At 39.0% G+C, this 60948-nt stretch overlaps 1 protein-coding gene across 1 annotated transcript; it reads left to right on the top strand.

The window, feature by feature from the left end:
- Positions 1-7146: 7146 nt before the first annotated feature.
- On the top strand, positions 7147-34777 carry LOC141925529 (poly(A) polymerase gamma-like). The gene is given in 5 exon segments (XM_074829974.1): positions 7147-7311; positions 24110-24185; positions 33826-34054; positions 34056-34235; positions 34315-34777. Coding segments are annotated over 5 exon segments (1113 nt in total).
- The last annotated feature ends 26171 nt before the right edge of the window (positions 34778-60948 follow it).

The following is a 60948-nucleotide window of genomic DNA, read 5'->3' as shown; positions in this document are numbered from 1 at the left end:
AAGTGGCACAACGTGAATCTAGTCTTGTGTCAATTACTTTAGTGAAAATGGAAAATAGTGGTACTGCAGCCCGTGAGTACCCTTGAAACAGTCAAGTGCTGCAAACGTACGAGACACTCGGCTCAGCACAGCTGGTTTAAGTACACACACCATCTCCCAAAAACTGCTCTGCCAAGCTCAGTAATTTTCTTCCCACTGTGAGGGGATGTTATAGAGGGTTGTTTATAATAAACTTTAATAGAATTGAAAACCAAAGTGTAGAGACACCTTGTATCGGAGATGGCCTTATGATGAAAGTGCACAGGACACCTTGTTCTTGGGATATCTGAATATAGACCTCTGTATTCAGTGAAGAGTGTAACAAGGCTGAACCACAAGAAATACCACAGCTCTCCACCCAGAAAAAAGCCATACAAAATGCATAAAAAGCAGGCAATTTAGCTCACTCTTCTGACTTCGGGCCTACTGCTATTCCTTTACAATAGCAGTTTTTCACAGCTCATGTTTAAAAATGACACCAGTATCAACAGGCAGATGTGAAGCACAGGTACTGCTGCAAGCCTGCAAGTTGTAATCTTATGATTGTGTTGCATGACCATGTAATTATGGTTGGAGTTCCTATTTCCTGCCCTCTTGCTTAACAGAGACTGCAAGCACAACACAAAAAGCTTACGAAGCTTGTTAGCAATCTTGTCTTTATGCACAATCTGATCTTTCTATTTGTAGCCTTCTGAAACCGGGTACGTTGGGTATGAAACTTGGCCTTTCAGAAGTAAACCCTGTCTGAGTGACAAAGCAATTGTGGTTTTACTGGTTAGATGCTGAAATCAAGTCACATAGTGAGCAATAATCAGCAGAATTAACACTTGGGCTACAAGTGCCTAGAACTTACAATTTTATTGAAGGAATAGTTTCCTACGGATCACTAAAAAAGCAATTGTGACAATGTTTCCGGCTTAATAAAAAGTAGGAGGGCAGAGAGATTCTGTTCTCAAAAAAATTTCCAGCACACATTCAAGCCCCACCCTGAAGTTCAAACTAAGTCCACAGGTGCGTCCAGGGTCTCAGGGGCTTAAATTCTGAAATCGTAGATCTATTAAAGACAATGTTGGAATTACCCTCCCTGGAACCAAAATCTTCTCATCTTTCAAAGCTCAACCACCTTTGGCCTCAGCTTGATGCTTTGGTTCAAAGTTTTTTCTGCCTTCTGCACAAGTTGAAAAGCTGTAAAAAGAAAATGCATAAGGAGAGTGTACACTAGATAAAGCATAGTTACACAGTGTTTGAGTTGGAAAGACATGCTCGGTCTTTTAATCTGTCTGCTTTCAGCATTGTGAAAGACCATCCTCCACAATAATCTCTTAAATGCTTTATCTAACGCTGACACTTGGTGTTCGTTGGTACAAACAATGCTAATACCTTGGCTAAACTGATAGCTGGCAAGTTCTCTTATGCATGCGAGTTCTCTGCTGTAAATAGAGTGGGGGGTGTGGGAGAGTGTACCTGTCTCAAAAGTGCTTTTTCACACAGAAATATTGAACTGGTCCAAAAAGTTCCTATTCTCAAATTAAAAAAGTTTTGAACCAAGCCCAAGTGGCATGTAGGAGTTTTGCTGAATGTAACTCCTGCATACATGTGTCATGTCCTGAAGCAGTGCATAAACGTAATTAGAGAATTGTATACAGCCTTCTGGCTATGAAGGATGGATTTTAAGCATATGATTTCTGATCAGAAAGTTCTTAGGAGGACTTAATTTATGACAAAGAGGAATTTTGTAAATGAGAGCTTTTTTCCTTCTCTACTGGGGCATATTTGGTTGTGTTATTTTAAATAAAGGCCATTGTGAAAGGAAAACAATCATTTGGAGTGGTTATAAGAAGTTAGACCTTTTTTCAGAACAAAACAACCCTGGAATTACAATATATAAAATGTGTCTATAAACTGCCAGCAACTTTTACAATACTGAATAGTTCATGGTAAATTCCTCTTTGTGATAATATTAGGCCAAATTCTTTCTTGAATCAGGGGATGAAGGTTTCCTGAGAGCTTTGGCCCATCATGGATTGTAGAAAATCTTACTGAAGTGTCTACATTTATATATACGTTAAACCAGGGATTTTATTAGACCAGTAAGGGTTTTGAAAATAGTAAAAATAAATCATGTTCCTGAGTCTAGCCCATTTCTTCTTCTTGAGGATATTATCTCAGCAGTGCTTGCTGCTGTTTGAAAATAAAATATGGTTTTCATAACTAATCAGAAATTCTGTTTCAAATAGAGAAATGGGGGACACCTCTTTGAATAAGAAAATACATCTTTTCATATAGTCAGTTTTCAGTGTAGCTAGTTTCACTGCATAATTCTGTAGTAGAGGGAAATGGAGGTAAATTAGACTTTCAGAAATTAGGTCCAGATCCAGACATTTCCCTGTTTAGCTGATCTCAGATTTGAGGTCTATACAGCCAGTAATGACCTGTACTTCGGCTGAGACCTACACTGTATCTATTTGGAGAACTGGGATTTTTGTTCCATCTTTAGCTGGTTGTATCTTACAGCTATGCATCTTGAAAGTACCTACATGGCTTTAAAATTGTCCTAACTCAACTAATTGTAATAATGGTGAAATGGAACTATATGAAGCAGAACAAGGAGATCAGATAGCTAAGACATTTTTGGAACACTTCATCCTTTTTATAACATTGCATGCTTTCCTTTCTTTATAGCTGACACTTAGGTGTCTGTTCTGCTTTAGTCTGTAATACATCTTCTGAGGCATGGTGTTCCAAAGAACTCCTGCTGCTGTAGATATTTGAGATCAAAGCCAGTACTATCAAACATGCTAAAGAAAACACCTTAAAACCAGTTTAGTACATCAGTACATTTCAGCAAGAGGAAAATGTTACTCAGCTAACAGCAATAGTTTTCATGTGGAATGCCATGCAAGACAGTTGATATATCTACAGTGCAAATTAATTCACTTTATGAAGTGGACCGAGTTAAGGGACGTAAAAAGAATTGTGTTATGCTGTTGCAGTGAGTATCAAACAGCCCTTTCAGGTAGTTTGCATCTGTAATTCTCCTTAGAATAACAGCTGTAGGAAACGTTTCTGTTGCTCAATTACATTTTAAATGGCAAATTAGTTCAGGCAAAATATAGCTGCCCCATTCAATTCCAAAGTTAACTTTTCATAGAGTATCAAGGTGCTGCTAGTAAATCCAGACTACTCAATCTAATGCATAATTAAGAGCTGTAATGCTATGAATAAATTTGTTGCTCAAATGTATACCATAACAAAGGTATAGTTTATTAGTGTTTACATAACTTTGTATTGTTAAGATTAACAGCAATCTACACAACATTGCAAACACTACAAAATCCTAAATATTTCTGAATGAGGATTGAGAAAATATTGCATGTAAAGTACATCCTGGATAATATGTGTGGATAAAATGTTATCTGCAAGTGGAAAATGTAGCTTCTTTTAACTTTTCAATCTCCTCCCTAATGTCTCTGTTTTCTGTCCCCTGCATCTCAGCGTGCTGAGCTGGGCTGCATGGTTCGGGGCAGGTGGAAAGTGATACAGAGAAATGATTATTTGCTTTAAGACTTATTTACTTATTTACTTATAGAAAACTGCTTAGCAACTTATTTACTTACTTATAGCAAGTTATAGTATTACTTATAGTATTTTTTTAATATTGCTAAGAATCCTGCTTGCCCAGACTGTTCTGTGGAATTTTAGCAGGGACTACTGTGTCCATCAAAACAAAGTAGTTTACTGTGAAAATCTACCAAGAACTGCAGTGTTCAGCAAAATATCATGCTTTTGTCCTTGAGGAACAGGTGTGCTCTAACAAGTTGGGCCTCGGTAATGAGTAAAGATAGCCATATAAGGATTGTAGAAGTTTCATTGGTTCCCTTAAATAAGATGGGATGAGTAAACCAGCTGAAAAACTTTTTTGTTGTTCAAGAAATTGGCTAAGAGAATCTGTGCATGCTCTGGGGAAAAAAACAATGTGAGAAAGACTACAAGCCTTCCTCCCAAAGACCCCCGAAGACGCCCCCCAGGAGGCAATGTGCAGGTGCAAAGATAACATAAACTGCTGACACCAGCCTTTCGAACGAACCCAGCTTACTCATGCATATGTATGTTTGTGTTATGGAATCCAATGACTATGTATATCCACACTCTATAAGTTTTTGGTAAAAAGTGCTGTTGGTGTGCAAGCTTTGTGGAGAAATCCCCTTGCACCCTGGCTGGAGTAAAACATACCTGCTTTATAACTCTATTTTGAGTTGTAGAGTCTTTTTTCCATGAATCAAAAGCAAGGGACAGTTTATGGGAGGAGAGAATAGCATGTAGTATCCCTGTTATGTGGCTGTACACTTAGTGTATGTCTATCAAATGCAGAGAAAGAAAAGAACTCCAAACAGCTCTTCCTGAATGATCATACAGCACTGGTTGGAATTTAGTCTAGAGAAAATGCTTCTCATGATGCATGAGGAAGTGTGATCATCCCATCGAAACATGAAAGAATATTATTAATCTGTATTAAAAACACTAATGAAATAGAGTACAATATCCTGCAGCTGTGGTTTAGAATTCTCCCTTCTTTCATTTGAATTACGAAGCAGGAAAGCCCATAATCAGGGCAGGGCATGGAAGTGATGGAGAAGGAAGTAATTTAAAAGTGATTTTCATTTCTCAAATCTGAAGGACCTGAGGGACCAGTTCAATTCTTGATTTAAACAAGAGCAGTCATCTGATGTCCTATAGCTCTCCAGAAAATACAAGTCAAAAAGTCTGGGCTGTGGGAATAGAAAGCACATGATTTTTTTCTTTCATTTTGATCTTTAACAAGTAAGAATTTACTAATGCAGGGAGATTTCTTCCATGCTTTGTAGTAAACAAGTTACATGGGCACATCAAAGGTCTTTTCCTGCATCTGTGAGTCTGTACGTTCAGAAGCAACAGCTTATACACATTTTGGTCATGATATTTCATGGCTCTTACCATCTTCCATGGCATTTAAACAGTTGAGAGATTTTAGAGATTCTGGACCTCAACTGTGCTCTGTGCAATCAAATAAAAATGGCTTTCAGGAATGGCAGCCAGTATGAAATGTTGATATAGAAATTGTTTCCTACACAAAAAGTTGTAACACCCCTCCTGAGCGTATCTATGTTATGCATTTTAAAGTGCACTGACCAAATATTCCAAAGTGAAAGGAACTTTATTATCGCAGTCCTGGGGCAATACCAGAGGTATAAGATTGGTTTTATTTGGTATTTATTCAGCTATTCTAGATTAAGTTTATCATTACTCTGCAACACTGCATAATGCAAAGCCATGGTATCCCATATAGTCTCTATCAAAATATACCTCAGTATATAATTATATGTTCAAAATAAAGTCAAGGTGTAATACCACAGATCAACTCAACCTATGAATATGTGCATCAAAAAATGCTTTAGGATTGCTGAACACAATGTTGTGAGACAGTTTGTTAGGTTTCATGTTTTGTTACTCTTGAAGTTCAAGAATGGCATATATCTACTCCAGGCCCATCACTTTTCTTCTAACAGGTTGATACCTGCCAAGATGCATATAAATGCATAACCATATAAATGGTGAATGCAAGTCAATGGAGCTCACCAGGTTTGGTCTGGGCCACTTATGTGAAGGAGCATTTTACAAACAGGGTCACTGAGGTCAACAGCTCTACAGGGTTCATCAATGTGAAGTAGTTATAGAGCCAGGGACCTACCACTTCAGAAATTATCAGTCCTTCTCTTGAAGTTAAATATCCACAGTTAATTAAAAGGGCAATATATTTTGTGGAAAAATCCCAGGGCAGGTAGGATGGGGGCGGGGAGAAAGGGGGAGAAAACCTGGAGGTGATCTTGCAAATGTACTTAATGGTATTTGCACATATCAGATAGTTGATAAAGTACATAAAAAGTCACTCACATTCTAATATCTGTTTACAGGTCATCACAGTAACAGTGTCTATATGAAGATGTACATCTGTGAGTTTTTCAAGCTCGATTAGAAATACTTCTGTACAAAGATCCCAGAATTACTGTTGGTAAGGGAAACAAGTACCTTTGTGTCTCATTAAAACATAAATAAATCATAGATGAGTGTTCCCCTTTCCTAATAAATTGAGCATCATGTTAATGCTTAGAACTATCAAAATTTATTTCACTTTACTGTTGCAACAGAACACCAAATTAAGATTTTGGATAAATTCTTTATTTTTCCTGTGTAATTCATGACATTTATTATAGTTCAAATTACTAAAATGTATGGGAGAAGACATTTATTTTATGAGCTTTTAAAAAGAGAATGTTTCACTGAAATGTTGAAACGGAATGTAGGAGCTGACTAGACATACTTGCTGCGTTGCCTAAACATGAACTTGAAGAACTCAAAGAATCTGGGGAGATGTAATGCTACTGACATTATACATGGTAGTGTGGTAACTCAGAAATTAAAACTATACACACAACTTGTATTCAAATTTGGTATCACACCTTTATCTAGAATATAATTAGTAAAACCAACAGCAACCCCTTCACCCCAGAAAAAAACCCTAATCAACCACCCCTACATCTATGTAAACTTAGAGATGTCTATCCTGAGCAAAATGTTTTCCTCTGATGAATAACTAGTGTAATCAGCTGTCTTTCATTTTAGTATTTTTTAATTCCACTCAAATCTGAGCTTCTAACATACATTATTTAGATCAAGAAGTAAACTTGGGTTTCTAGAAGTAAACTTGTGTTCACCAACAGTCACTCGCCGAGGAGACCAGCTCACACCCCTCCCTCGGTAACGAGCTGGGTGGGTTACCGAGTTAGCGTGGGTGGAACCAGCACCACCCACCCTTGATCAGGTGATAAGAACCTTGTGGGCTGCCCACAGAGCTCAGGTGATCAGATACTACTTGACTGTGAGTGTCCTGAGATAGCTTGTAGAGCAGGGCTGAGTCTCTGCTACTGGACAAGGTATGTTCAATCTCTGCAAGTTATTGTCCAGTGCTGGAGAGAGGGGAGGGAACGAACAACACTGCAGGGACATGAGAGCACAGTGTGTGGGAAACAGCACTCAGGGGTTGGCTCCCTCCCGGCCAGAGAGAAGACCATGGTCACAACATGTCCAAGAGGCAGAATGATGAGGAATGTGGGAACCCAGACAGAGGTCCCGCACAAACAGGCGGCTGTGCAGATCTCTGCCTGCGGAGAGTGCCTGAGCCTGGCACTTGAACCGGAGGGAGTCAGAGACACTGTTTGTGTGCGGGGTGATCAAGTAAATGATCTGCTCAGGCAGGTGGTTGAACTGAGGGAGGAGGTAGAAAGGTTGAGAACGATCGAAGAGTATGAAAATGAGATTGACTGGTGGAGCCATACTCTGAGACAAAGGCAGCAGCTAGAGGGTCTACAAGAAATACATGACTCCCTCCCCTCCTCTCACCAGGCAGAAGGAGGGGATGTGGGGGACAGGGGGGAATGGAGTCAGGTCCTTCCTCGGAAAGGCAAGTGAAAACCTTCTTGGCCCCCCTCGCCTTCCCAGTTGCCATTGTACAACAGGTATGAGGCTTTGGAACTAGACAGCTAGCCAAATGAAGATGGAAATGAGGACCCATCTGGTGAGTCACCCACAGCTTGTCCCTCAGCCTCAAGACTTGCGACTTCTTCAATTAAGAAGAAAAGGAGGGTAATTGTAGTAGGTGACTCTGTTCTGAGGGGTATGGAGGGGCCCGTATGTCGACCAGACCCATACCATAGAGAGGTCTGGGGCTCGGGTTAGAGATATTAAAAGGAAGGTCACTGCTCTCGTGCAGCCCTCTGATTACTACCCCTTATTCGTTATCCAGGCAGGTAACGATGAGGTGGTAGAGAGAAGTTTTAAGTCACTCAAAAAGGACTTCAAGGCACTGGGGTGGCTAATTGAAGGCTCGGGAGCTCAGGTCATGTTTTCATCAATCCCTCAAGTGGAAGGGAAAACTTCTGAGAGAGGGTGGAAAACATATCTGATTAACACGTGGCTCAGAGACTGGTGGCACTGTTGGAATTTTGGGTTCTTTGATCATGGCGAGGTTTATAAGGCACCTGATCTGCTGGCAACAAATGAGACAGGTGGGATGCAGCTGTCCCAGAGGGGGAAAAGGGTTCTGGGGCAGGAGTCAGCAGGGCTTATTGACAGGGCTTTAAACTAGATATGAGGGGGGATAGGGAGATGACTGGGCCTGTTAGGAACAAGCTCAAGGGAAGCATGCCAAAGCTTGAAGGATGGTGGACTGGTGAGGGCTCTCCCTCTGCCACTTCATTTGAGAGAAGGGAAAGATGTTTAGGAACCGTGGAAGCACCTGAGAAGGGTCTGGTAGGGAATGGGGCCCACACTCACAAAAAGGTGTTGGATTCATTAGCTCAAGTGCATCTATACCAATGCACGCAGTATGAGCAACAAACAGAGGGAGCTTGAAGCCATGATACAGCACAAGAACTATGACATAGTAGCTATAACAGAAACGTGGTGGGATGCCTCACACAACTGGAGTGCAGCAATCGATGGCTACAAGCTCTTCAGGAGGGATAGACAAGGAAGGAGAGGTGGTGGAGTGGCCCTGTATGTAAAAGAATGTTATGACAGCTCAGAAATCAAGTGTAGTGATAACGGGGTTGAGAGTGTTTGGATTAGGTTGAGGACCAATAAAGCAGATCTTGCTGTGGGAGTCTGCTATAGACCTCCCAACCAAAGCAGTGAGGGGGATGAAGCTTTCTATAAACAGTTGGGAGAAATCTCGTGGTCACTTGTCGTTGTTCTTGTGGGGGACTTTAACCTCCTGGGTATCTGCTGGAATCACAGCACAGCAGAGAGGGAACAATCCAGGAGGTTCCTGGAATGTGTGGAGGATAACTTCCTCACACAGCTGGTGGGTGAGCTGACCAGGGAAGGTGCCCTCCTGGACCTGCTTCTTGTGAACAGGGAAGAGCTTGTGGGGGAAGTAAAGGTTGGAGGTTGTCTAGGGTGCAGTGATCATGAGATGATTGAGCTTTCGATCCTTGGAGAAACAAAGAGCGGGGTTAGTAAAACTGCCACCTCAGACTTCTGGAGGCAAACTTTGACCTGTTCAAAAGACTGATTAACAAAATCCCTTGGGAGGCTGCCTTGAAGGATATGGGAATCCAGGAAGGCTGGACATACTTCAAGATAGAAGTCTTAAATGCACAGGAGCAGGCTGTTCCTGTGTACCGAAAAACAAGCAGGTGGAGAAGGAGACCGGCCTGGCTAAACAGGGACCTTTGGCTGGATCTCAAGAACAAAAGGAGAATCTATTGCCTTTGGAAGAGGGGCCAGGTCTCTCATGAAGACTATAAAGCTGGGAGATGGGGAGGGGAAGCAGATTGAGGTCAGCACAGTTGAAGAGGAGGTGGTCAGAGACCTGCTACACCACTTGGATGCACACAAGTCTGTGGGACCGGATGGGTTACACCCAAGGGTGCTGAAAGAGTTGGCAGATGTGCTCGCCAAGTCGTTTTCCACGATTTACCTGAAGTCATGGCTAACTGGGGAGCTCCATTTGGACTGGAGAGTGGCAAATGTGACACCCATCTACAAGAAAGGCAGAAAGGACAATCCAGGAAACTATAGACCTGTCAGTCTGACCTTGGTGCCAGGGAAGGTCATGGAGCAGGTCATCTTGAGCGCCATTAAAAGTCATATATGGGCAACCAGATGATCAGGCCCAGTCAGCATGGGCTTGTGAAAGGCAGGTCCTGCCTGACAAACCTGATCTCCTTCTACGACAGGGCAACATGCTTATGGGTTGAGGGAAAGGCTGTGGATGTTGTTTACCTTGACTTTAGTAAGGCCTTTGACACCGTTTCCCACAGCATTCTACTGGCAAAACTGGCTGCTCGCGGCTTGGATGGGCACACGCTTCGCTGGGTAAAAAACTGGCTGGATGGCCGGGCCCAGAGAGTTGTGGTGAACGGAGTTAAATCCAGTTGGTGGCTGGTCACGAGTGGTGTCCCCCAGGGCTTGGTTTTGGGGCCACTCCTGTTTAACATCTTTATTGATGATCTAGACGAGGGGATCGAGTGCACCCTCAGTAAGTTTGCAGACGACACCGAGTTGGGTGGGAGTGTTGATCTGCTTGAGGGTAGGGAGGCTCTGCAGAGAGACCTGGACAGGCTGGAGCGATGGGCTGAGGCCAACTGCATGAGCTTCAATAAGGCCAAATGCCGGGTGCTGCACTTGGGCCACAACAACCCCCAGCAGCGCTACAGGCTTGGGGAGGAGTGGCTGGAGAGCTGCCAGTCAGAGAGGGACCTGGGGGTGTTGACTGACAGCCGGCTGAACATGAGCCAGCAGTGTGCCCAGGTGGCCAAGAAGGCCAATGGTATCGTGGCTTGTATCAGCAATAGCGTAGCCAGCAGGGACAGGGAAGTGATCTTGCCACTGTACTTGGCACTGGTGAGGCCGCACCTCGATGACTGTGTTCAGTTTTGGGCCCCTCACTCCAAAAAGGACATTGAATTCCTCGAGCATGTCCAGAGAAGGGCAATGAAGCTGGTGCAGGGTCTGGAGCACAGGTCTGATGAGGAGCGGCTGAGGGAACTGGGGGGGGTTTAGTCTGGAGAAGAGGAGGCTGAGGGGAGACCTCATCGCCCTCTACAACTACCTGAAAGGAGGGTGCAGAGAGCTGGGGATGAGTCTCTTTAACCAAGTAATAAGTGATAGGACAAGGGGGAATGGCCTCAAGTTGCGCCAGGGAAGGTTTAGGCTGGATATTAGGAAGTATTTCTTTACAGAACGGGTTGTCAGGCATTGGAATGGGCTGCCCAGGGAGGTGTTGGAGTCCCCATCCCTGGAGGTGTTTAAGAGTTGGGCTGACATAGCGCTGAGGGATATGGTGTAGTTGGGAACTGTCAGTGTTAGGTTAATGGTTGGACTAGATGATCTTCAAGGTCTTTTCCAACCTAGACGATTCTGTGATTCTAATGGATTACTTGTGGAACAGAGCATGCAGTAAAATGAATAATGGAGGGGAATTTTTAAAAATTGCAAACTGACCTTTGAAATGTCAGAATTTGGATGTTTCCTGTAATCAACATTCTGTGATAAATGAGAGCAGTAAATGTAAAGATCCTTGGTTCAAAGTGTGTGTAATCGAAATCCAATGAGAGATCGATGGTCTTTTGGTGACCTTTTCTGAAAAGGTCAAATGACAACATTTATGGGAAATTTTTCTTGTGCTTGGAGGATGATTATAAATGGATTTATTTCATTTCAGTGTTCTAGCTGTAGAGGAAAACTATGCCTATATGTGTGTGTTCTATGTATTTATATGTGTATGTATGCAATTTTCAGTAATTTGCTCTTGCAGGTGTATAAATTTTGCACATAAAAATATGTATACACATACCTTTATGTGTATATAATTTGAAATTTTAAGTTACTGTTATTAATGCTCATAAACAGTGAAATAGTACTTCAAACATATAAAATCCTATCCAGGTTTTTTAAAACTCTTAGGAAGACAATAGGAGGATCTATCATGAATTCACTGGGAAATTGTTTTCATTCTGCCGACAATGACAATGTATTGGATATAAATTTGTCAACAAAAGGTCTTACCACATCATCAGAATCCACACAATACTTTGTGGGAAGCAGGAGTCTCACTTTCAGAGGTACGTTTTAAGAATAAGTCCACTGAGCAACTGTTGGAGAATATTTTTGTGTTTATATTATGTAAACTAGCACCAAAAAGTCCAAAGTGATTCAAAGTTGTAAATGAATGAGACGTGTAGTCATCACCAGGACATCATCATCTTTTTTGTCTGTCCTGCAGTTTTGTAGTTGAATTGATGAAAATATGCTATCCTATTGATCATTTTTCTGAATGATTGATATCAGATCATTTTTTTGGTGGCAAAAAAGCATATGTGTTCAGCTTTCAGCTATAACTGATTTTTTTATCTCCTTAAAAATATTCTTGAAGAACAGATGTTTTCCATGTTTCTGTGGAAAAGAATTGATTATGAGCTCTTCCACTTAATTACAAAAGCTTTGTATGCCTGTAGCTTAAACATAATTGCTTTAAAAAAAATCAGTTATTACATCAGTCTTATCATGAATTACTGGGAAGTCATGTAGACAACATCAGCTTTGGCTGGACTGTGTTTTATAGTGTGTTAGAATTAAAATCAGGTACACTAGTTTCAGGAAACTAACATTTATTGAAATATATAAAGAAATGATCAAACTAATTGAATATTTGACTGTCCAAGGTGTATGTTGAATTTGTAATTACATACTGTTACACTTTTATAAGTTCAAAATGCCTTCTCCAAATTTCCAACTGCCAGTGAAAGCATTTGACTTGTATATAGAGGATGTTATTTTAAAAAGAAATTGAAAGACCAGGGTAGTGTATGGATACTTCATTAGTAAAGCTTGTTCTTTTATATAGTATCAGCTATGAAAAGGCCATTTGTAAGGCATGTTATAGTTCTGTAACTTTTATGTTGCCTCCAAAATGCTGCATGCTCAATGAAAATTATTGGCAGTTCAGTTCTTATCAGACACCAGAACATCCACACAGAAATACTCTCTTACATTTTTTTCTCACTGAGGAAGCTTAATGAGAACTTGCCCTTTTGGACAAGTGGTAGTTGAACAACAGGGCATAAATCCACAGGGACACGCTTTCAGTAGTTTCCCTGTTCACAGAACTGTTTGCTTCCTTCATGGAAATCCAAATGGAGATCTGAGAGCCTAGCTCAGTTTTCTCTCCTTTTGCATCATTCACCATTAATGAACTAACATGGATAATAATATAATTATTCTGATAACAGTAAATGGGTTTGATGGCTCTGGCAACAAGTAACCTGGTCACACACTCTTTGCTCTAGTGGTTCTGTGCTTGTTGTAAGAAATGGGGTGAGGGGGGGGCAAAAGAAGAGATTTAACAGTGTAAAATATCAGCTATAACTGGACATAGAAATAAATCTGTAGAAAGGTAAGCAGTTTTTACCATGGCCCCCTTAAGAGTTGAACTGCAGTTTAAATTAAATGAAAAAGACTGCTTCCATATGAGAAAATAGCAATATGTCTTATGAGATGTATTTCATTGATATGCAGGTATATGATGCCAAATCATAGTGACAAAAAGCACAGGTGCTCTGATCTTTAAGTGGCCTGTTCTATGAATATTTCTTTAGAGTATGCAGCATTAACTATTTTTGGAACTATCCTAAAGTTAAATGTGCCAGTTATTATTTCATACCGTTATTCTGCAATCCGAAGCTTCAGCTACATGTTGTGATGTGTTGTGTTTTTATTTGCATTACCAGGTGATTTGATATTGCAGACAAATGGCAGTCGGAGTCTAATTTTTCCGACATGGCTGACTGATGCATTTTATATTAAATGCAGTCACTAGAAACTGGCCAGGAATATCCTATCTCATGATTATTATAACTTGTGATTAAAAGATGTGTTATGTTAAGACAGCTTTGTCACAATCTTCCTATGAAAGACAAACGAAATATCTTTCAATTCAAGCAGTATACACAGCGTGTCAAGCTGTTGTCTTTCAAAGTAGTGCAAGGAATTGCTTCCTTTCTTAATAGTTTTGGTATTCACTATGAAATGAGCTTTCAATAAACGACTCCTCTAGCAATAGCATGGATGAGAATAGCAAATTAAAGTGTGAAAGTCAGTGAATAGGTTAAGAATGCAACCATTTATCACTTATTTTTATACTTCGGGTAAATTTTCAGCACTGTGTACATATGCCTTTATTATACTAAGGAGATTTGCATTTTAATTCACTGCACATAGTAAACCTTTACAAACCTGTCAAAAATAACAAATGTCATAGCCTTGCATGCTCCAATCTATTGTTTAACCAAAAAGGTATGAATGTGTATTAAGACCTTAAATCTATCACAACTTTACACACTTTGGTATTAACACAGGAGTTAATGTTGGCAATTATACATAAGATGGCACGTTGTTTGGGCATTAAGTCCTTGGACTTGCTTGTCAGTTAAGGAGTAAATATTCAGAAGAATAATGACTTTATGTGAGCTAATGTTTTGCCCACAGTTTTGCACTCGTCTTTACAAATCTTTGTCTCTAAATATCAAAGAGTGAATCGGGCACTTGGAGATGCTTTTACTGAATTTTGCTTTCATAATTTAGTTTGCAAATGTATATTACATTTGCAGATAGTGAGATCAAGCCTTGAATTAGCTTTAAAAATATTTGTCCTTCCAAAATGAAAGAAATTGTTCAGCTGTCAGTGGAACAGATTAGTTCAGAGACTTTTTTTGGCTGGTACTTCTTACTGATAAAATCGGTGTGATGTTTACCTGAGAAGATGCTCCATCAGGGATATATCTTGAAGTGAAGTGGAGACAAAGAATTCTAAGACTATTTATGAAGCGCTAATGCTATGAAACAGATTTGAAAGTCTTCAGGAAGTTGCCTCCTTTGATACATGAGAACACCTGCTCTAATTTATGTAAGTCTTAATGTTTATCTCTTGTTCTCTTGTCTTCTCTTCAACCTCAATGAACTCATGAAGTTAAACTTTTCATGATGCCCCACATAAAAGCTTCTGTTTGTACTAGAATAAGCATCAGCCTCTTCATTAGCTGTGTGAGACTGTCCTGGATTTTATGACCAAATCAATTCTGGTTCAATAAGATTACTACTGGGCTATCAGAAGCTGCCAGTGAAGAGTGTAGCAATAATATGCAAAATTATTTTCAAGTTTTTTTTTTTAAAGAAAGCATACATGCCTTGAGTTAAAATTTCTCGTACAGATTTATAGGCTCCAGAGTTAGTATTAGAAAGTGTGTGTTTTGTGAAAGTTCATCTAAAGAAGAAAACCCCACCCAGTTGGCTGTTATAGCAAGCATACCTCAAATATCCTCAAATGCCACTGTTTTGTCCTCCTGGCATGTATGCATTCTTTCACTGTCTTTGGCCCAAGATAATTATGATGGTCATGTAGGAGTTATGTTTTTGGGAAGATGGTAAAGATCTATGAATCAGTATAATCCTAACATTTATGCAGCTTTACCTGACGAAGAAGTTCCAGTAGGAAAAAATGGTGTGGTAACTCATAAAGGAAACTTTCTACTATCATTATATTTTCAATTGCTGTAAAGGTATATGGCATTTCGAAATGCCAGTTTCAAAAGAGAAAGGTAGCTTCAGTTTTTTCCTTTTCAGTGGTTCTTTAGATACTTTCATAAAAAGAATTTGTCATTATCATTTTATCTTCATGAGCAGAATTCAAAATGCTGATGCTACCAACTTTCAGCTTTGTAGAAATAAACAATTTATGTTCATACAACACAGTCCTTGATGTAGAAAGTGTAGACATCTATAGATATGTGGTGGCTTGCTGTTTGACAGGATATTTGAAAAAAAATATATTCAGGAGATGCACTGAATTCTCTCAGGACCATTTCGAAGTCTGACCCACAGAAAACTTTCACAAAAGAAAATAAATACTTCCAAATTATTTTATGCTTTTACCTCTGTAAGCACTAGATTCAGCTCAGTTTAGATGTGAAACATCAGCCTGTTGTAATATAAATTTTTCATTAGCACGGAACAGTTGAAACTCTCAAACAACTTCTTACAGATAGGTTAGCACACAGAGGAAGCATGACTGATGCAAAGTGAAAATGTCTAAACACACCTATAACACAAAAAGCTTTTGCTACTTCATAGCCATCTATTTTCAGCTCAAGTTAGTGTATATATTTATATGTCTTTGCAGAGGTTTTTGCACGAGTGTCAGTCCTGGAGGGTGAAAGAAAGCCTGGCTTTTATTCAGGTGAAAGGCAAAATGAACTCTGAAAACTGTTAAAACCACAAGGTTTGTGCTTGGCTAAGAGAAGACGGCAACTCAGCATGAACAAAGCCAGTACAAAAGAGCACCCCCCTCTATAATCAGAATTTAGTACAGGCAATATACTTTAGCGTGCAAGGAACTGCGGCTGTCTTTCCAAGTTTTGATCTCTGTTGCTGAGCTACTGTTGTCTGAAAAGGCAATAAAAGTGACCTTCCCTAGCTTTTGCTTCTCATTATTGAGGGTGAAAAATGGCAAAGCAAACAAAACAAGTGGTTAGAAATCATACTGTCAAGTCCGATACAACTATTTCATTTGACGCTTTTATTGGAATCTGATTCAGAAAATACAACTACAGAGAACTAGGGAACATGAAGAAAGTTAGAGGATACCATATAGTTTTAGGAAGGAAAAAGTAGGTATCCTAAAATTTTTATGTTTTCTTGGATGGGGCATAAGCCATGCTTATGTAGCTACATACTGCTGAGGTAGGTGATGATGTGGGTTAGGCTGCTGATGGGGTACCAGTAGAAATCGCAAGGATTAAGGTTTGAAGGCCTGTGGACTGCTGCAATATGATCAGTGACTAGTGGATGGTGATAAAATGCTGCAAATTACTGTGTGTGAGATTTATAGTGGTTGTCTTCAAGTACTCAAAGTTCAGACCTGGCAGATGAGTGCGTGAAGCAGATGTTTGACTGCTCCTGTGATTTGAGACCAGTAGGTGATAAACAGTCTGACATAAAATGAGCAGCAGTGGATTCGAACAGTGTTCATGGCAGATATATATATATATACAGTAACATATTATATGTGGGATGAGCAATTTACTGAAGATTCAGAGCTCGAGTTCTGACACTGAGAGATCAATCACATGGGATTTGTATTAAGAGGTGTTTGCTTTCTGCCTACAGATAAAAATCTCCTGTGAATGACTTGAGAGATTTGCATGTAAACCTGCCTAACAGTCTAACTGTGAGTCGTGGGCTTTTCTTTTCTGCTTCGTCATGAAATGTATATTTAAAATATTTTTGCATATAGTTTGTAAAAAATATTTTAGTATATACTTTATATATGCTTACATACATAAAAGTATATTTAAATCTCAGCTTGGGTACATAGGTAGTTACACTGTTCTTGTACAAAGCATAATGAGAATTTTTTTGAATTAAATCTGCTGCTTCTCTAAATATTCCATCTCTAAGACGTACCATTTCAAAGCTCCAGTTATTCTTCCAAGTATATAATATATTCAGATGATATAAGGCATCATGCTTGCTGGACACTGAATCTATATGCGAAGGACAATAGTCTATATCCATGTGAAAATCTGATATCAATACACTGAAAATTCGGTAGGATGAAATTGAATGGTTTTCCTTTTGTTCAGGACTATTTCTGCTCAGAACTGATAAAGTGTGATTTATTTTTTTTTTTCCCCATTCTACAGTATTGCAATTCTTAGACTTTCTCTTTGAATCATTGATTTTTTTTTTTTAAATGCAGATGACATAATGCATTATCGGAATACATCTGACTGAAATAGTCATTTGTACTAGCAATTTCCTAGGTTACACAAAATTCTTGTAAAGGTTCAACCCAGAGCTTGAAACACAATTGCACCCTGTCTACCCACTGAGTAATTCTAAATAATGAAATAGTAATGATCAAACTTCCATTCACGCCCATCAAAACACTGTGTAGGGGAACAAGAATCCACCTGCACAGATCTGATCATTGCATCAATGCTTGGCCTCATAAACATCATCTGGTGGCATAGCTTTTCTTAAAATTAATTAAGATTAGTATTATTTAAACCAGTGATGTAATGGCCAAATAAAAAAGAGTTACTATTTAGGTGAAAGATCATAGAATCATAGAATGGTTTGGGATGGAAAGGACCTAAAGATCATCTAATTCCAACCCGCAATAGATGAATGGTTCAGACTTAAATAAGTTTTAAGTGCTTTGGTTACTATTTGAAATTATAAATAGCTTTTTTTTAAAAAAAGATAAGCTTTTGGTAGACAATGAGTTCATAGCTGAGCTCAGCTCACAATGAAAATATGGTGGGTTTTCCTCTCAAGGTTTCCTTCACACAGAAGGAGGTAATGAGAGAAAAGAATGCCAGATATGGGACTAAATAGGGTAAAAAGTATTTTAGACTCTGAAGACATAACTTCATATGTTAACATTAACCAGCTGATGAAAATGGGATTAACAATGTCATCTGTATCATCATTTATTTGCGGTTTATAACGTTTGTGAAAATTCCAATGAATAGCAATATTTTAAAATTTAGTTTCTGAACTATTGAAAAATATTTTAAAAATGAATTGCAACAATAACAAAAAATCTTAAAGTTTGCAGAACTGGGACTAGGGGCTCTTTTTACATTTTATCTCTTACCTGGCTGACATTATTAGGACATACTAAAACTAAGGAATAGTATAATAAATAAAATAATAAAAATAAATGTATTTTGTGTTTATATTTATAAAACCTTTGGGAGAGGTTTGTGTAGTCTTTTCCTTTAAAAGACTGCGGAAAAATTGCAAGAAACATCACAAATGGCTGGTGGACGCTGAATCCGAACAAAAAATAAAGTTCAGATGTTCAGCCTCTCTATCCCTGTATTAAACCTGGTATCAATAGGCTGAAAATTTTGGTAGGATTAAATTTGATTTTTTTTTTCTTCAGGGCTATTTCTTCTTAGAACTAATAAAGTATTATTTTTCCATTCTACATTATTACAGTTTTTAAATTTTCTCTTTGAATCATTGATTTTGTTTTATATTTTTATTTTATATTTTATCTTATATATATCAAATACATTAGAGTATTTGAAGCACAAGTCATCTCAATGTATTCAGCTGTGGAAAACAGGAGCTATTACATTACTAGGTTTGCTGTAAAGAACAGTGACATCCATATTGGAGCAAAGATAATAAAAATAAGTTACTCTAAATTGTAAAAGATACAGTAGATTTAATTGACATAAAACCTAGTAATTGACATTGTTATACAATGGCAATTAAAAAGCACTATAAAGAGTAAGGTTTGATTCAAAGACTACCAAGGCTAACTGTACAAGAAAAACAAATGTCCTATGAAGAAAAGATACAGCATAACTGGAAAGAAGAGACTATTCCATTATTTGGTATACAAACCTGGAGAATGCAGAGCATAAGCAGAGCTTTCTGAAAGCTATGACAACTTGCTCATCCGGATTTCTCCATGGTAAGAAAATCTATATACAGATCTGAAATACTAGATTGAAAAGTGTATTTGCTTTCTGCTCTTCCACCTAGTTCAACATGATGGATTATGAAAGTGAAAAGCATAGAAGACTACGTGGTTTATTTGATATGAAGATTTCTGTACCTTCTCTTGATCTTAGCACATATTTTTCTAACTGTCCCTATTCCCCTACATTCTCTTGCAGATGATTAATGAATATGTAACTTTCTTTGAGCTCTCCAACTTTTCTGTCATCTTCAGAGGTCTTTGAACTGAACCCTTCTAGGCATTCCCAAAGGATTTAGGCACTCCGAAGTCCTTTTCATATCTTTATGTGAAGATACTTTATCTCCCTTTTGTTGTTCTAATCTGGTCTATTATTCACACAGAAACTTTATGTGCTCTTGTGCCCAAGAGGTGGCGGATGAATGTAATTTTTCTGCAGCTCCCACTTCCACCCACTCTTATTATCTCTTTAAGACCCTAAAGATTTTTTACTTAATTCTCTTTTCATGTATCGTGATCATTATCTTCACTTCATCCTGTTAATTGCTGCCATACATCTTTATTGAATGTTATTGTCTGAAAAAGAAATGTAGGAAAACATCGTGGGCTTGATCACAAACATATTCAGTAAAATGTAACCTTTCTGTTTGATTTTCAGTGGATTTACAATTAGGTTATTGTTTCCCTTTGAAATAACTTTTCAACTATAAAAGGTAGCCAGGCCTCCAGAAAAAGTTATAATGTTATTTTCTGGATCAGTCCTGAAGTTCTTTGTTCCAGCAAATCCATGGAGGCTGGATAACTAAAGGAGCTTTGGATTAGCTGTCTGAAGCTAATGGCATTAAATCAATTGCTACAGGAATATATTTAGGCTGAGCATTAATAATATGGAGGCTGGATGGCATAATGATGGAGCACTAGCCTGGGATTCGGGAGGTCTGGACTGCATTCTTGGCTCAGCCGATAACTTGCTGGGCGACCTCAGGAAAGTCACTTTACTTACTTTTGCCTTATTAAAAAGTTCTATGTGGAAAGTGCTTTGAACTCTTCTGATGTCAAGCGTTATATCACCACCATATATATATTGTAACCACGTAGGTGAAATCTATTAAATGTCAAGCAGAATGAAAGTGGTGAGTGCCTGTGGTTAAAGAACCCTTTATGGAAACTGATTGTGAGACTCCTGTCAAATCTATATTTCTGTAACAATCTCATACAAGAACTGGACAGAATATGAAGATGTCCAAAGGTTTTTTTGTCTTACAAATAGCCCTTTAGGCTGATAAGAGTGGTTTAATAATGATATATTGTACGATGTAAGATAAAAGTAGAAGGATGTATCAAGTGGGATTCTGCAGGAGTTTATCCTGATTATTGCAGTAGTCAGCCTTTTCATTAGGGTACAAAATAAGACGCACCAGGAAAGAATACAGAGAATTTCAATGATGATGAAGAGTGCTGGTCTACTGTTTTAGATAGCAATTTTATTGATAGGTACCACTGAGAAAGCTATTGTACTTCATACCACACTTTTTTTTACGGATCAGAGTCCAACTGTCAGTAGGAAGATCAGCTGCATATTACTGGTGGCAAAAAGGTAGGATTTGGGGCTACAGTAGGAGAAGAAATCATCAGAAAGAACTAAACAAGGTTTGATTTTTGAAATTGGCTGGACTCGGTCTCTCTTCACTGGGGAAGCTAAGAATGAGGTGAATCAAATGGAGTCGTTAAAGGTTATCTTTGAGAAAGTGCGGAGGATTTATTAAGTCCTAGACCCTGGAAAAGGGCAAAAGCAATCCTTATCTTTATAAAGGAAAAAAAAGAAGAGGACCAGGGCAATTACAGACCAGTCAGCCTTCCCAGAAAAAAAATACTGAAGAAACAATCAAATAATTTCTAAGGAAAAAAACCCCAACCCAAACCAAAACAGAAAGAACCCAAGAAAGTGTGAAACAACAAAAGTCTGTCAAAACCAATACCTTCAGGCTTGTAAAAATAAGAAAAAATTCAAAATAACTTGATAATATAGAGAAATGGTCTGATAAAGGTTGAATAAGGACAAATATGAGGTGCTGAACTTGTACAACAATAACTAGCTGAGCCAGTTCAGAATAAACTGAGTATCAGATCTGCAAGAGAAGATCTGGGATCTTATTGAGCATCACTAGTGGAGGTACTTAAACACTGTCAAGCTATTGTGCAAAATACAAGCACCCATTGGGTGCATAAGAAGAAACATGCCTTGCAGGGTAAGCGAAGGCACCCTGGTGAAATCCTATGTCTGTTTTCAACACTACGCTTCATGAAGGATCAGACTGGAGAAAGGTAAGTGTAAGGCAACAAGAAAGACTGTGCTAGTGAAGATTTAATAAACTAGTGTTATTTCATCTGAAGAGAAAAGAAGGCAAAGGTGCTACATTGTAATTGCCTTCAAATTCAGAAGATGCTGCTGCAAAGGTAGGGAATAATTTTTCTCTATGTCCAAGTGAATGAGACATGAAGTAATGAGCTAAACTCGAAGCAACTGATTTAGATTAGACCTTAAGAAAATGTTTCTAACAGTACGGGTAGTTCAGTGTGAGAACAGATTCTGTGCTCTCCCCAGACAATCTCCATAATTGGAAAGTTTTAAGAACAGGTTAGACTAATGTCTGCATGATCGCTGTATAGTTGGCTCAGTCCACAATCCTACTTCTCTTTGGGGAGAGCAGACTAGAAGTTGGAACAGCTACCTAGGATGTACCATTTTGGACTTTCATTCCAGTAATTTTTTCTGTGCATGTTCTGTCTTCTGTTGCTACCTCACTGTAATTTATATACAGCTAGTCTATGATAGTTTCATTAGAAGGGCAATGTAAATAAAAGTGGTGAGAAAAATATATTAATGTTTGTAAAGTACTTTATGAGCCTCAGCTGAAAGCCAGTATATAAGCACAAACGTTATTATGGGAAATCAATGAATAAAGTAATAAAGTAAATTGAATAAAAAAATTTTAAAAACCCAAAGAAGTGCTATAATATGCACATGAAACCCATAAAATATATATTAACCTTAAATAGTAACAGCCCATTTTCAGGTTTTTTTAACTAAGTCTTTTTTTATTTACCAAATTTCAAACAATTAATCAGACCTATGTAATCAAAAAAAGTTTATTTCTTATTACCTATTCATATTGCAATCCTAGCATTTGAGATGATTACATACTATATATAAACACATACCTACTATGTAATCATTTAAAGTGCTGCGAACAGCATATAGGTAGTTCAAAATGAACACCATATGCACAGCACAAAACATTAATAGCTTTCTAGAGTGTGTCACGTTATGAGAAACTCCCTGAAATGAATTTGACTTATTCATTAGTGAGATGAAGAAAACTGATTACACCCAGTGAACTATTTTCGACGTCGACGACGACTATTTTCAAATAAGGGATAATCTTACCCTCAAGATTTTGGGTTTTTTTCCTTGAAGAAAAAAACATGTTTTGAAGAAGAACATGTTTTTAAAGCAGCTGCAACCGATCAATCATGCTTGAATCCTATGGTACTATTTTTGTTGGTTTTACTTAATCAGTTAATTTTAAGATGACCTATTTCTACTTCATAGTAAATAAATATGAATTTCCTATTTCTGAAATGGGAGTTGCTTCTCTGGTAAATACCCAGCACTCTTTAGATACTTAAAGAAACAATAAAGATGCAGAAGAGTTAATTGAAGAATTTTTTTAGTTGGAAAATTAATGAATATTTCAGGCAACAGAGTTTGAAGGAAAAAGAATCATAGCTTTAAATGAGCAAATTCATTAATCAGAAAGAAGCTAGACAGACAGTCAACATTTCTTTGCTTATTAATGTTTACAGGATATACAAAAATACATAATAACACAAATAAAAATCCTGTGAACAGCCTGTTCTTTTCCTTTCATAGCCAGGTTATTCAAATTTGCACTTTGTCTAACACTAATCCTAACTGTAAGTGGAAACAGATCCAGATGCAGCAGCAATTTAAGAAGGATATCAGGAGGGGATCATTGAGGTAGTTTATGAAATGAATTAATGAGAGTTAATTATGTATTCTACATTTACAAGTCCTTTCATCTAAGTCTCTTGGAGCAATTTATAAACATCACTGCACTGCTGCAACAGAAGAAACAGTTATTGCATAAAATTCTCAGGTGTTTGTAAGTCCTACTGATGCGGTGTAGTAACTAGGCATCTAATGACCAAGTCACCTTAGAAAAGAAGACTTCGAGACCTGAATTTTGATGTATTTATAAGCATTTAGATGCTTTCAATGCCTCCCAATTTTCTTTACTTTATTAAAGAAGATACAAGTACAAAGAGCTTGGTTCTGTTCTCTCACCCAGCTGGGAGCTGTTGGCACCAACAGAGCTTAAATCCATGATGTGCTGATTGTCTTCATAAAATAATGAGAAGGAAATGTAGACATCTCATACCTGCAGCATCTTACAGGATTTACATGGTCAGAATCAGGCCCAGAAATATGACGTAAGGGAAGTCACATAATTGTGACAGAGTATCAAGTCTATAACCATGCCTATACTTTTACCACAAAACTTTCCTCCTGCAGTCACAGATTAATAAAACCTAAGGTAGGACTTGGAGAAAAACAACAAACCAATTAGCTTTTAAGGATAAGTGAAGAAATCAGATACAAAATTTGGGCTATGTAGGCTTTTTCATGCAGAGAAACATGACTTGGAATACTTGATCATGTAAAAAGCCAAAAAGATTGAAGCAAAAGTAACATGTGTTGTCAAGAAATAATACTGTTTGCAGTGGTATTGTAAAAGGAAGTGAAAAAAGGAGAAAAAGCCAGAATTATTTACTTTGGTTTCTAACCTTAATTCTGGTATAAATAAATTACAAAACATAAGAGAAATTGCATTATTTTGGTGGAGAGCGGGTCAAACAAACCATTTTACTTCCTTTTGTTTTCTTGTTTCTTAGATACTTCCTGGAGGACTTGAGAACAGTCAGAACTGTCATGAGATGGTCTTTCGCCCTCTTGCATGGGAAGAAACAGGTCAGTTGTATGTGTTCATCAAAGTTGAACAATTTTCTTTTAAATGAAAATTCTTCTATAAGCCCTGTGGCTGTGGCCTAAAACAAAGGCAGTGCCCCCAGTGAATGCCAGGGGAGGGCAGCCTGGAAGAGAGGTCTGTCAATATTCAGTGAAGGGAAAAAGGAGTAATCCCGGGGCAGATATGGAGCAAGGTTGTTTTGCATGTGTGTGGAAGCACTGACCAAACACAAACTGGTTACAGAGCTGTTAGGACTAGGTTCAAGAGCCATTGGCAAACGAAGAGGGGCTGGTGGAACAACGGGGAGCAAGGCATAGGCAGTGGATGCACTTCACAACACAAGCTCTGTAGCAGTTTATTTTACTGGTGAACTCTCCAAACGTAAGCCTGGATCTTGTTGACATTTGGATCTCAGCAGTTAGGAGTCCATATATGTTTTAGGACAATGACCCAGATACATGCTTCGCTTGTAAAACAAACAATGGGAATTTTGATGATCTTAGATCTGAGTGGTCGTTTTATCACAAGTCCTGAACCAACAGCTGTTACAACTGTCATCTGAAGGGTGAGTTTCTTCAACAGACATCATATCACCTGAGGGAAGAAAAGGAGAATTCTCCCCTGAATGAAGCACAAGGAGGGTTCAAGGGGCTGTTTCTTGAGACTGTACAGAACCATGGACTGGATCACCACTTTTTGGTTAAAATTTCTTCAAAGTATCATAATCTCTGAAGTAGTGAAAGCAATGAATTGTGGGAGCACAGCTGGGCTCTCAGCTGATGGAAATACTAAGAGGGGGTCCATGCTGTCTGAGGAAGCTTCCTGAATGTCTGGGTTACTTAAAGTGAAATACAGTAAGACTTCTTGGCAGTATTTGGTGTTGGGCACTGATGTAGAGTACAGCTTCTCAGAACTGATGGTTTTATGGTTTCAAATAGTTCACTGGGATGCAATTTGGCTGGTTCAACAGATCTTGGCTCAGGACTTTACTGTGTTACATCATGTTTGTACCAGTTCTTGCTTTTTGGCATTTAGCTGTAGTTTCTGCCCTCTATCCGGTAAAGGATGGCAGGAAATTGTGAAGATTTAAGTGGTAATGAATCAGCATTATTGTTTGGAAGCTTGAAAGTTGCTGACCACTGCCTCAAACAAGATAGTGTCTTCAGGAGAGTCACTGGTTTTCAGACATCTTCATGTTTAGGCAGAAGACCAGATTCAGGCTGTCATTTGTCCTGTACGTTAGAGTGGATATGACCCTTGCACTGTTTAGGAAGAAATGTGGGGCAAGGGCCTTGGGACTTCTGCATTTCCTGATTTGCCTCATTGTGAGTCTGAATATTTCATCCTGATTCTGACATAGGTGTTGGTGGATTTCTTTATGATCCCCTGTGATAATCTATAAATGAGCATAAAATCATCTCGATCTGGCTCTGTTTTTATTGTCAGGTGAAAGGATCAGAATTAAATGTCTTAGCTAAGACCTCTTCTGGACTTGATTTATGCAGAGAACACAACCAAAATTGATTGAATATGACAGTGTTAATCTATTCTTCTGATGTTAGAACCTAATCCAAGACCCAGAATTATCTTTCAATCAGTATCAATGAAAAATGGGGGAATACACTGTGATTTCTTAAATGAAGATGCTATTTATCTGCATGTTCCTTTTGACTCAAATAATGTCCAAGCTCAAAAAACCCAGGAGGCTGTGCTTAATATATCTAAGTCAACTACACCACCATCCCTCTGAGGGAAGACAGTTTTACAGTTAAATCAGAAATTTTTTTATGAAGTATCAAACATCCCTGTCAATACACTTTGCCGAGCGCTTGCTTTAATTCCCAACAGAGTAAAATAAGGTGTTCCTATTTGATAATATTTGGATCAGACTTACAGTGAATCATAGTACTACAGCACAGCCTTTTTTAAAAAAAAAAACTTCTTTTATAATTCCCAGTTCCTTTGTAATGTTGACACAGCTACATCTATCCTGAATGCCTCTCAGATAGCCAAGTCCTCTGTCAGGACTCGGTATTTCTAGCACTCAGATGTGATGCTCTTGCTATTCTCCTGTTGCACCACATCCTAATGCAGATTTCCCAGTAAGAGGAAAAGAGGTGAGGAGAGCAGAACAGCCATGCTTTCTCTTACTGCGAGGCAGAACTGAAAAGTAAAGTATCATCCGTGGGCTGGAGGAAACAAATAGGCTTTACAAACATCAGGTTCATTCTGCAGGCTCCTTCCCTACCAATGCGACTGGAGAGTTGTCATTAGTGTGGCACGGACTAGTGCACATCTGAAAGGTGATCATATACTTTTTTTTTTTTTTTTTCTCCTTTGAGATCCACTCTATGGAAATAAAAACCCCTCTGGTTTTTCACTTCAGCGCGTTTACCGGTAGATGGTGCTAGCAATTGCTCTATTCACTGTGGTGCCATATGGTACTGACATTTGAAAAAAGCAACGTTTTATGACAGCAGCATGGATTACTTCTCCCTGTGAATCTATATTCTGTCAAAGAATTTACGTTAGGCCTTGCTGAAGCGCTGTCATTTTCATTTAAGCTACAGGTCCTCTGCAGCAGTCAGCGCCACAAAGGGTCTCACCTCGTCAACAACAATTTCACACAAGCGTGAGATTAGCAGAGAAACTGCTGAAACAAAAGGTACTTGTTAAATACAGCAAGGGTCAACTACAGAAGGTTGATGCTAGATGCTTCAAAAACGAGGCTTCAAGGTGCACGGAAGAAGTGCAAACTCTTATTAGGAGTGACTGCTGCCCGTGCTAACTCGTGTGCTCCGCAAACCAGGAGTTTGGCAGCGGTGCTCGGCAGCTCCTGCGCTGTTCTTCAGTACAGGTGGAGCATGGACGAGGGACATATACTTAAATCAAAGTATAGGGCAGGAGCCTGCTGATCGTCAAGCTTCCTATTAATAGACCATATGTCTGGGAGGTGAGTTAAGAAGCCCAAAATCTCTCCCATAAATCAATAAGCTCAAAGCTCGCTGAGACAGGACCTTTCTGTGATGCACTAGGAAGGTGCTCAGCCAGGTCCTTATGTTAAATTCTCCTCAGTTTTAAGCTCCTAAAACAAACAAAGGAACCAAAGCTCATAGCCACCCTTCCACCAAAACCATGGAGCCTCATTATTTCACTTACTGTGTAGGTGGAAGAAGGCAGTATAATGTACTGCCTGGGGGAAACCTACACGTCAGGCTCCGAGGGCTGAGAAGCCAACAGACTGCAGAGCAGGGGAGAGGGAGGGCTAAGGAGATGATGAACTAAGATGGATTCTTCTTCTAGTAATTAGGTTTGAAAAGAAGTAGGCATTTAGCACCAGTCTATGTTCCCTAGTATGGTGTTGTATTATTCTGGTACCCACTGAAGCTGCATCTGGGCATATAAAATTCAGAAACATAGTAAGGGAATGGGGTCTTTGGAGACCTGAGTTTAGCAGAAAAGGTAGGAAAAGCTGTTGTTACCATTTTACAGGTGAAGTTTCAAAACTTAGATTGAGAGTTAGGTGGGAAGAAAGTTTTCCTAGATCTCAATTTTAGCACCTAAATCTAAATTATACATTTTTCTTTTCCTCTTGTAAGATAACCACAGCTCTATTCTCCAATTAATCAGAGACTTTTCAACAACTCTATCTTCATGAAAACCTGAAAATGTAATATGCAGTTTGCTGGCTTGATTTTTCAAACTGCATGGCATTCAGCAGTTCTCTGACGTTTCTGGGATTATTAGCTGCCCGGCATTACACCAAGCTTCTTATTTAAGTTTCTGAAGTGTGAGGTTAGGATCCTAGTTTTAGACACAAATTTTTGCTTTGCAAATTGTGATCAGCAACTGTATAGACATTAAAAAAATAATTATCCTGACAAGGGAGTTCTCCTCCTGAGTTTTAACCCTGGCAAATTTTTAATTTCTCTTTCCTCCCTCCCAGGGAAAGGATTCACTAAAGATACAAAGAACTGTAAAACTGTCAGATCAAATGCATGATATGTATAATTAATGGTGTAGAACAAAGTGATAAACTCTCCCCTAAAAATTCTAAATCCTTTTTTTTTTTTATCTTGAAGTTGCCTCCTGCTTTCACCCTTCCAATTCCTGTAGGACTGTGTAATGTGGTTTAGATACAATCAGTTACTTCAGGGCAAGAAAACAGTGCCAGTGTTTCAGTTTTCATCTGAACAGAAACATTTTTGACCCTGGAAAGAATCACAGCTAGTGTGTGGCTTTCCTTTGGCCCGCATGTCCGCTTTCCTCTTTTCAAAAGCTACTTGTCCGAGATGTGTTGAACTGATGGTGGCTCTGCCATACCATATCAGAAAGGGCACACTGCATTGCATTCCTGCAATGCAACACGATGAAGTCAATCAAAAGTGAGGGGCTCATACGTACGGCACATTTGACAGGTACAACAGCAAATGTGGACATTATGTGTTCTTGAGGGATTGCTGAGAAAGCAAAATATGTTTCTGATGCCTACTTCAAAGCCATGTTATAAACGTTTCATCTTTAATTAGCAGGTATTCATATAGAGAATCAGGATACAGACTTTGCTTAGTTGATGGTTATATTAATTTAGATTATTTTTTATCAAATCTTAATTGTTTTGGAAATCCTTGTTCACCAAGTTGCTTTGGTAGGCAAAGGGGAGTTTTTTTGATTCTTCTGGAGAGCTAGAAAAAGATTTAATTTAAGGGTCAGATAATCAGCTCCTACATGTAATTGCATGTGAAAGTACCACTGGACCTTTATACTTTTTTGGCTTCCTGCTGTTCTTAGCAACTTTCAATAAAATATAGTAAATAAAGGGGAAAACACACACAGAAAAATTATCACAAAGAAACTTGCAGAATAATATCCATCAGAGTAATTACTTTAAAATCTTTAAAATCAGCACTCAAGGAGTCAAGATACCAAGCTCCATATGGGGAACCTTAAATTTGAAATGGTCTCTATCTGCTGAATAGTTTCATTCATACAGCCCAAATGTGCCTTGCAGACAGCCCAGATGTAATAATGGAGATTCAAATGGAGAAGACAGACACAGGTTAAGGCCTGATAAATGAAGAAACATACAACCTGTAGAGGAAAATTCCAGTAGAAAGTACTTCATGTAGCCTACTAGAGCTTATTAAGCCTTTAATAATTATACTGTGGGCCTTTACCAGATCACAGAATGATTGAGGCTGGGAGGGACCTCTGGAGGTCATCTTGTCCAACCCCCCTGCTCAAGCAGGGCCACCTAGAGCTGGCTGCCCAGGACCATGTCCAGATAGCTTTTGAGTATCTCCAAAGATGGAGACTCCACAGCAGTCATGCTATGGTGAAACTTTTTGAACCTGATATCAATCATATACTGAAGAAATACCCACTTTTTGCTGACATGAGAGCTGCCAAAACAGTCTAGTTAGTTGTATACAAGGGCACGGCCTGAGCAGAGCTCTCTGGCACAGTAATACAGCTGTGCCTTTGGGTATTCAGGTTCTGTTTAAAATGACTTTTAAAACTTGTCAGATAGTAATTGTTTAGAGGAATAAAATAAAGAAATCACAATTCTGCTCTTGATCTCCTTCCGGCAACAGAACATTTTGGCTTGTATTGCTGAGGGAAAATTGGAAAGTTTAAGAACTTAATTTTCAAATGAATAGTTTGAATTTTTCTTTTGGCATTGATACTAATATACGCACTATGTGTATGCCAAGTATCCTGCATGTCAGAATATCATCACTAATCTTGGGAAAGAGGGCTCCTTTTCAGAGAAGGACTCCAGGGAGTTAGCTGTCCTTTGAAAATTCTCTGTATTTCAGCAGGGTTGGGTATGATATAGAAGGCTGACAATGACAGAAGCAATTCTAAAGTATCTAAAGTATTAATTACCTGTCTGGACTATAGGACCCAAACTCTTGGAAGAAGAAGCACTGTCCCTTCTGTGAAGTATGAGTGACAAAAGTTCTTGACCTTGGGAAAGATCTGAAGTGAGTTATGTAAAGCAGATGCCATTGGCATCGCTTCCTTTCTTACATGGCCTAATTGCATGGTCGAGGCTGACCTAGTGTTAGGTAAAGCTGAAGAACAGTTGTTAAACAGTGCTTGATGTTCAGTATTTGCTGAATATGTTTAGTGTTTCTGTTGGGTAGTTAATGTACAAAAGTAGGGTATGTGAGCCAAAGGGAATGTTTTCTGATGCTTGACTCAGGGACAGTAAGGAAGTCGGAGAAAGTCCACTCTACTCTTAAAATCTCAGTTCTTGCACTGTCCTTTTGAAATCCAAGCAGGTTTTGCTAACCCGCTGCGTTTAATCTCAATATCTACCCTGTTATTAAAGCACTGATTTGTTCTTTCTTCTGTACTGAAAATTACACTGTTCTCATGGAAACTGCCATCGCTCCTGCAGAAGACTATATCTAGGCTTCTAAACCTATATAAGTGGACATTAATGGCATTATACAAATTCATGTAAAATAAACAGGAATGCTTGAAAAAAACATCTGCTTTCACAGGCTTGTATTAGAGCCGGTATACAGAGAGCCTGGATTTGTGTGGCTGAGGAGACATGTTTTACCTATGTTTTCTGAGGCAAGTGTGCAATATAGCCTTATTTCTGCCAGAATATTTGTCATTGATTTATGGAAACGAGGGCAGAGCGAGATCTGGAAAAGCATTTTTTTAATGGCTGTAATTCAAGCATCTGAAAAAATACATCCAGGTTCTTTCTATAGTCTATTATTTGTGTGTTTTCTTTTTAGTTCTTTCTTGAATGAGCTACTAATTTTTTTCTGTGGTAAGGCTACTATTTCACCATAACTCTGTACATGAAAAAGTACTTAGAAATATCTGCTCTGAATTTGTTTTTCATTTAATTAACAATTGAATGTTTCTTTTTTTTTTTTTTTTTTTGCTGTGAACATAACAACTTGAATTGACCTCATTTATTCTATTCAAAAATGTAAGTATTATAATTACACCACTGCCTTCCTCCTCAGATCATTTTAAGACATCATAGTTTCAATTTGTATAGCCTCTCCTCATACTGCACATATTGCTAATCTGGGGTTCCAGTTTATTAACATCTGTACCACTTTACAGTGCTACAGGATGCTATTAGACAACCAGGTTAAAACAACAGAATTCAGCAGACAGTTTTCCATTTCCTTACCCTTAGAAACAGGGCGCCAGCTACCAGGGAGACATATTCCTCCTCATTCTTTCAGACTCTAAGTCTTTTATATTTGGTACTTCATCTTTATTCCAGACACCAGTATAGCAGACGAGCAAAGTAATTGTAAACTCTTTTCATACAGGGCTTATCTTCCCTACTTGATGTCTGCAGTTTATATCATACATCAATTTGTGGTCATGATAGTACAATGTACAAAACAACAGTTTTCCACTGAAAGAAAGTAATTCTTGGCTTGATTCACAGCAGAGCTCAAGCACACCTCTTAGGGTCATAAGCTATAGGCACCCCATGTCTGACAGGACATTGTTTTGCCCTTTCTGCATTTTGGGGGGTGCTGTGTACCAGGCAGGGGTTCAGAACGGGGGCCTGGGGAGTCCCCATCTTGCAGTGGCACTGGGCCACTTGTGTGCACTGGCAGCGTGCAAAGGGTTACAGCTATCAGGGACAGTAACCTGTTCACTCAGCTGGCAGCTGAGCCCAGCCAGCATCTGCTCCGCTCTTCCTGGCAAATGCACTGAACTCTTCACAGCAAGTTCATCAATTACTACAGAAGAGCTTAAGAGCCCTTCTTCCGCCTAGTTCCTTCATCATCCTCATCCCAGAGTGCCTTTTAGCTACAATGCCTGGAAATTTAGACAAGTAGTTTCACATCTTGTAGGAGATGAGACTGAAGATTTATAGTGTGAGCTATCAAATGATGAAAGAGGTGGTAGTGGTTTCTCCTCCTGCTATTTTGTGAAATCTAATCTTACACTTTGAGAGCAGTCTGTTTTGTTCCAGATCAACCAAAATATTTTGTGTGCAAATGACCTTTTTGCTTAAGCAGGGAAAGTGGATCAAATATATTTGTTTTGGATTGAACTGTTTTAATTTTTGATTCAGTTTTTGAACAAACTTGTGGTACTGAGGTCAAAATATTAAGTGGTGTAGTAAAGAAGGTTATTCTGAAGTTACAATTCATGCCTGATACACATGGCTTGGTATCAAATACTGGTATGACACATGGAGTGTTAGTAACTGGACACCTTTCTAGTGACTTGCTGAGCCATTAATTCCATGTTCATGTATGGGTTTCCTAATGCATTAGGAGCTGGCTTTGTTCCTTGTCGCATATTTTTTAGGTGCATGATGAAATTAGAGATCTAACAAAAGAGCATGAGAATGTATTTTTGAATATCAGAAAATACAGCTGCAGTAGCAAGCCCTTCTGGGACTATTTATGTACAGTTAAGATTTGCACCCTGTATGTGTTCTGCTGTGATTGCTTGTAGAGAAAAAGTATATTTTTATACATAATGCAGCAGTGCACAGTTCATACAAGCAGAAATGCTGGACATTAAACCATGAAAGAAAGTATTTCTTTACCCTATTCTCAGTGGTGTGCTGGGAATATATGGTTTTCTAAATTATACCTGGACATCTCCAATATGTACATTATTAGATGGTTCATATAGAACTTCACTGGCTGTGCAAAAACCCAGGATATATTATTACAAATGCAGCTTCAGTGAACTTTTTTTAAAACAGCAACATAGTTTTATGCTGCATTATTTTAAATTTATTTTCAGTTTTCAGTATAAATAATAATAATAATAATGAAAATGGTGTTTTCTTTAATATCACTTTTCTTTTCTTAGCTTCTTCTTTCAGACAAACAACCAAGCCAGCATCATGGGAACAGGAGTAAACAAATTATTTTAAAAAATACTCCTTTCTTGTAAGCACTCTGGTTAGCTATGTACAATACCTTCAGCAGGTTTTCATAGAAGGAAAGTAGATGATACATTTGCCTGCAGAATTATTTTTTTCTCAAAATGAATGCCTTTTTTCAATGAAGACAAGTGAGTTTAAAAAAATGTTTTATTTCTATTCTTTTTCCCAGTATTGATTTAAGAAAAGAAAGACTTGTTACAAAATAAATGCAAACGGTTGGAAAAAAAAAGTATCCCAATATGCTGCCATAGAACTAAAATGCATTATCAAGTGATAAATGCATGAGATTTTTTTATCTCTCACTCTCCCCCCGCCTCCCTCATCACAATTAACTAGTTATGATGCATGTCAGATTGACAGCCCTGGAGACAAAATGTAATACTGCATGGGCCAAACCAGTATTAGATACCTGCCTGTTAAGATGCTTCAACTAGAAACAGAAGTAATCACTTTGGAAGTATGTCATCTCAAATCATTGATCAGACCCACACGGCCCATGACTTCCCTTCCAAGTTGTCCAGCACGGACACCTTTCTATCAGGTACTACACCTGCTGCCATCAAAGGTTTTGTGACGTGAATATATTTTTACTTACAACTGAGCGGAGCTAAACTCCTTTTTTCTAAATTTAATTTCTCTTCCTACTTCTATTTTTCCATCTTAACATAGAATTAGAGCATAATAATTACAAAAATACCCACGGCTGTCTATAGCTCTCTAGCTATAGGACAGATGAGACTGCATCCATACTCAGAAGCTAGTTGAAGCAATGAAGCCATCTGGGGTATTGAAAGATGGGGAAGAGCTGAATCACAGGCTGGTTGTTCTTGGTAAACTGAATAACTTAGTCAACGAATGGATTTCAGAACTCGGTGAGAGCAAGAATCTTCCCCCTACAGCAGTAGCTAATGTTGGTGGCAAAATATTTACATTTGGATCTTACTGGCTTAGAGTACACACTAAAGGCAGTTGAAGATGCGTATGTACCAGTTGTCAAGTTTGAGTTTGATGGTGTTGAGATTGATCTGGTGTTTGCAAGACCATCTGTGCAAACTGTTTCTGATCGTCTTGATCTTGGAGATGACTGGCATCTGAGAAGCCTGGATACAAGATGTATATGGAGCTTAGTTGATTTGAACGACAAATTGTAAGCTATTGACCCAGCATAGCATAAAACGGACATGTACCTGTTACTAGGAACTTCTGTACTTCAACTTTTTTCTTAGAGTTACTGATGAAATGCTACATCTAGTGCCAAATGAAGAGAACTTCTGGCTCACGCTCCGTGCAATTAAACTGTGGGCAAAACGACATGGCATTTACTCCAACCTGCTGGTATTTCTTGGTGGGGTTTCCTGGACAATGCTAGTAGCAAGAACATGTCCACTCTATTCAAATGCTTTGACTTCTGCTCTTGTGAACAAGTTCTTGTTTTTTTTCAACATGGTGAACCCCTCAGACCGATACCGTGTAATGCAGATCCTCACCCCAGCCTCTCCACAGCAGAACTCTACACACGAGGGGCAGCTCTGGTGGCAGCCAGCTGGGTGTCCTCATGTCCCAATGGCATCCCGAGCTCCTCCACTGCGACTGCGTGGAGGTGACCTGGCGTGGGAGGACAAGGAGGAGAGACCTTCTGCTTTTCCAAGACGCCCTTGCTATTGCCAAGCGCAGATGTGGCACTTGTGATGGAGCGATCCCCAGTGCTGCCCAGCGCTGCAAATAAATAATCCCTGCTTAACAGTTATACTCAATTCTGACTGTTGAGTGAAGCTCTTTGTTTCAACACTAACAGGGCATACAATCTGCTGGAAGTTTTCCAATTGTTCACTTCGTTTTGCTTCCACTGACGGTCTCTCTCCTATCAATATGGGCTGTTAGGCAATGCAAGCGTGCTGTTTCAACGGGTCTGTGGTAAGAGTTACGATGTGCGGTCCTGATTTTTAGAAAGGACAGCTGTCTTTAATTTCAACTGAGGTCTGTGGGTGCTACAGAAAATCAGACCCTGCTCAAGCTCAGAAGAGAAAGCAAAGTGCTATTTGGACCTTTCACTCTTTCTTGAGTATTTGCATGGATTCTATGACTCAGGTCAATGCAACCTTTCCTACCATCTTTTTTTTCTCTACTTAAAAACAGTCTTTTTAGAACAGTGGGCTTTTTCCTTAGAAAATAACTGTCTTTGTTCCACAAATGTGTTTGCACAGCCATCACTGCTGCACTGGACTAGATAGGAAATTGTTCATAGTTCAGTGAAAAGCCATTTCAAAATCAGTCCTGGTTCCACGGATGCTGTAAACATCCATTTTGATCAGTTAAAAAACATGGTTGCTTTTACTAAAAGCAGTGTCTGAGATGATTTTGTTTTGATTGTTCAACACTGTTGGTGTTGAAAATAGGTATGTCAGCATTCGAAAGATGGTCCTAAGGCACTCAGATTTTTTAATAGCAAGCAAAATTCTCATTAACAGGCAATTTAAAAAAGCAATAACATTCATTTTTTGGACTATTAAGCATATAGAGTGTTTATATTTCCAGCAAAGAATGAACTAATGGAAAATAAAATTCTGTCATGCACTAGTGCCACAGCATTGCAACATAATGTATGTGAGGCTGATTACAATTCAGCCTTTCAACAGGATTATACATGATCAAAGCTTCTGGAGTGAGAACTATGTAACTTAAATGATTGAAACCAATTTTAATGTTTAAGTTTGTCTTCTCGCTTTTTCTTTCAAATCAAAGCTTGTGTCTTGTTAATGATGTGTTAAACTAAAAAAAACCCAACTGTGGGTGTATATACCTTCCTAATTACAGGCAGATATGTTCGGTGTCACATCCATTCAACACACAGCCAACTCAGGTTTTTTTGCCTTAGGTGTTTGTTGCTGGTAGGATGAACCATATCAACCCAAAAATATCTGCCCTTTTTGATGTCTACCAGATCAGTGCCAGGTCACAGAAAGGCAACATGCTGTTCTCCAAAGTCCCAGCAGGTAGGACAGGACTTTCTGCTCCCCCACGGGCGGCTGTAATTCCACTGAGAAGGAGGGCTGAACTCGTCCGTGGGGACTTGACTTTCCACGCTCACCTTCTGCTAACCGTGACTTCTCTGAGAGACTGATAATTCGCTCTAGAAGGCCCAGTACCTGAAGTAGTTACCCATCACTATCAGCACATTTCAAACCATCAAACACCTCCCATAGAACTTTTTCAGATGTTAGCTTAATGATTTTAAGTCACCAAAATATCTTCTGAATTTTTATGTCCATGTATACATGGCACAAGCCAATGTACTTTTGAAAAAACTATTAATGAGATAATACTGAACCTCTTATTAATTGTTAATAATTATCAAAAAAAGACCCAGGAAATCAAGAGCAGGCTTTTGCTTTTGATACAGAACTCATGAAAACAATCTCTCTTGCTTTTCCTAGGATCTAGTATAAATTTGATATCACTGTTGCAATGTTCAGTATCTAGTAACTTTCTGGAAGGCCTGGTAGGTGGTGTTGATTAATTCTCTGACCAAAAACAATGGGCTTCACAAGGGTCAGAATACGTTCCTTTCTGTGACTACTTTCACAGTCACATCAATTAATTTTTTCAACAAACTAAATTCGTGTTTTACTTGCTGGTGCTTTAACTCCTACCACAGCCCATAAATCAGAAATTTCAACTCATCTGTGCCGTCCTTGTGCCTTAGTTTATTATTGCCAACCCAGATGTGCAGAGGTTTTTCAGACTTTACAGGTGCAGTGCTAAGCTCTCGCTGCCTAGCAGCTCGCCCTTCAGAGAGATCACTGACAGGAGAAGGGTCACTGCTCCACTGTACACCATACCTAGAGCTTGGCCATGGAGAATTAATGTGGTGTCAGTTTATCGCCTTTCCTCAATGTCACTAATCTTGCACATATGCTTTCACACAGCTGGCAGATGTGGCTGACGAAAGACACAGAATCAAACTCAGTAGGAAATCCGCTTGCAAGCAGTATTAATAGAAAAACCTCATCCAGGAACAATTTAAGTAACTTCACATCCTTGAAGAGACAATATTGCTGTCAGGAAAAATTTCAAATTCAAAAAGCATGGTATTGTTAGAGACATGACAAAATAGTGTCCCCTTCTTTCTTTTCTTTCCCTTCCTTCCCAATTTCATCCATCATTTTGATGGAGGCAAATACAAAGTATTTTTGCCGTAATATCCATTAATTGGGCTGTCTGCCCTTCTAGAAACAGACCCGCTTTTTAAAAAAAAAATTTCCACATAAGAAAATTATTTTTTGTTGATGGCCCCCAAGTCTTCCTAAAAATAAATCTAGGCTATACATGGTTACCCAAAATTAAAGAAGAAAAGGACTATTCTGTTTTAGAACTGTTATCAAATATCTTATCTCAAAATTCTATCACCATCAGAGTGTTTTAGCTGCCTATTAACAAGAAGTTATGCTTGAAGTATGGAGTAAAGAGACGGCTTCTCTAAATAAACACTTCAAAGGAGTTGGCTGATGTCAAAGGACACACAAGTTGCACTTAACCCATATATTTTCCTGGCTTCTAGATCTCTTTCTCTGGAAATCATTGTGGAAAGTGTTGAAGTAGCAACTTTTGACATTGATATGTTGCAAAATACCTCCACAGCACATTCAAACCCGGATAAGCTTCCAGCCTATTGATATGCATGTTAGAAACAGTAGACTTTGTAATATTCTCCTGTTTTTTTTTTGTGAGACTGCCCTCGAGGCAACTTACAACATCTGCTGTGAACACATGAAATCCTTCTCTCACTGAAAAGTCAGTTTGCCTCTTGGTTTAACAGAGCCAAGATATCAGACTTGTTCAGTGGAGTCAGACACAGCTTGAACAGTCAACGGTGTAAAAATCAGCGAGTCAACAAACTTTTGGTATGAGAAAAATGAAAGAATCAAACACAGAAATTAATGCCACAATTTGAAACAAATTATAATAAAACCCCTGGCCCTCAGTGTTGTCGCAGCAACATAAATTTACAGCTAATCAAGCCACAACCCCCAAAGTAACATTAATCAGCCTGCCAGCCCTTGCAACATACACTTACTCTTAAAAAAAGCATTTAAAGTTGTCCTCATTTCTTTTTCTGAAGACCTCCAAGATCCTAATTATGCTGTTCTGTGAATGCCTATATAAACCAAGCAATTTTTCTAGCTTAAAACAGGCAACACTATTGAGCAGCCTTTTTTTTTCAGTTTCTTGTACACTAACAATGAGTTTTTAGATAAGAGTGCCGGTATCACTTATTTTATCTTCTTTTTACTTTCCTTAAACAATTTGTTATGTTAGTGAACTGATAAAACTCTTGTTTGGTTCATTCCTACTTAAATTTAGTAACAGTTCTGGGTTAATGACTGTTTGCTAGTTTAGAAACTAGTAATGTGGAAGAACATCCCAATTCTGTCTGTGCTTTTATCTACCAGTTCTGTTGTTTTTCTGTTCTGGCTCCACAGTCTGAAGATCTGCCTGAGAAGTAAGACCCATGCAGTTTTGTTGTACTAATGTGTTCCTCTGAAGCACACAACAGGAAAATACAGTTTAGGACGAGTTTATGACTGAACCACTATGGATATTTGGTCCTACTACTATTAATAGCAAATCACACTCTGGAACTGGTCAATGACCTTAATTTCAATATTAAGCAAATTTGAAAAAAACAAACCCTCAGGATCCATAAACTTTAAATTTAAGAAATTTAAAGAGGATCAAGTAGCGTTTTACTGTGCTGTAATACAGTGTTTCTTTCTAGTGTCTCCTAGAGCTGCTCTTCAGTGTTTCCATTCAGAAGCCACTCTTCACTCTTCAGCACACCATGATTTTTACACAGCTTTGTATTTCCCAGAGTCTATCATAAGGCTGACAGATTGAATGGTTATAGGTCATTATGGCAAGAAAGGGTGTTACAAAAGACACACTGCACACACTGTACCAAGGGGAAAAAAGCAACACTGGAAACCTGTTCCCTTACAGATGTTCCACTTGAGACATAGTCACCATTATTTTAGGAGGGAAAACATCACACACTAAATACGACTAATTATTTGGATCATTTTCTGTTTTGGACAGATTGTGACAATCTTACATGAACATTGGCACCAAGTGTTAGGGCAGTCTGATTTTTGACCCAGATCTGATTATTTTGCAGCACACACAACTGTGCTTCCAGTGGAAGATTCCCCCATGTAAAGTTTCTAAACATGGTAAATAAAGCCATCTGTTGTGGAAGCTGGATTTTTAAATTATACGCCCTGTTAACCACTGTTTTGCACACGGAGCTATTCATGTCTAAAGAAACAACCGTACGCCCTTCTAAAAGCAGCTTTGCTCTCCTGATTTTACACATTTCTGGGCCAGATATCAGACGTCTAAAATAACCTTTATTCTTCTTACATTTACTTGTATCGGACTGATGCCAAATTTTTCCCTTTCCATGGACCTCTCGTGTTTCTTTCCGCTTCCTACTTTCTCTTGATCTCCATTATAAATATAAATGCAATGAATGTTTTATGAAAAGTTTAGTTATATGAAACTGGCTAATATTTGAAAATATAAATATGTTATATAAAGTAATTAAAATATCTCTCATGAAAGAGATTTCATCAATCTCTAGTCCAATGTAAGCATCTTCTCTGTAGAGATGAGTGAGAAGCACTTAAAGGAAGTAAGGGGGGATTTCCATGGTAAGAATATACCTGATTTTTTCTAGACCTTTCAATAACTGTTCATTGTTCAAAAAACCACATTTTTTCCTCCCATTGATAACTGAATTTGAAGACTGCATTTGTTTAGCTCAATTGTAGTTGGGTCGGCGACTAAATTGCTGTTTCCAGGACTACTCTTCTGCTCTGTGCACTCTCTTCAGTCACAAAGAATACTAGTCCTGGTTAGAAAAGAGGGGAGTGAACAGACATTTATGCTGCAAATTAGCATATGGAAGGAACACTATGCTGTTTCATCAACCACTTTATCACTTACGGGGTCCATTTGGGTTACTTTAATAGGGTTTAATATTTGTCCTCTTTTTATTCTTTTGAGAATAGATACAACAAACTAGACACTGATGTCTCCTTAAGGAAATTGGGGCACCATCTGGCTTCATGCCAGCTAAGATTCTGCTCTGCTGGCTCACTTTTTATCTAAGCCCTAGAAAAGCTCAAAAATATATAGTTTAACTTTTAAATTCTTTTGCATGGTTTATTATTTGTGGAACAATGCTGCAGTATTTTCTATGCCAATGTCTTGCCCTGTTAGTCTACTGCAAGGCTTCATGGTTCTTGGTGATTTTAGGATTATGAACTCTGCCAGTCATGATTTGCAAACATGAGGTTAAAGCTACGGAACAGTAGTGTGGATAACACTTAACATATAAATGTACTTACATTTAAATAATATATGTGTTTTGCTAATGTAGAAGGCAATGCTGGATCTTGCATTGCAAACTGTAATCTTCAGCAGTTCAGTATGACTGAGGCATTTGCTCTGATGACCTTAAAATACCAAGTTATCTGTAGAGATGGACAAGACATATTGATCATCTTAGATAGGCTTCTATGCATATGGATTATCTTAGCATAAGCTTCTATGTTTACCCTGATATCTCTGTGTTAGAAGTATCAAACACTCTAATTGAGGTTGGGCAACCTAATTCTGCTTTTTTTTTTTTTTTTAATTGTTACTATTCTCGTAACACACATCTTCTAACATTGCTTTGAAAATAAAGATGAATACTCCACAGTTTATTTGAGCTTGTTTGAATGGTCAGTTACCCTTGTTGTTAAAAATTTGTGCTTGCTATCTACACTTACTTTATTTAAACCTTCACTTTATGTCATATCTATTAATGAAAATACAATTCTAGGTAGAAAATCAGAAACTGGAAAAGCTACAAGAAATAATGAAGAAATGGACTGGAAGAGACCTGAGGTGAGGCTTAGTTATTTCTGAATCTCAGAAATGACAAGAACCAAGTAAGTTCAAACATTTCTAAATTTTTCAACCAGGTGAATTAAAAAGGCACAAATTGCTATCTTTAAAGTGGATTGTTTTATACTGCAGCTACCCTCACTGACTTCTATTTTAAATTGAAGATGATTTCAGGATGAAATACACATTTTTTGTTACAGTCTAAAAAATTTGTTTCAAATTGATCATTTCAGGGAGGGCAGGTGAAAAAAATCAATGTCTTGATAGAAAATACAACCAAATGTTCTGATTTAATTAGATACAAATAAGTGGTTGAAATGCAAACATAAAAAAATGGCTAAATTATTTTCCAGCTCCATTTTTTATTCCTTCTCATATTCTTTCTGTAATTTTGCTTGCTTTTTTTGCTAAAGGCTTAATCCTGCTACTTTTAAAATAGTACATCACCCCCAAGATCAAATGAGATCCTGAGGGAAGTATTTAAAAGAAGAAAAATGGGGATATTTATATTTCTTGCCATTTGGCAACTAACTCAAATGTTTAAATTAGAAAAATAGTTTCCCTCAGTTTACCATATGACTAATAAAGAGAGGACATTCCAGTAGGCAATCCAAAATGCTAAACGAAGTTCTTGCTATGAATAGTCTTTTGGAGGTCCTACATTTTTTTCCCCTAGACTGCATAAATAATGTATGGAGGTGAAGTTAATTATTTAAATTTAGGTGTTATTAACAGCCCTAAAAAGTATTGGTAGGCTCCTGAACAAATAAATATCAGCTGATACCAAACAGTACAACATTACAACATATGGACAGTTAATCTAGAACTGCTAAGAATTTATTGTGCTGGGTCTTGACAAATAAACTAATCTTAAGTGGATATGATTCAATAAATAATTTACCCTGTGCATGAGAGACTGGAGGCATTTCAAAAACAGTCTCATTTCCATAGAGCTGAGATGGTCTAGATTTAGTTAGATTTTCTGTTTGTTTTTCCTTTTTTGCATCCTCTCTGTTTCTAAGTCACCACTGAGTTTAGACTCTTATTGAGCTTTCTGATGAAATACGAAATCTCGTCTTCTGGGTTGTTTTCAGCTGTCTTTTGTTTACCATCAGCCATGGTTTACTGTAGGCCTGGAACCTGTCCAGTGGCCATCCAGAGCGCAGATTTACCTTCTTTCTTTTAATAAACTGTGCAGCAAAAGGGGCCAACATTTCAGCAGTGGGTGACGGAATGGTAGCTCACAGTTCCATATAAGCCGTTAAGCTGAAGGCTTTTGTTTGCACACTTACATCAGGAAACCAATCAGGCCCTTAGGCCTTCAACTTTGTATATGTTTAAAGTATTTACTTCCTTTCCCTTTTTCCAGTCTTCTTATTTTTTCTCGTGACAGGTTGCAGCACTCTTCTGAACTTCTACTTCATGGCAAATATGCCACAAAACCAGCACAGTGACTCAGAAAATAAAAAGAATTACATCATTTATGAAACTTTACAAGGATGGGCTCATAGAAAACCAGATGTACTTTCCATTGAATCAGTTTTCTAAATACTAGGAATACAGTTATATTGCAAAATCGAATAGTTGCAGTTTAGTAGGTTTAACTGTTTTGTTTTCCCTACAGGATAGCAATCAACTTTTTGTTGTTTCTTTATATACTCTTGACCACAATGGTCAAAGATCTAAAGCTCCTAGGTGAAACTGCATGCAAATATTAGTCTCATGAATGTTAAACAGTTTGCATCATTGATTACTGCTGTGTATACTCTAGTTCTTGGAAATTGTGTAAAACAGCATATGGGCCTAAGCGGAGATTTTTTCTAGAGAGAGGATCGATGTAAGAGGTCTTTAACCTCTCCCTTTGTTTGCTATTTTCTTGTCACGGTGATGAAAACTTCCACCACCTTTTGAAAGCTCTGCCACTTCTCTCTTACTTCCAGCCAGTCACATGCACTGATGGAGCAGGAATAAAAGTGGTGCACGACACAACAGGCAGGTGAGTGGGTGTGTCTCCCTACTAGGATCTCCTCATATCACCTGGGGGGAGAGGGGGAAGAATTACATCCTCCAGTGTCATGTGACATCTTCATCCTTTTCCTGCAAGGCTGTGCCCCTTTTGAAGGCATAATTTGATATAACGCATTTTTCATCATCAAAAGCGTTTTTCCATGGCAGCAGCAAATCCTTTTTGAGAACATCTTTTGCAATAGTGTAGAATACCAAGTCAGCAGCTGATTTACTGTTTCTGCTTTGGATAGATAGGTAGGTGAAAATCTTGGAAAACTTGGCAAAAGTATTCATGGAACTCATGTCACATTGAATGTTGAACCAGACATGGCTGACTCTCATTTGCTCAGCTGCTGGACATTCACATCAGCAAAGGAATCGTCCCAGTAAACGTTTACTTCAGATTTGTGGAGCTGTTATCTAGTTTAAGTAGGCTTTTCTCTTTGGAATTTCCTAACATTTTAAAAACTGCACAAGAATGAGGTCTGTTTCTCACTTCACAAACTGTGTCAACTTACTTTAAGGCTTGTCTCTCACCCTTCAGGGAAGACCTAGTTTTGCATAATTTACACATTTTTACAATTCAGAAACTTTCTAGATGATATTCCATCATGATGTTCAGCTCTTTTGTTGTAAAGATATCTTGTTACTATTTGACGCAAACATCAACAAAATCTTGCAATGAGTGATCACCGCTAATTTATTTTGGAAAATGTGTTTCACAAAAACAGTCGTCACTGTAAAAAATAAAAAATACTATGGACATTAAGAGAGAGAACACAGGGCAAAGATAAAGAATTAGAGAAATAATAAAGTTCCACTGTGCCCTATTTCTTACTAGAAATATTTCAGTTCATATTAGGTATATTTAAAGGACTCCAAGCTCAAATACAGAAAAATACTAAAGCTAACATTAGCTATAAAGCTAATATAGCAGAATACGTGGATTTAAAGAAGAGCTGCTAATACAACTTCTGATTTTCCTTTATCATATCTTTGTGTGATATCACTTTACCAGATTTTAAATGTAATGCTTATTAAAAATGCAAGATATGTCATACACAAAACATATGTCCATGTCCTGTGTGAAAATTTTAACTTTGCTATGTGGTCACATACAATACAGCAGTATGTATATTGTTCCTGTCCTCCCACTGGATGGATCTGTTCTGTTCTTTCTCCCATATGTATTCACATCTGCCACAGTGGGAGGTAACCAGTTTAGAACTGGAGAACAGATCCTTGGACTAAATTCTGATCTCATTTACATCACTCAGTAACAGAGTTACCAGCCCTCCACGCTGAAAATCCATCATAATTGCTATTTCTAACTCCCCTCTCCCTCAATAAGGATTTATTTTAGTTGGACAATTCACATTATAATATAGTTTGTTCCCCTTTTTGCTTTCATTGAGCAGAAAACTGCACTGAACTATTCATGACAATTTTGTTCGATTTTGGAGTTGCTACAGTTAACTGAGAATCCTTTTAAATCTTAAGGACCCTGAAAATTGTAGGAAATAGTCTGTATGGACTGGACAGGCTGGTTCTAAGTGTTGGCTTCTTTGGTCCCCACTGGATAGTTTTAACAGTGTGGCTCTTTATTTCAGCCTTAACTGTAACTGGAATATTTGCAAAAAATTATTAAAATTGGAGAAGTAGTCATATAAAATGAAAAATTACTTCACCAGAAAATGCACAAAAGCATGAACAAATCATTATGTCTGTAGATCCTTTATTATTAAAAATGAGAGAAGGAAGGGGCACTCGATGTGTCAGTCAACTTGTACAGCACCTGGATATTGACAGCAGTGGAACAGCAGAAGCCAGAAATAAGGAGCATACCAAAAAAGATTAATTCACAGTGGAAAGGTGATTTTCTCCTAAGAACAACCTTTACACTTGCTGTGAAGTTAAAGAAGAGCACACAGCAGAAAATGATACCTGATAGCAACCACAACTTGGCTGCTCATGAAACTGTTAACTAAGCATACACAGTATTTGCAGCTCGGAAATGTGCAACTTTCCATAAAAAATTCAATCTGTGGGAAACTATGTATATTGAAATTCATAGAAATGCTTACTCACTGCAAAAATGTTCCATGTCCAAATTAGATGCCTTTCATAAGGCAGTAAAGTATTACAAATTCAGTATTTTTACATGCCCACTTTCAAGTCAACTGTACACTACACTTGCAATACCAACATTGCCAGACCTCTACCATTAAAAAAAACTAGTATGTGAATACTGAAGTTCATTTTTGAGTTCATGTAGTCAGTCACAGCTGAGTCCTGAAGGACACCTTTCTGTTGACCGTTCTTCCTCCGCAGAGGCTGTATCTTTAGGTAGATGTCAGTAACACAAATGACAGAGGAGTAGAGTTTTTTCCACATCTCACATACAGAACTGGGGAAGATCTGGGTCTGTGGAGAATGCCGGAGGCTTTGTAAGATATCTGGTACTCTCAGGAAGCATACTGTTTCTGTAAAGGCCAAGAAAGGCACAGCAGAAGGGGTGACTTTCCTTCATATCACCCCAGTCCAGAACAACTTTTGAAGGCCTAACACCTGATGTGCTTTGTAAGGCTGCTGGGACATTAGGTGAGCCCCAATTACACAGCCAATGCCCTGGGAGCACCCAAACTTGATGCTGATATCCCCCAAGTCCTTCTCAGCCCTTCAAGCAAGGTTATCCCACCACATGCCCTCTACCCCTTGCACCTGGGGCCAGCTGTGTTCCCACCAGCACCTCGCAGGGCCTGCAGCACCCACCAGCTGGTCCCAATTAACAATGTTAATGCCCAGGTGCTACTGCAGCAAATCGGAGTGGTCTCCCAGCCTCCAAAACCTGAGGTGTGGCAGCACCCCTCTTCTCACTCAGGGTTGGCTCTTACAGGAGCTACTATGTAGAAGACAGAAGTGAGTTTCCTCTCTGAAGGAAGACCAGCAGCTCAACCTGGAGGAAGGTTTGGTCTGTGTTGTGGCTGTTAACTCGTGGTAGTGCCCTGTGTTGTTGCTGACCAGAGTGGGAAGGTTGACTGGGCAGCTTTGCAGGAGCAGGGTGAGAGCATTTGGTGCCTGCCTGTCCTCACACCTGTGTGCCGGTGGTGCGTTGGTGGTTCAGCAGCCGGTGCCTGTAGCAGTTGGGTGAGGCCTGAGCCTGGCCCACCGCTATGGAACAGGTCACGGTGGCAACGTCTACGTATTTATGTTTGTCCTGGTTCAACAGGCATCTGGGCAGAGCCCATGGGGACGGCGTCCGCTGAGGGCTGCGAAGCACGCCGCAGCCACCTCCGGCCGCGGAGATGTCCCCCGCGGGGCCTGGCGGGCGTGGCTCTGGGCCGTGGGCTCCCGCCACTGGCGCCCAGACCGAGCGGCGGGCGGTTGGCGGGCGGGGTCGCGCTGCCGTCGCCCGCTGCAGCCGCCCGCGGCCGGGCCCCGGTTGCTGGGCAGAACAGGGTTGCCAGGCGACCGCCTAGCCGGGCCGCGGGGTGTGCGGGCCTGGGCCTGTGAAGATAACTTAAAAAAAACCCCAAAACCGCTGCTTGTGGGTGCCTCAAAGAGCCGATGAGATGCGGTACAGGGGCTTGGCAGCGTTTGCCTCGCCCTGAGGGACATCATTTGGTGTGTGAAACATCCCTCCTGGATGAGGCCTCGGGGTACTCAGGGGCAGTGCAGTCAGCTTGCAAGGCATGTCTTAGGCGATTTTTCTTAATAATATTATAAAATAGTTGGCTTTTTAAAAATTGGATGCTTTGGATGCTGAATAGAAAGTTTTGGGCTTGAGTTTTGGAGTGAATAATTGCATGGAAACAAACATGTAGCTTAATTACACTTCATTATAAAAGAGTTCAGGAGAACACTCAAACTTCTCTTTTCCCCTAAGGCTTCTCATTTCAGGAGAAAGCTTTTATGACTAATATGCTCACTGGCCACTACCGCTCTGGGTGCCTGAACATTTTATTTCTCTATCTGTGACTAAGCTAAGTTAGAGCTGATGCTTTCCTTTTGCCTACATGGGACTTCAATAAAACGATACAACTGTACCACAAAGCAACGTTATTGTGTATTTATCTTGCAAAGTTATGAGTAATTATAAATGAGGGTCTCCCTACAGCGCTGGGTGTGGCTGTTTCTGAGGAGATGGTGATAGCAGTGGGCCTGGTGCGTGTGGGTGGCAGGGCTGGGGTTGCCCTGTTCCCAAGGGACTGCATGGTGCTTTAGCCAGGCTGATTATCGGTATTTTTCTGAATCTCACACACAAATCCATCTAGTGTGCTGTGACTGTTAGGGGACCGGCCCAGATGGTCTTTTACATGTGGTACTTGCTGTTATCAAACTGCAAGCTATTTCTACAGGAAAAGTTTGGAATAAAGAAGCTTCTGCGTTGCTTTGTGGGGTCATTTAGGTTGAAAGAGGTTTCTGGAGCCCATCTAGTCCAGGCTTGTGCTCAAAGCAGGACCAACTTCAGAGTTGGACCACGTTGCTCAGGTGTTGTGGGTTGACCCTGCAGGTCAGCTAAGCACCACACGGCTGCTTCCTTGCTTGGCTCACCCCTGGTGGGATACTGGAAGAAGAAAGGAAAGATAAAAGCAAGAAGGCTGGGGGGATGGGTGCAGGGGAATGTGTGTCAAGATTGAATAAAATTGTTTGATAAGTGGAAGAATAGGGGAAAATAAAACAAGTGGTGCAGAGGCAATCCCTTGCTACTTCCCGTGGTTAGGCTGATACCCAGTCACTTTCTGAGCAAAAGATGGCTAGTCCTCCTAAAACCCCCCTGTTTTTCTCTTATTGCTGACCATGATGTTATATGATATGGAATATCTGTTTAGTTAGTTTGGGTCACCTACCTGGTTGTGTCCCCTCCCAGCCTACTGCACACCCTCCAACCTATCCACTGGTGAGACAGAGTGAGAAACAGAAGGCCTCAATGCTGTGCAAATGCTTTAAGCAAAAGCTACAACATTACTGGGTTATCGGTACTGTTTTGGTCAAGAATCTAAACCACATCAACATATGAGCTGCTATGAAGAAAACTAACTCTACTCTAGGCAGGCCCTGTACATCAGGGCTTTGTCCAATTGAGTTTTGAAAATCTTCAGAGGTGACACTTCCTCTCTGGGCAGGTGATGCCAGTGCCTATCTACTCCCACTGAAATTCCCCCTTTCTTGTATGTAACTGGAATTTCCTTTGCTGCAACCTGTGATTGTTGCTTCTTGTGCTTTCACTGACTGTCCTGGGGAAGAGTCAGGTCTTCTCTGTATCATGATTTAGGCTGTTGAGCACAGCAGTAAGATCCACCTCATACAAGATTTCTGTTCTCCAGGGTGAATAAAACCTGTTTCTTCAATCTCTTTCTACAGTTCATGAGCACCAGTCTCCCCTTCAGTGGGCTGTTAGAGGTCTGCCCTGTTTTCATCTCCATTGAGGGCAATTTTAGTGGCCACCTGTTGGAGTTGTTCTACTGTTAGTATTTCTTGTGTTTGGAGACTCAAAGCTAGGCAGACTCTTACATGAATGGCTTCACAGCTGACAAATAGGGGATAGAGTCACCCTTTTTTTGACTTTGATGTGCTCTTGCTGATACAGCTACTGGTGACTCATGGTAAAATCACTGTCCAGATGTGTCCCCCACATTGGTTTGGTTTAGTGTTTTGTTTTTTGCCAAAGCAGCTATGTAGACTGTCTCCAGCCTGTACAGTTTCTCAGGGATGTTCTGTCTATGGCGCAGGACTCTGCAGTTGTCTACTTATTTTATCAAGTTCTATCTTTCTACTACTTTAAAGCAATAAAGTAGAGCAGCAGTGCAGAACGAGAGCCTCCAATCTTGATATTGGGTGTTATAACTTCCTTACTCTCCCATAGCAGATGCATCCAGAATATCTGAGTTAGCTTTAAAGTTTTGTGCCTCTTAAAAATAAGGGAGAGATGTCCCTTCTCAAGTGTCTTTCAGAGTACTTTGCAAACTGCAATAAACTACAATGCAAAATCTGAAATATCTGGTTGTATAAGTTCAGGATAATGTGCTAGTCACTGTTATCTGCTGTGGTGAGTGGAATGGAAGGTACATCAGCCTGGCACAGATAATGATTCCCTCATATCAGTTTTGCTGAGGTACTTGGAATATCCACCCTAGTTTCAAAAGACTGTAAAATCTTACAATTTGCAGGTTTACATTCTGAATTTTATCTATTCCCCGGGTCTGCCAGCTATATTGAAGTGATATTGTATTATATATGGGGAAATAGAAAGCTATCATCTCAAAATAGACCATAATATTGCACCTTATTAAAAAATACAAGTGGATTTTCTGCCAGCAACCATGACTTATGATAATGACTGTTATCAATATGCAATTACTTCTGTTACCCTAGAACATATTGACATTCATTTATTTAAAGATAATGTAACACATTTGTATTCATTGAGGTAATCTATGGATATGATTAAATGTGAATGCCCATCTTATACCGAATAGTAAAATGAAAAAAAAATTGTAATCACACCTTCTGCACTGCTAAAAAAGGCTGTATTAAATTCTGAAAATTGCATTTGAGCTTATTTGAAACACAGTGGCAAACAACCATAAAGAAGCAAAAGCATAACTTGAGTGATTACTAATTCAAACATTCATTCTTTCTAATAATATTGGGGGAACCTGGCAATAAGGAAAAAAACCTTTGAATAAAACTGTAGTCCTGTGTGTGTGGAATGGACTACAGGGTTTGTGATCAATGTGGAACAGAAGTCCATTTACATGGTGAATCTCAGTGGAGGTATAGGCTGTGTAAATCTGTTTTGAAGATGCAGAGGTTGAATGCAGCAATAGGCATTTAAACATCCTATTTAGGTTTTGAATCATGATTTTTATCCCACAAATGCTTCTGTTTTGCAGAGAATCCATGGTTTTCAGACTTATAACCAAAACATATGTATTTATATATAGCACGTGCTGCATAAGAGTGGTTCACCAGTGACAGGTTGTTACAGTAATAAACACTTTGAGGTCCCCTTCAAAGACACTAAGCAAAGCACTCTCAATATTCTGAGCTTTCAAGTACTTCTCTTGGTAGTATTTGAGAGAGTGAAGCTGAACGTGTTTGGTTGTCCAGTTACATGGTACAAAATGCTACATGCGTGTCTACAACTAACTACTTTTTCTCTGCTATTTATCTAAAATATCTTGGATTTAATGAAACTTGAAAGAAGAAAAAACAAAACAAAAATGTCTATGGTATTGGTTTCTTGCTTGAAAATTAGGGCTATCCCAATGAACTGTTGGATGCTTCATAGAATGATAGGATGATTTGGGTGAGAAGGGGCCACTAAAGATCATGTAGTCCAACATCCCAGCCATGGGCCTTTCACTAGATGAGGTTGCTCAAAGCCCCATCCAGCATGATCTTGAACACTTCCAGGGAGGGGGGTGGGGGGCGCATCTACAGCTTCTTTGGGCAACCTGTGCCAGTGTCTCACCGCCCTCATTGTGTGTGTGGGACAAACAATAAACACCCCACCCAAACAAAAAAAGCCAACCAAACAAAACCCATGCCTTGGTAAAAGTCCCCTTTCTTATAAGCCCCCTTTATTTATTGAAACACTGCAATAAGGTCTCCCTGGGAGCCTTCTCTTCTCCAGGCTGAACATCCCCAACTCTCTGTCTGTCTTCACAGGAGAGGTGCTCCAGCCCTCTAATAACTTTCTTCCTCCTCTGGACCTGCTCCAACAGGTCTGTGTCTGTCTTGTACTGGGGACCCCGGAGTTGGACGCAGTACTACAGGTGGGGTCTCACGAGAGTGGAGTAGAGTAGGAGAACCGCTTCTCTCGACCTGCTGGCCACACTTCTTTTTATGCAGCCCAGGATAAGATGGGATTTCTGGGCTGCAAGTGCATGTTGCTGGCCTGTGTCCAATTTCTTTAGTTCCCCAGCATCCCCATTCCTTCTCAGCAGGGCGACTCTCAATGCAATCATCCCTCAGTCTATATCGATACTGGAGATGGCTGTGAGCCAGGTGACTGATGAGGTGCAGTTTTCTTTCCAAATAAAGCTGTGTAGGTATTGCTACAAGTTTAGATGCGTTGTTAGAACTTCTTTCTTGAATGTATGTATACAATATAGGTCTATAATTCTGAATCGTGCTTTGCAGAAAGACATGCTGCCTTAATAGCAATTTGTAGCTCAATATGACTCAAGGAAGCTGTCTTCATTCCTTGGCTGATTCTGGCAGTAGCTGCAAAACAAACCAGTGATTTCAAAAGTCTATATCCAGAATGTTATTCTCCAAAGCAAAGAAAAATGAAACTACGTTTCTCAAACACATCTTTTATAACCCGAGTTTACTGGAAGGCAGCAAAGAATTCCCATGGGCACAGTGATTTCAAACATTTATCAAACTTAGCTTTTTAAGTAAAGTTTTGAGGTGAGGACCTCAATGCAGTGTTACTAATATTGTTGTTTATCTAAATACCAGTTTACCTCTACTCTCCTAATGCAGTTCACTAAGTCACTGTAAGCCCTTCTCAATTAGGGGGGAGTTGGCAACCAGTGCGTATCAAACTTAGAAGTCTTCCGTTTGATTTGGGGCTAATGTTTTGTTCATCTATTGCTACAGGAATGTCTGTTCCTCTTATGAATAATTCCTTTTGAACTTGCAATCCTTTATCTGTGCTGAGAGCTCCTGCTGGAGCTTGCAAATGCTTATGAAGCTGTTTCATCCATCATATTTCGTATGTACTCCTGCATAAGTCAGAATGTGCTCTGCTCTGTGACCTGACCATAATCTGATGTGAACTTGCTCTTTACTGGGGACAGCTCATGCAGAGGTTTCAGTCCTCTGGAGTAGCATTCACAGTTACTTAGTATCATCAGGCGTGTGGTGCCCCACCACACCACTCCCTGTAGTTCAACCTTTATAACCTACATCCCTGCATGATATGAAACTGGCATTTCCAACAGACTGTAGTTAAGAGTTATTGAATACTATTGACTTAATTTGCTGCTTAGACCCTTTCCATTAAAAAAAACCAACAAACTTTTCTGTTACCCAAGAGAAATTCCCTAGGTGTACAAGTAGAGAAGGTAAACTGATGCACAGCTCTGGAGTCAGTACCAGCTAAACCTTTAGCGCTTCTAATCCCTAGTCCTTTGGGCAAAGTCGCACAAGATCTTTCATGTGGAGCTTTGCCCACTACTGTCTCCCAAGTGCTTGCTCTGGCCCTTTTGGGGGATTTTCAGCATGCAGACATCTGCTGGTAGGGCAGCACAGTAGTGTGCAAGCAATCCAGGGTTTGCTAGACTGACTTTAGTCAAACATCAAAGCTAAGGTCAGCAGTCAGTCTTGAGACTTAACTATAACTCTGATTTTGGTGTTAGCCCTGAGCTGGCTTTTTGCAGCTTCCTCTGATCATTGTTCATAATGTAACTTCTAGTTTTCTCCTCTCTAGAGCCTTTTAAGTCTAACCCTAGTCTAATCCTTCTGTGCACCAGGAATTGCTGCTAAAATGGCCTAATGTAAAGCTAATTAACCTCTGATGTGGGGCAAGTCCAGTAGCAGGTTTGATTTCCCCAGGAGTGAACGGCACATGCCCCAGTACAGTTCTGAGGGGGCAGTCCATTTCTGGATGATTAGGCTGTTCACTCTTCAGAAATGCTTGCTGTAATGCAACTTGGAAAATGGTACAGCTTAAATTAATACCTGTCTTGTGTAATTACATAATTATGTAATTAAATATTCTTGTAGATTGTCCACATCATACGCTTGAGGGGCAGGGGGGAAAATTATATTAAACTTTTCTTCCGTATTGTAGAAATTGAGGCTTTTAAAATAAACATAGTAACAGTGTCTCCCGCCAGAAACACTTTTCAAAGGCTCAAATGCTGTAATTTCTTTGAAAGTGGCCAGATCTCTACATATAATTTTTCATCAATTATTGTATAAAACATTTTGGATTTTGAAAAATTGTAGTAGGTTTGACAAGCACTTGACTGACATCATGTTGATTAAATATCATTTCCTCTGACAACCCCAATGAGACCTCCTACTCGCAGTAAATGCATGAGCTAATTGAATCCTTTTTTTAAACTGCTTTTACATTTCAAACTATAAAAGTGACACCAGACCCCCTTCTCCCACACAGCTCAAATATATGCCTTTCTGATAGCTCCTTTTGGTATGCCACTTAGGTAACATTCTGATGCATTTACCGAAAGTGCTGATATTTCTATTATGTTCTGAATGAGAAATATGGAAATAGAGGTTTGGGTTTTTTGGTGGGGGAACTCTGAGTTCAAGCACAGAGCCACCAATTTATAGCTTTGTGCGTGATCAAAGATGTGCGACAGCTCAATTTTCTAAAGACAGAATATCACAAGCTTGGATTGATTCAGCAGTGATCTTTTGTCCCAGTTTCAGTGAAATAAAATTATATTAATTACAGAGTTGTTTGGGGGGAAATAAGGCTTTACCTACATTTTCTGTAGAACAAGAAAAAATTTCCTATCAAGGCATGATAGGAACAAGTCTCTAGTTCATATTAAAATATGATTATTTTCATCCCTAAATAGACTACCTTTTATTAAAAAGAAGCCAATATATGTTTTTATTTTGAGCATGCGTTACTGATGCATCCCAGATTATTTGGCAGAAGCTATCTGGTCACATCTTCTGGATATTGATGAAAGCAGCAAGTCACGTAAGATTGAGGGAGGCTCTTTTGCCAGCTACATGCATGTATAATGATTTCTGCTTTCCGCTTGTATTTTCTACTTCTGAGAATATACCATTTTAAGGATTTTATACTTTGAAGGCATCTGTCTTAGTCAGAAGCTCATTCAGTATCATTGCAGGCACCTTCTGGAAGTCCCTAAATATCTGATATTGGATATGACTAAATGTTATTTCTAATGCCTAAATATCTTTTACCCCATATGGATATAGCTCGAGTAGACCCAAATGTTTTACCGTAGACTATACTGACACAGTTTAGTTCCGTAAAGACAATAGATGCTATAATTAATTATGTGATAACACAGTTGAAAACAATCAAATAATTATATATCAGCCATTCCATTATTTCCCTGGCTCCCATGTCATCCTGTTTTGCTGGTTTTGGATGCTGGTATCTGGTCTGGCGAGTGCCTGGTAGGCAGTGTTGTAAAGCACTGCGGGTCAGTTCTGGAGATCTCTTCAGCTCTTGACCAGCTCTCTAAAAATTGCTGAAGTCATCAAGTTATTGATGTCTTGAAAGTATTCAGTGGCTTCTAAATGTCCTCCTTGGTTACTTTTGGAATAAAACATTAAGTCTTGTCACATAAATATGGTTCTGCATACTGGGGAAAAAGGGTAACAAAGACTGTTTCTTTCTTTTCTATTATGAAGTTCAAGAATTGCCATGTAATACTGTCAATATTTTGGAAATTGCTGTTTTTGTGGTAGAACATTCCTTTTTATTTTCTTCAGTTCTGCTGGTTGTACAGTTCTATCAGTACTCTTTGAGAAATTTAAGTTTCGCACCCAAGTTTTGCCTCTTCAACATTCCTTATTACTGCATATAACTTGAGAGTCCCAGTTCATGTTAATCGCTATGATCTCTTGTTTCATTTGTTCTATGCACATGTGGCTTCCTTTGGAAGCTGAGATGAACTTCTCTAATTTGCATTACCCCCTTCCCAATGAGTCTGTAACCCCCAAATCAGCAAAATTAAGTTTCCACATTATACTTGTGTTTTGCTTCACTGTTTGAACTATGTCAGCTTTTAAATAGCATCAGTGAGATTTTCTGGTAATAACATGTTTCATTATAGTCTGTTTTAACTTACTGCATTACATGTTTCAATAGATGTGGGCTATAGTTTAGATGTCATTATATTATATTAAAACTATTTATTAAAAATCATTAAAAATACAAGAAATCTGAGAGAGTAGATATAACGAAGGTGCATATCTTGTTTTATGATAGTGACTGAGCTTTTTTATGTCTTTCTTTGAAGGGAAACATTTGTAAAAACAAGATGCATTTGTCATTTGGGCTTGCTACATAAGAATAAGTTTTTTAGAATAAGAAAGCCAAACAAACCTCAACCTTCCCCGCCCCACCCCGCCCTACCGTCCCCCAGAACTAATGGGTTTTGGAGTAGAATATTTTTCTATAACAGCTTGATTTACTACTACTTGCTTTCAGAAGAATATTCCTAGCTGTAAAGATCTTGAAAATAACCCAAAACATCAGGCAAGCACTAATAAAAATATAAAGCTAATATTATAGCTGGCTGGATTCAGCAGTTTAAAGGTTGACATTCTGTATTAATTCCACTTTTCTTGACATTGTAATTTTTTTGCAGGTGTTAGTTAGCTGTCAAGTGTGTTATCTGGTGGACAAGTGTTAACATTATTTAATACAAAGCAATTTATATGTAGTGTTATTGTGTGGTATGATAAATCAGGCTGACTTGCCTTCCCCATCCCCTTCTTTCTGGGGAGATAACAAATGAATATACTGTATATTCTGAAAGCGAACACATGTCTTAATCCAATGGGAGGCCATAAAAGTCCAGTTTTTGGTGGGGGATGTTTGCTGTTTGTGCTTTTGGTAAGACAGATTGTATTTAATTGTTACTACAAATGTTAAAACATTTGATGATGACGATTCAACTCAGATTTGCTTCTATTGTATGAAGCCTTCCATGTTTTAACATGAGTTGAGGCATAAAGATGGATGACAAAGGCTAGCAGTGTTCTTTAAAATGCAGCAGGAGGGATTTTGCTGTGTCTGGATGTGATCCTGGGTTCAGGGTGGGTGAATAGTGGTCTCTGTATGGCCTCTAGAGCATTTCTTAAGGGCACTCCTCTGTGTTAAGGAAGGTAATGTAATTTAAGGGAAGTGTCTTGGTTTTAGGCAGTTCACTGCTATGTATCTCTATTGAAGCATAAATTAAGAAAGTAATTAAACGACCTTAATGACTTCCAGCATATAGAATGCATCCAGGAAGGGCCCGTGTGGTGTATAGGCTATATGAGACCACAGTGTACGCCAGTGCCTGTTTTGTATTTGCGCTTTGTACAGAAATAGGCTCTGTCATCACTTAAATCATACATTACAGCATATTAAACAGAACATTTAATGAAGGTACATCTTTCTGTTCCAGCTGTGATGATTATAAATTCATTTTATCTCCATCCACACTTATGAGTTTATTGCCTGAACATTAATTGTTATCTGGGGAATAACTAATTGTTAGAAGAGAGCAGGGTGATTTTCCTCTGTTGGCATGGGCATGACACTGAAGGAATTGAGATGGTTTTTATACGTTCTGACATAAAACTGTTTAGCAAATAGCAGTAACTTAAAAAAAAATATATTAACTGGGAGTCTATACCAATTTCCAGTTTCCTCTCATAGGAGGAAGTGGCATAAACTGCTTTACCAACCTTCAAAGAGAAATGTAAATATGTGCCCTTCACTAACAAGGAAGTGAGAAGTTTCGCACATTTAAATACAGTGTTTAGAGCCTGAATGAGTAATTCATAATAGCAGATAATTTGCAATGTGTAAGGAGTTGAGTCATTGTCATCCCTTTCTAGAGATAATCTGTGAGCAGGGTTCTGGGAGTTCAGCATAAGTGATGAGTAGTTTTCAGTTCATGTTGGGAACACACATGTGTGCACTGGTCTACATAATCTGAAACTCTTCCTGAGTCTTGATCTGTCATGTCTGGAGGAGTTAGTCTTTTATAACACAGCAAGAGATGACCAAGCTGTGCAGCAACTAAAATAAGCTCCACCAAGACTCAATTGCTTATGAAGACAACTGATGTTCACTGCCATCGTCTGTATCTGCTCCCCTTTCAAGAAAGACCTAACGAATCCTGTTCAAAGGATCCAGCTAACTCTCAGTGCTCCACTAAATTCAGTACATAAAGTAGTTCTAACCTGGAGCTAAGCTTAACAAAGACATGTCAAAATGTTGGAGTACCTCAGTGGTCTCTAATTAAAAAATGGATTTTTCTAGTGTGTATAAATTCAGATACCTTTTTTTTTTCTAAGTAGTATTCAACTCTTCTTTAAAGAAGTTGCTGAATGTCCGCATTAATCTACTAATATTCAGAAAACTTGGACATGTTTTTCCTTAAGATATGCCTAGCTCTAGCGTTCAATGTTTTATAGAGCTTCTGGAAATAGCTTTCTGTTAAGACATAGTGGATGGAAACTGTTTACAAGAGAGGTTACATCTCTGTGGTTTACTTTGTGTCAGTTGTTTCCTGGTTTTATTCACCCTTTCCTAGCATTTGGCTACAAAAGTTTTCACTGCTGAATTTTCCCTGCTCTACTTGCAGGTAAAATTGAGGATAATCATTAAATAACTTGAACTGAAAATTGTATTTTATACTCTAGTGTAAATTTCGAAATTTTTTGAACTCAAAATTTACAGTAAGTTCATGCACACTAAAGTACAGAGGTAGTAATCACAATGAGAGATTAATCACATTTTATGATAAAAAATATAGTTGTCAGCGTCATCCTTTTGTGATGTTGCTTATGGCTTCTCTTCAGCTAAGAACTCCATTTCTTTCAGTAAATGACATGAATGTCAGCAGATTCTTGGTGTAGCTGGTCAATGTTTTAGCTGTCCTGATACTTCAAGTATGAAGAATAGGGATGGCAAGGATGGTATGTGGTAGTATCAGGGTGGAGTAGAGAAAATGGCAGGGGTTTAGACCAGCTTGCAGATGAACAAGACTGCTCCAGGCTGTCCCCTTATGTTTTCAGGAGACCACACTGCTCTTCTTTAGACAGAAGCAGCTGTAGAGTGTGTCAAATCTTTTTCCTCTGGTTGTCTCTCCAAGGAATTTAAGCAATACACTGGGTCTGTCTTCTCCTCTGGAAGCAAGAGCAAAAGTTGAAAACCAGAGTTGCCCTGAAAATATGAAGGACTTTCTGTGTATGGTGTGTGATGGGTTTTTTACAGAGGGAAAAAAAGCAGAGCTCTAGAAACTAATTACTAAGTGTGGTGCGTGTGACAGATGCAAGGCCTTGGGAGCAAGCTGGCTCAGAAAGATGCCAGACAGAACAGATACGTGACCTCTTCATTACTCTTTACAATATGTTGCTTAGTGTCCTGTAGGACATAGTAATTTCTGATGGGTGACTAATGGGTATTTCCAACAGCTAACAAATTAGCAGAAGCCTCACTAGCTCAATTCTTCAGGTGAAGAAAGGCTTGCAGTGAGAATAGCTTAAGATGATTGCCCATAAAGAGTATTTGGTATGGGGATTACTGAAACATGAAATGTTAACTTTTAAATATTCTTGCTCAGTACAAGAACAGATGTGCAGACAACTGCCTTGGACTCACCAGGAACCCCTGGCCTGTACTGCTTGTGGCATAACAGAGCAGATAGGGGTTGAGTAGTGGCCGTGGCGTGCATCTTGATTCCATTTATCATGCCACAAGTGTCTTCTCACCAATGCTTTTGCCCAATATAAAGGGGTTCAATTTGAAATATTTTGAACACTCATTCAGTCCTCAGAAAACAGAAATGCAAATTCTGAGCTGATGTCAGGCTTGCAAAGGTGGTCAGCCTAAATGGTAAGTTAGAAATGGTTTGAATCCTGGAAGGAGGAGGATGTATCTGTTTGAGGGAGGGTGTTGAGGGGGCAGGTGGGGAGAAACACTCATTCTTGATGCAGAGTGGAATTCACGTAGGTGTCTCCTTGCTTCCAGCCCAAGCCCTATATCCTAATCATGCAAATACTTGTAGACAGGAGTGGTTAGCTATACCAGTGCTTCTAGGGGACAAATAAAACTGATATCCTGAGTAAAATCCCACAGAGCTGAATCTACAGACTCAGCTCTGGAGAAAAAGTAATGTTTAGACCGGAGCATCTGAACCAGAGTCATCTCTTTCATCCATAAAAGCCAAAAGATGCCTGTAGTTTGTAAGACTAGAATGATGTTTCTGGGATCACTTGCTGGTAAAGCCTGATACTTGCCTGTCAAGAACACAGAGGGAAAGGCTTCACTTTTACTCGGAGTATAATCTTTTGCTATGCTGAGCTGACTCAAAATGTGCTGTTTCAAACCAGCTCCATGAAACAATCTCCTTTATGCCCTGATAGCTCAGACTGCAGCTCTGTGTTCTCCTGTAGGCGAGCACTGGAGGAACACACCTTCTGTCACCAAGTGATGGAGTTTTTCATTTACCTGAATTTTATCTGATAATCCACTAGTCAGCTAATTGTGAAGAAAAACAATTTGGGTGGCTCTGTTAGGACAGGATAGAGGGATCAAACTGAAAAGCTTCACTATAGATAGTGTTCCATTTTCTGTTAACTTGAATGTTTCAGCATGCTGGCCTGAAAACTCTTAAATTTCTAGAATTTCAAACGGTTTATTTTTGAGATATTTTGACATTTTCAGATTGACATTTCTAATTGTACTGTGAGAGCTTTCTTCAGAAGGGATATGCAACATTTCGTTCAGCATTTGTGGCAAAAGACTTTTGGATATTTTTAGAGAAGACAATTATCAGTAAGTTCAAGGAAATGACGAACAAGGCTTGAAAATAAAGAATACATTTAGCAGATGTAGTTTTAAGTAAGAAGATTGTCTCAGTTTACAAAAACTTTTGTATCTCACTTATTGAACTATTTTTGAATGTGATAGTAACTATTATCTATGGGTCAGGTCTCTTCTGTTACATTTAGGAATTTGGATTGTAATTCAATTTTTAAAAGTGTATGAAGATGTGTTTAAAATTTTAGTTTGGTAGTCAGAGGGTTTTTGTTCTGACATCCTTTATGTGGAAAGGAGAGACTTGTTGAGTAAATGAATTTTAATTAAGATAATGACTGACATTGCTAGCATAATTGCTGTGTATTTCTATTGATGAAAGACTACAGTTGAAATATTAATTGCAGAAGTCATAAGTTACCTAGAAATTCATAAAGCTAGCAATACGAGTGGATAAAAATCAGTGTTCCAACCTATTGCAACATTCTTCAGGATAGCTGCTTCTTTATAACTCATTTTCACCTTAAAATCTCCCTCTGTCGTTTTCTCCAAACCAAAACCTGATTCATCGATTAAAATTATTTGAAAGATTCCTATTGATTTTGAACACATCAGAGCTATTGTTTTGTCTTTCTGTACAGCTTATCTCCCATCTGATCATCCATTCACCCTGTGGGCCTTTCCACTTCAAACTTTCTTATCACAGCTTTAGTCTTCCTTTCTTTGCGTTTCTATTCTTGGCTTCCGTCACTGTTAAACAGAGGTTTGGCTTAAAATCACTTGCCTATGAAGATTCCACAAAACTGGAGATTTCCTGGAAACATGGAGCAATTGCTTGTCTCGACTTTCTCTGTGCAGCTGTTATCTTATGGGTTTTTTTCTTGCCACTTCCCTTTTGTCATAAAGACTTACTCTTTTGGTCTGCCTACTTTCATTCTTATCTTTGTCCTTGCTCCTTACAGTCATACTTCTGCTTCAGAATAGCCATTTTTTTCTCCTCCATTCCCATCCTTTTCTTTTCACATGCCTGGTCTAGTGTGTGATATATGAAGTTTGCTCATCAGTCTTAATTTCTGGTACTTTCTCATCTTTGAATGCAGTAACTTGCACTATTTATTTTGTGTGTGTGGCAATGGTGATTTGGTAGTTGGCTTAGCAGCAGCTGGGACCAGTGAAGATTGCCATGCCTTGACTACAACTTCTGTGTTTGCACTATAAACACTTGCCTTTAAAAATAATTTCTTGTTAAAAAGAGATTACATTTAAGATAGTGGCAAATAACAGGAAGCATGAGGAGAACTGTCAATGAAGTTGGAGGACTGGTCAATGAACTGGCTTGCAAATATGTATAGGGCATGCTCCCCTAGTATGAATAGCAATACATGGTGGGCAA

This window comes from Strix aluco, chromosome 6 (assembly GCF_031877795.1).
Source record: "Strix aluco isolate bStrAlu1 chromosome 6, bStrAlu1.hap1, whole genome shotgun sequence".
NCBI lineage: Eukaryota > Metazoa > Chordata > Aves > Strigiformes > Strigidae > Strix > Strix aluco.
Note: the sequence above shows the minus strand (reverse complement) of the source record. Positions and strands in the feature narration are given on the sequence as shown.